Raw genomic sequence first — 72,089 nt, forward strand, 5'->3', positions numbered from 1 at the left:
TGAAAAACATCTAGAAAATCATCCTGTTGTTTGGTCATTGAAAACAACGTAAGCTGGTGTTATTTCCTTGATAAATAGTAATTGGTCCTCAAAATAGTTTAGGTAATTTAATGAGGTTCAAAAATACAACAAATCTATTAAGTTTAGTCAGAGAATGGTGTTGAAAATAAATTATGAAATATATATATAAACTCTTTTTTATTCTGCATTAATTTTATTCTGCATTAATTTCTCCTCTTCACAAAATTATACTGGGTGCTCAGGGGCATCGTAACTCAGTATTTAAAATCCAAGAGTTTAGAGAAGACTGTTCTATTACTTACTACTCATGTGAACTTGGGCAAACTACTTAACCTCTCTGCGCCTTGGATATAACACCTATTTACTGGAGTTGTGATGAGTATTGCATGAGTTATTGCAAGTCGAGTTATTAGAAGAGGGCCTCAACGTATATTAGGTGTTTTTAATATTGCTAAAGAAAAGGGTCTCTACTGGGCATTGTAAGAATGAATATAGTGACAAGGTAAAAGAAGATTCATTAATCCACTTAACTTCCACTAAAGTTATCTTAGTGAGAAATAAACAAAAATATTTATTTTTCAGATATTGAGATATACTCTGTATGCTAAGAGTTGAATCCAAGAATCCAAAGTAAATGTTAAAAATATACATTAAAGCTCATTAAAAGATACTCTGTCTTGAAACGTAGAAAAATACAGGAAAGAGTATAAACGGAAAGGTCTTTAATTATTACACTATGTGCTACTTTCAAAGAACCTGTTAAACAATATTTTTCACTTTTATGTAAGCAATCTAACCTGACATTATGATCTGAAAGTTATAATACAGCTTTAAGAAGAACTAAAAATTATCTTCAGCTTTGTTTCTTCAGTGAGATTTAATTCCATTTGGCTAAGTCCTGTACGTGTACAGATGCACTTTTTGTTTGCTGGGCTTTCATTAGTGAGAATAAAACTGCCTCCCACTTTAGAGTTGAATTGCCAAGGAACTTACAAGTTTTCCCCTCATATGACACACTGTATTTTGCCTCTGCATCAACTGTTCTACTTGCCTTTCTTTACTTGAATTTTACTCTTGAAAACTCAACTTAGGGGTCACTTCTTCCAGGCTTTTTCCTAAATACATAGATTGGTTTAGGTGTTCTTTACCTGTTTTACTCTTACATTTTAATTAATATTCTATTTACCAGATCATATTGAAATTATGTGTTTATTCCCCTAATGTAATACACATACCTTTAATGCAAAGATTGTTCTTATTCATCTTTTCCACACAGTATCTGGCAAGATGTTCACACAAGGTAGGGGGATCAATGAAATGAATGTTTTTGTTTTTGAACTGAACTAATATGTTCTTGGTTTAAAATTGCATTTGTGAAGTGAATCCTAAATAAAGTATGAACCTTAAAAATGAGCCCAGTTTTCACGTGTTTTGTGTGTTCTGAATAAAAATTCTAGGAAGCAGATGATGGATAAATAAAACTATATTTAGAGCTATTTTCATCCAACACTTAAGTACATCTTTAAAGTTACAATTTAGTCGTTTAGCTGAGGCGTTCTCTTCTTCCATATATAATACAAATCTTACCATATAATGATGAATATTTCAAGTATTAATTTGTACTGAAATTTTTTAAATATCTATATACTATACAAATCATCTAAAAACATGCTGCACTGACATTTTTGTGGCCCTTGAAATCTCTACCTGTATTTGATGGTTGGATAATTGATATTATTATTCTCTATGGCGCTTGTGATGAACAAAGGGAGGGTCTGCTGCAGAGTTCTTCCCAGGGGGCATAAGAGGTTGTTGTGGTTCCCTTATGTCACCTACAGTCTTACCTTGGTGCTGAACTTGTCCATCGTTCTAGGAAAACATATTAAATATTAAAACTTTCATTATTTAACCCATAATGATTAAAGCATTCCTTATAGAACATGTTGTTGATTATATCATTTACATTACTCTGGCTGAGCTGCGTGGTGATACATTTCTCATAAGCAGAGGAGGTTGGAGCCCTTGGATGTTCTTATGTAGAACAAGAAGACGGAAGTGCAAATTCAATTCTTAAAGATTCTTAGCAGCACACCTCCTTGTTTCTTATTAAAAATCAATTCAAATTTTGGTAAAGAGTATCCAATTGACATGTTTTGCCTATTAACGATATTTCTATGATAGTGCGAATATACATAATACTTAGGAAGTATCTATTGAAAGACAATGAAAGAATAATAACCTTTGAGAAGCTTATGTGAAGCCTTTAAGAATAATCACATGCCTAAGAAATATATTGATTTACTTAATGAACAATGATAATTGGATAAAGAATAATATTTGAGAGACACTATGGTACAATGTATAGAGCAGTATCTTGGGGAACGGAAGCTCAGCTACTTGATGTATGACTTTTTGTCATATTTAACTTTTCTAGATCTCAGTTTCCTAACATGTAAAAATGAGAAGATGCAATCAAAAAGCCATATTATCACAGAGATCCCATTTATTTAAACAATCTGTGATTTTATTATGACCTATTGCTTTTCTTGATTAGAATTTATGTCTGGGGAAAGGAAAATTTTGTATATTTGCTGTAGGCAGATATTTAAATCCCCTAAATCCAAAAGATCAAATTAGATGAAGGAAATATAAATGAAAAATAATATGCCATAAAGATAGAGCCAACACAGCTTTTCCAATAAAATAGAGCTCTTTTTTCAGTGCGTTTCTAAAAATTTTTAATGGCCAAGAATGTCTCTCTAATCAAGTGTAGTGAGAATAGAAGCAAGTGCTGATTTGGTATTCTCATTCTTTTCATATGTTCCATAAAATTTTATCTCTAATTTTAAAAAATATGGCTTTAAAATTTTTATTTCCTTGCTGCTCTATTTGTGCATTTAAACTCCTTTTGGTTTGCTAACGATTGCTATAGCATTTTCTTTATACAGAAGCCTAATTGTAGAGTCACTCAACCAATTATTCCTGAGTCATTGTTTATAATTACCCATATCATCTATCTATATTTATGTATCTACCTGTGTATCTCTATATATTTTCTATCTATCGATCTATCTGTCTATCATCTGTCTTATCTAATTATCTACATCACTCCCAAATAGAAAAAAAAAAAAAAAAAAACTCACTAAGCAGAATTCCACAAAGAAAATATCACTTGCTTACTTTATCTTCTTTTTAATTTTTCTATTTGGGGCACCATTATTTTGATTGTTTTAATTAATGCTGATGATTGGAGTACCAAATACCTCAAAAGGCAGAAGATTGAAAGTGCGCTGAAAACAGGTGAATCGGGTGAAAGTCTATAAGATGAGAAGTTAGGAATTCTTATCCCTGACACCACCTTTTAGTTTTAGGAGACTGCTAATATTTTACTATCCTAATCAAGCTGGAAATGTATATCTATCCACTAAAGAAATTGAGGCAAAGCAGCCCTGGACTTTGGGGACAATAGACATTTCAGCAGATAAATGAGGCACATTACTGAAAACAGGGGCTCAGTGAAAGTAAGACTTTAGTGCGCTTTCCCATCTTGGCTTCTAGAAGCATTCTTCTCTTCAGAAATTTGAGAAAGAGGGAAAAAAAAGACAGGTAAAAAACTTTAGAATCCTCCAACAATACACAACAACACAAAAAATTCAAAGATAATAGTACACACTCACTTTTGCCCAGAGCATATAAAATATCCTGTTCTCAATGGAAATATAGTTCAAAGAGACTTTTATTATCCTATTGTTTGTAGAACATCTCACTGGTCCCCAATAGTAATAATAGCATCCTAATTTTACCCAGTGAGCAAGAGGTGGCGAGTTTCTTGGGTGGCATGGAAAGACACTTATGTGCCAAATAGTGGGTGATAAACCTTACAAAATGAAGGGATTTGCCTAACCAGTGCATGCTGGGACATACCCTCTATGGAAAATACAAGTATTTGAACCTTACACTTCCTTTAATAATTAAAAGCACGTTGCTTGTTGGGCCTCTTGTACGTCAGATCAGTGTATGCCATATTTTGCAAAGTTTTCTCTGTCCTTGGGTTAAATGACTCATAGGTAGTTCATTCTTCAGTGGAAGCTGATCTACTACTTAGAAAATATGATCTCACGGCTCCAATGGTGCTAGAAACACTGTGGAATAGACTGTGTTGAGTTGTTCTAAGTAAATTTTACATATTCATATTCAGCACAACAGTTGAGACTGGGATTATGACTTAGTTATATTTATGGTTATTTGTCATGATTTGTCTGTATTTTGCTTTTTTTTTTTTTGGCAGGAACCCTCCCAGTGAGCTGAATGGGAATTCGATGGAGACTCACTGCCATCCATATTTAAGTCTGGTGTTAATCTCTGCTAATCATCCAGGATGTATATGATTTTGTTATTGATTTACTATCTGGCCAGGAAAGAGAAAATTAAGTAGCTTCTATTTGCTCCTTCCTAAAGTAATGGCAATCACTCAAAAGATTAAGGAACAAATAAGTACATAATGAATAAGAGAGAAACTGAAGAATCTTTCTGCAGAGCAATTGGAATCACTGTGAAACAGATTTGGGCCAAGACTCCATTTCCATGCTTGTAACACAACAGCCGCAATGGCTTTGGGAATCCCTCTATAATATTATATCTCAGATTCTACTAATAGTTCTCAAAAGATGTATTTCCCTTTTCTCAGTGTCATTTAACTCTGATAAATAGCTGAGTATCCATTTGGGGAATGAGTCAGAGAATATTGTATGTATTATATATATTTAAATATAATATAATATATAATATTTGGACAAGGGCTTTGTTGAATTCTTCCTCAAATGGATCTCCTTTCCCCTTCAGTCAATGGGATCTGAATTTGAGAATTACTTCACATCTGGAAACTGAAGAAAGCATCACAATTTTCCATTGTGGCAGCTCACATCAGCCTTCGTCTCACAGCTCTTGATGTTTTTGGTTATATAATGCAAGCAATACCACCACTGGTTGCCCAGCTTCCTTGCCCCTACAGATAATTTGGTCTGTTAGTGTCATCACCATAAATATCTGCAGGTAAATGTTCTCTGGTTATCATTAAAGCTTGGAACTCATTACAGTAATTATCTTTATCTTGCCTCTAATTGTTAATTGCCACCACATGACCTCTGCTACCCTGGATCCTATTATCTGCATTGGCACTAGAGAGCCCAATCACATAGCAGCATCTCCTACCAAAGGACCCTTGCTTATAAAGGATAGCCACCACTGAGGTAATTTATTTATTTGTTTGTTTGTTTAATGATACTGTTGTTCATCTCACAAGCCAAATATTTTACCTGCAAGAATAGAGTGTCTTTTAAGCGCTCTCAGGGAATGTAGTCAGATATGTGATCTCACATCATAAATCCATTCTAACACGCCCTGTTGTGATGTTCTTGTGACCTCTTCCTCAATACTCTGTCAAGACAATACAACATCCCCACTTCATTTAGCAAAGATCATTGTCAGGCCCATGCTTCTAGAGCTAGCCTAGAAGCATATTAAGATTGGCTGTAGGTGTTCTTGCCAGAATGTTAAAACTGAGTGCCCGCATTTCAATGAACTCTCACTCATCCAACCTTAAATTCTGCCCTCCTACTAACACTCTTAAGACTCATCCCCATTTCGCCACCAATATATATTTAAAAGTTTTGCAGTTCTTTTGATGAATAAGCTACTGTTTTCCATAGTTGGAACTCTAATTTCACACTGGTGTTATGCTAAGAACTGACCCTAGTTGTTTGTCGAGAGCAGTGTTTCTCAAACCTTAGCGTGAATCAGAACCACCTGGAGGACTTGATGAAACAGATTGCTAGGTCCCTCTCCAGAGTTTCTGATTCAGAGGGTCTAGGTCTTCATTTCTAACAAGTTTCCAGAAGATGATGGTGTTGCTGATCCAGGTCTACGTTCCTAAGAACCACTTGTATAGAGTCAATGAGGACAGGTGGGGCAGATCTTAAGGATGAAAATTATTATTATTATTATTATTATTATTATTATTATTATTATTTTTAGGCATCCAGCTCAAGTGAATGGTTTCCAGGCCATGGAAGGATGCTTTCCTCTAAAAAAGTAGATGATGGCCACTTCTGCCTGACTAGAGGGTTAAGTTTCAACGTTCTTAAGTACATCCACCCAAATGCCAAGAATCGCCAGGAATTATAGATTAAAGAGATCAAAATACTTGAGAAAATTGCTGATTTTTAGTTTATTTTAATTTAAAAAAATCATAAAGAGCTTTCTAGGTAAATGTGGCAAATTGAACATACACATGTATTTTTCTTTTAAAAGCCTATTAAACTCCACTAAAATGACGGTAAAGAGAATTTTCAACGACATTTACTAATAAGGACAATGTGAGGACTGTAAGAAAAAACAAAACTTTTGATAATGAAAAGCAAATGTTTGAAGGTAACTACTTTAACAGACACATGAAAGACGAATTCTAAACTGGTGGAACGGAAGACTGAGCACTGACCTGACCTACACCACAGAAGGCACACAGGCTTAAATATTGGTAGCACTAGCGACCACTGGAAATAGAGGCGAAAACTGAGCTAAAAAGAAGAGGATTTCTGGGGGCCGGTCCCATGGCTTAGCGGTTAAGTGCGCACGCTCTGCTACTGGCGGCCCGGGTTCGGATCCCAGGCACGCACTGACGCGCCGCTTCTCCGGCCATGCTGAGGCGGCGTCCCACATACAGCAACTAGAAGGATGTGCAACTATGACATGCAACTATCTACTGGGGCTTTGGGGAAAAAAAGGGGGAAAAAAAGGAGGAGGATTGGGGATAGATGTTAGCTCAGGGCAGGTCTTCCTCAACAAAAAGAGGAGGATTGGCATGAATATTAGCTCAGGGCTGATCTTCCTCACACACACAAAAAATAAAAATAAAAAGAAGAGGATTTCTTGGAAACTGTTAAAGAAATTAGATTTTCTAATCTCCTCCCTCTCTTAGAATATTGGAGGTTTAAATACTAAATAGGGTGAAACAGAAGGATCGTCAGTGGAGAGAAGATGAGACACAAGGGCAAGAGTCCCAAACAGAAAATAAGATGATTAAATTAATATTTACGTGCTAAATGTTGAGACCTTACTCTTGCTATACTTGGCTTTCTTAATGCTGGACACTGGATTTTTATTCTCCAGGCAGGAGATCTGAGGATTTTCCCTTGCAGAATACATACAGCTACAAGAAAAGGCTTAAAAGTATTAACACCAATGGTTTCCCCCAAAGAAATGGTGCAAGTAACTATCAACACAAAGTCCACAATCAAACACATTATCCCACATTCTCAGTTTACAATGATCTATATAGAGACTCAAGATTCACAAAACTCCTGAAGATGTCTTGAAGAAACAGAAAGAACTAACAAGTAGAAAGCAGTTACTATATAAGAATAAATTTTTTTAAAATAACATTAGTATCATCAGATAGCTCAAATATACATATTTAAAATGAACATTGGGAGATAAAGAGTTTTTGGAAATTAAAAACATGATAGCAGATGTGAAAAATACAGTAGGGAATTCAGCAGAAGATATTGAGTAAATGTTCCAGAATTTAGAGTTAAATCAGAGAAGGAAAAATTAGAGGAAAAATTAGAGAACTATTAAAAGCATCCAATATTTCAATAAATGTAGTTCCAGAGAACGAAAGAAAAATGTTGAAGGGGAGGAAATTAATGAGAAATTTTAAAATTTTAGTAGAATCAAAACACTTAAGTTTCTAAATTAAAAGGACCTACTAAAGACATAGAACAATGGTTGAAAATTGGCCAACTCCAAGGAAAATATTATTACAGAATTTCATAACACTGGGAACAAAGAAGAGATGTTATGAAACCTCTAGAGAGAGATGGCAATACGAATCTCACAACTAAAGTATAATGACTACTTAGCAGTGGTAATGGAAACAGGATAATATAGGAGAATGACTTCACAACTATGAGGAAAAATGGCTCCTACACTTGAATTTTCTAAGGTAAAAATCTCAATCATATATGAGATAGAATTAAGACATTTCAAACATTCCAGTTCTCAAAAAAATTATTTCCCGTTTTCTTTCTCTGACAGGAAGTGAAGAATGTACTTCACTTAAGTGAGATAATAAACAAAGAGTAAAAACACAAAATATACAAAACAGAGGCATAACTCAAGAAAGAAATTAAAAGAATAATATGGAAGATGAAGAAGTAGGGAGATCCCATAATGGGAAATCATGCAATAGATGTAAAGCCAGATTGATATAGATCAGAGTAGTGCAGGCATCTCCAGGAGAGATTTCACAAATGAGATGAAGTTTTAAGAATAACTGCTGCATACGAATATATTGAGATTTAGACAATTAAAGGTGTTAAGCATTGAGTTAATGAAAATACCTAGAAAAATGAGGGGGAAAAAGACAGTTTTTAATTCCAAAGGAGAAAAAAACTATTCAGAACAGAGAATATAATTATACCATAATGCTTTTCTCGGTAAGAATAGTATTTACATAGTTCAAATAATGTGAACACAGACGACTGAACTAACTAGTAGAGGCTTCTGTTACTCAACCTTAACCAGTTCTCTTCTTCTGGACGTTATACTTCCTTGGTTACTTGTAGTTAGGAAAGGCCTTATAATAAGTGCTAGCCAGTGGGTTGTGGACATAAGTTACCGATGTCATTTTGGTTTGAAGACTTTAATTGCCTGTGTGAGCCCATGAACTCTTTCCCAGCTGAATTGACTAAAGAGGACACACTTTCCAAAGGACACAACTATTGAATCATGAAGCCTCCATCAGCCTAAACTGTTGAGATGCTGCCTTCATGACAGTGGTCATGGAGAGTTCCCTGGACTATCCTCGGGTTTTGCTAGAGCAAAAAATTAAACTTTGTTGTTTCAATCCATGGAGATTTGGGGTTATTTGTTACTGCAACATAATCTAGACTAATCTAACTGACAAACCCCAAATTATGGTATATTTTATTCAGAAAGTGTAGGGACAAAAAATGTGTGTTTGTGTGAACGTGTACACATGCATGCATGGACATGTATGGGAGGAACAGTGAATTGTGGTAACAGAAAGTTAAATTATCTTCTTCCACAGTGGAGGGTCAAAAGAAAATCCCTAAAACTGAAATATGAAAAAATACAAATATAACTGTACTATTTACATGCATGGAAGTAAGTTCCAAAAGATCCAGTCAAAATGTAGGCAGTCCTTTCTTAGCAAGTTTTCATTATGCACAAATTTCAATAACCATAGTTTAGTTAAATGACACCAGTTCTCTAAGACATGGTTCAAATTTCAATTATGATGGTATACTGTGAGTAACTGCATAATGTAAAAATTCCACTGCTAGCTCTTTTGTCTACAAATAATTATGTAATATACATTATGTAGTATAATAGATGTACTTCATGATCAGTGACCAATCACATCACTACTTTCAAAATCTGTTGGCGATTGGTCTCTGCACACCTATTATTTAGCTTATGCAAAGACGGAAAAGTATGCGGTTGTCTTGCATCCTTGTTTTCCAATGATAAACCCACGTGACATTTTACAGGAATGAGTAATCAAAGCAGGTAATTGGCTAACCAAGATGAAAGTGCACAAGTAAACAAAAAGTGATAAAACTGGAAGTGAAATTTGAATCAAACGTAAATGGATTATAGAAAAAATAGCTGACCGTGAGAATGTTGACACTGCTATTGTTTGAGGGACTTTAGTTATGCAGCCACGGGAACTTAGCAAAAGAGAAATGATTGACATAAACACGGAAAGTGGTTGTAATGAAAAGGATGAATCAGAGGATGTGATGCTGGTAAAAATTTTACGGTATAGGAACCCTTGGAGATATTTTACAATATTCAAAGTATAAAGGGTGAAATGTTCAAAACTGACCAAGTTTAGAAAGGAGGATGACAATTCAGAAAGGCATAGAAAAGATGCTTGCTCTGTATCAGATGTTTTACAATGAGAAGGCAAGCACTGTTTAAACTACTCTTGATAAGTTTTTTAATAAGAAATACATTCTGGGGCCAGCCTAGTAGTGTAGTGGTTAAGTTGGCACGTCCGCTTCAGTGGCCCAAGGTTTGCAGGCCCGGATCTTGGGCAGAGACCTATGCACCGCTTACCAAGCCATGCTGTGAGCAGCCGTCCCGCCTATAAAGTAGAGGAAGATGGACAAAAAAAAAAAAGAATTAGATTCTATTTTCAATGTTTCTAATGTTTTAAAATTACAATGTTGTAAATAAATATGTTTTACTTTTTTTCATTTTCCTATATACGTATAACCAACAGTAAGAGACTTGAATGTTTTGACAGTTTTAAAAGTCACAGAACAATTATCATTTTCCCTTGTTTATTAAGATGGCTTTGAATAATTTCACTTTTCGCCATCATTTTTATTGTCGAGCACTGCCATGCTATGTGGGGACTGCCTGCAGTTGAAAATTATTTCCTCTGGAAATTGTGAAATTAGCAGGCAAATGGGGTAGAGGACTGCTGTTCATTGTAACAAGTAATTCCTTAAATGAGTAATATGCATAATTTTGATAAAAAATCTAAAAATGAAAAAACATAAAACTATTTTTAGCAATTATAATGAAAGTCTAATGTAATATATTCTTGAAACAACAGAGAAGACAGGATCTTGTGTAGGCAGTGCTTATTAAACGAAAAAAAATGAATGTATTAGTTATTCAGCAATGTCATAGAATGTATTTCAGTCTTGTTTTGAGGTTTCTTCAATGTAACTCACATCATACCAATGATAATACTAATCATATTGGCTAATATTTATTGAATTTTTTTATGTGCTAGACAATAAGACACAAACTTCATGTGTGTTATTCCATGTGACCGTCACTATCTACGAGGTAGATAATATTATTATACTGAATTTTTTCAAACTAGAAACCAATGGTTCAGCTTCCCCAGTCACAGAGCAATTTTAAGGTAGAGGCAGGATTTGAAACTAAGAAATCTGCCTTCAGAAAACTTGCTTGTTAATCTTTTAGGTTATGATTCCACGCAATTGCTGCTGAGTGTGGTGACGACAGCTGTTGTGAAGTGCTAATCTCTATGCCAGCAACAACAGTAACAAAGAAATAAAAGAAAAATATATTGATGGTTAAATCCATCAATATACTTAAAATATTTATTTAGTAGCTCATCTACTTCACTTCATTTATGAAATCTGAGTGTTATTGAGGGGGTCTTTCAACTTTGTCTAATAAGGTTATTTATTTCAGTTTTCACTCAAAATGAATTCTTTTGAGAAAGAGTTACCCAGTTTGGCTTGTCATCACTCTCAGTTTATTTTCCAGACTAATAATCAGCAAGAAAAGCAGAAAAGTAGAAAGGTGGGTGATTTTCAATGAAAACTCAATTATATTCTCTATAGTGTGTTGCTTAAAATTAATTTATCATGTAGACACAATATTAACGTTTTAGAAGAAGTTTTTAGACTTGTGTTTCTTAAACCTAGGAACACATCGAAATCTTAAGGAGATGGTTAGCGATACAGATTCTTTATCTGTATCCAAGATCTAAAGGGATGACTGAGGGAATTTTAATTTTTATCAAGCTCTATAGGTAATGCCTGATAATTTTTAAGACTTGGTCTGAAGAATACCATTTTGAAAATCTAAGAATTGTGTTGAACAATGGATGACTGCTTTGTTTCATAAATCTCAACGGTACTTTCTAAACAAAATTTTAGGAAATCTTATGTTACCTAAGAAAAATTGAGACCTAGTGAAAGTCAAACTCAAACTTATTCACCAGCTCCCTCTGAAAAAGTTAAATCTGGCAGATGGAGTTCAATAAATTCATTAGTTACTTAAATTTTTCTTATTAGGTAGTCATAAAAGCAATTAAATATGGGGAAGGAAACTTGCATATGGTGTGAATTTTGTGAGCTGTTTTCTAAATAAAATTTAATCCTTTTGGTTTATAAGAAGTACACTTTGGGGCCGGCCCGTGGCGTAGGAGTTAAGTGCGCATGCTCTGCCATGGCGGCCTGGGGTTCGCAGGTTCAGATCCCGGGTGCGCAACGATGCACCGCTTGTCAAGCCATGCTGTGGCAGCGTCCCATATAAAGTGGAGGAAGATGGGCACAGATGTTAGCCCAGGGCCAATCTTCCTCAGCAAAAAGAGGAGGACTGGCAGATGTTAGCTCAAGGCTGATCTCCCTCAAAAAAAAAAAAAAAAAAAAGCCAAAAGAAAAATGGAGACTAAAATAAAGTGATTAAATCTTTAAAAAAAAAAAAAGAAGTACACCTCGAACATGTCTTGGTATTTGTTATAATGATGGCTGAATGGTTTGTAAGGAAAATTACTGTGTATTTAAAAACCACAATGTTAAAATAAGACATCAAGAAGAAATATATTTATCAATGGAGTAGTTCATTAGGTCAATCAGGAAAAGAAATACTCCAAAATTAAAAGTGCTTGTGTAATAACAACTTTGCATATCAATATCTATATTAATATTTATATCTATATATATTTCTAAATGTGCAAAATATACCAGGTTATATAATTAGTTTTTAAATTGAGAGAAAATATGAAACCCTTCAGTAATAGGAAAATAATAAAAAGAAATGATAAAAGAAGAAAGTTTTGTGTTTCCTAATTAAACAAAATATTTTGAATCTTCCAACATCTTTCAGAATTAGATATCTTATAAAATAAGTGATTTAGAGTTGTATAAAAATGACAAGTTCTTAAGAAGAAATTTTGACTGAGTAGTGAGTGTTTAAAGCATTTTGTGTCTATAATCTAGACAAGGAAATGATGGTAAAGAATTGCCACTGTCGGGCTGGCCCGGTGAGCGGTTAAGTGCGCGCTCCGCTGCTGTGGTCCGGGGTTCGCCAGTTCAGATCCCGGGCATGCACGGATGCACTGCTTGTCAAGCCATGCTGTGGCAGAGTGCCATATAAAGTGGAGGAAGATGAGCACAGATGTTAGCCCAGGGCCAGTCTTCCTCAGCAAAAAGAGGAGGATTGACAGATGTTAGCTCAGGGCCTATCTTCCTCACAAAAACAAAAAAAAATAGAATTGCCATTGTCCACACATATAGTTTCAGATTGTTAAGATTTAATGGCAAATAAAGGAATTAATGTATTATCATTAGTTTTCTAGGACTTTGAATGAACTAAAATAACTTTTTATAAAGAGAAGCATACTCATTTTTAATTTCCAAAAATATTTTCCTAGGAGATATTTTGACATAACCATTTACACACGTGGACTTCTTATTGCAATTTTCATTATTATGTTTTCCAATCCTGCCCCTCTGCTTTGGCACATTATTATGTAAATTTCATCATTTAGGAGGAAAAGAAAAACTCGAATTTTTTTTTTTGTAGATAGTCTTCAAAACTGCTAATCTAAAGTGATTATATTGAATAAAGACATACACACACACATCTAAACTTATGTTGCAAAGTAGAATCCTAATCAAGAGGCTTCTTAGGATGCTACCTACCCACTCCAGAATTGGTCAAATTATTATTTGCTTGTTTTCCTTTTCATCAGTATTGCAGTATAATGAATTTAGTGAGAAAATATGTGTTCTAATAACATTAAACTTGTGTAAGTGCCCTTGGGCTGACTGAACTTTTTGTCTCAGTTACCTGGTTTTCAGGTAGTGTCAATGATAATAACAACAATAATGGATTAAAAATAGCATAATTACAATTATTCAGTGTTTCCAAGACCAAAAAAAGTTGAGATGTAAGACATTCATGATGTTTATAGATACTTTAAAACTTTTGGTATCCATGGTTACTATGTCACTAGAGCACTTAATAAAAACACAGTATCTTTAACAACAATAGTAGCTAACTTTTATTGGCACTATTTTTGTTTTCTCATTTATTCTTTTAAGTTCCTTCTGAATTTGTTATACCAGTCATCACCATTTTGCAGTCGAGTAAAGAGAGGCACAGAGAGCTTAAGTAACTTGCTCAAAGTTGCATAGTTAAGAAATGTTCAAGGCAGCACCCAGTGCCCAGACAATCTGTCCCCAGGACTCCTGCTAATTTAATATACTGGCTCATGTATGTATATATAAGTATTATGCAGTGTATTTATGTATATGTTTGTAAATATTTGTGCTTAAACTAAGTAATAAAAATATTTTTGCTATAACAAAGTATTTTCATTTCAAATAGGTCAGAAAATAGAAAACACTGAACCACAAATTAATTATCCAAGAAACCTGTGGAGGGAATGAAACATTCTACTGCCAGAAGGAATTTCACAAGGATCTATGCTTATTAGAGTAACCGTCATTATTTTTAACCCAGCATTATGTAGTCACAGCATAGTGAATGTTAGTTATGCAAACAACACACCACTTCATGATAGGAAATAAATGTGTGTTTTTGCATTTCAAAGCTCAAGGAAAAAAAGTACTCTTTATCCAATCAATAAGCCATAGCAACCCAGAGAGTGCTGATATTTCAGTCTAAATTTTTTTCATCCTCAGGAAATGGCCACAAAAATGGGACAAATTACTTTGGTGTTGGAGCACCACAGAATGTCAAGCTTTAATGAAAATTTGCTTTTAGAGTCATAATAATTGCAGAGATAATTTATAATTAAAAAGTATTATATAAGGAGTTAGGTAGCTGTTTCCAGATCCTGTGCATTTTAATCACGATCAACAACTGAATTTCGTGTTTCTGTCGATTAATCAGAATGTTTGGAAAGGGTTTGCACTTATGAATTGGGATACACCCTTAATCCTCCAAATCCTTAAAACTATACTGAATGGGTTTTAATTTCTCTTTAAGAAAGCAATTCACTGATATCGTCATGGCATTAATTGTTGTTGTTATAGGAAATAATCTAGATAGGTACTGATCATTTAATTTACTATAAATATATTTTTCTTATAAATAAATTTCTGATACTCATTTGCCATACAGTTCAAAAATCATGCATTTTGGAATTAGAATGATTGGATATACATTTTAATTTCACTACTTTTTCATGTTGTGATCACCTTTTAGCTACTTAACCCCTATAACCCTTAAATCATCTGTAAAGCAAGGATAACCAACCATGTCTATCTCTGGGTTACAGAGAAGATTAATGGGAAAATGTCTGTAAAGCAGATTGTAAAGTGCCATGTCTGTCATATAATAGGTGCTTAATAAATATTTTGGCTGCTTTTATCTTCATCAAATTTAACACTGATATACAATGTTAAAACAAAAAAGATGGCAATGATCTCTTGTTTAAATTTTCATAAGATATGACTGTTAATTTTTTTAGCCACCAGACCAATAGTATTTGCAAATTATTATTTTGAAGGCATCAAATTCAAGGTCACCCATGTCTTTGCTCTGCAATCTGTTTGCTTCCTGCATTCCTTCACCATAAACTGGACCTTTGTTCAGAGGCAATGAGCACTGGTCCAAAGAAGGACTTCATGACAGACTGGATGCGTCAGTACTGGAAAACATTTTAAAAATTGCTGTGCTGGTAGTGAGTCGGAAGATTCTTCATGCTCAACGGATGGTTAAAAAACTAGAAAGTACATGTAGAGTTATTTTCCCTGCAACTTTATCTTTTCATTCTGTTGACAGAGAGCTAAGTTTCCCAGAAGTTAAGGTACAATCTTACCTCCCCATACTCATCAATGATCTGAATTTGGTTTTAAAACAAATGGCAGATTTCCAGCTTAATCAGGTTCTTGGTCAAACAGAGGAAATGCCACAGTAATGACCAAGTCCCTTTCCAAGGGATGTGAAGCAACACATTTTCCTTTCAGTAGAATAGCTTCAAGAATCACTACTGCCCAGTCAGTGGAAAGTTTTGGAACATGATGCCACATTCTCCCAACTTCCCTGAGCAAGAGAGATTTCTGATGTCTACTTTCTAATTTTCACTGGCTGATTGGATTTTCCTCATAATATCATTATGCAATGAATTAATTAACATGTTAAAAAAAAATCCAACTACTGCCACCAAAAGGCGACTGTGTTATCTTAAGGCAGCTTTAATTCCCTCTCAAGGAGGAAGCAGAGTAGGATGGAGCTAGGTAAACACTTAAATCCTCATTACCACATCGCCCCTCTTCACCCAGAGAGCCCCCAGCCTGCCCATTATTGTCCTGCCTGTACTTTCTGTGGGACTTTGAAAAGAAAAGGTTCAAAGAGCAAGACTTTCAAGCTCCCCTTTCCATGTCAAACACTTTCAACTCCTGATTTCAAAGTGCCACTCCGTTGCTGTTCAAAGGCCTGTGGACTCGTAGGGGGTGATATTGGAGTTAAAGGTTGAACTACAAAGCTCCTTGCATTCACAGTAATATCCAGCTTGGAGATACAAATGGTAATAGAAACTCAAGCACCTATCAATAAAACTGCCAATATATGAAAGGAGGAACAGAAACATTCTAAATGGCCTTTTTTTTTTTTTTTTTCAACCAGGCTCGTGCTGTCATCAGTTCGGATGAAAGCCTAATTGATATTTTGAAGTACTACTTTTCTCTCTGTTCACATTACAACTAGAGGGACTACAGAAGCCGTTGAGAGAGAAAAAATAAGAAAGAAAAAACACCCACAAACCCCAAAGAAGTTAGATAAGAATAGCTAAAGAAGTCCCCTTCCAACATCTGAAAAAAAAATTGTGCTCTACTCTAGTTGAGTATTCATCCTCTTCCCTTTCGCTCTCTCTCTATCTTTTTTATCTGCCTGCCCACAAGATTTGGAGCACCATTAATTGGTCCTCAGGGAGGCTAACAGGCCTCTGCTTTTATGACTCAGTTCTTTTTATTGTACACATGTGGGCATCTCTCAGGAGATAAACAAAAGAAAAATGTGTGGAAAGGGGCCAGAAATCGCACAGGCCTAAACACTGAATAGGCCATTGTCATGATTTACTTTTAATGCTTTAAATTACGTGAGTAATTCTAATGCCCCACCCCTGCTGCCCTCCCCAGTCTGCTTAAGCAAATGTGCTTTTTCTCATTGCTACAGGGCCATCATCTGAAGAATTCTATTTCCTATTTGAAATCAAACATTCTAACTCCTCCTTGGCCCCGTCCTCTTATCCCTCCCAACCTCTGCAACAAACGAGAGAGGTGGTCTTATGGGAAGATAAAGAGAATAGTTGATCATAAGAACTAACCTGGAGCCAACACATTAGACTTTCGTCCCTTCAGCATTTTCTAAACCCTAAGCACCTGCAGCTAATTCTCCTGACTTCCAGCCCTGGTCTTGAACATGCTGAGGTACAGACTCAGTGGGACTTTTCCTGCCTCATAAAATGTTTACATTTACGGAAGAAAGTGACATTTCTTATGCAATATCTCATTCTCTTCAATATAAGTAGTAAGGGCTCACTATAGTATTTACTGAGTTGTTTTCATATGAAAACTTGCATTGCTTTAATATAAATAACTTTTAAATTTGAATTCGTCTTACAGCAAAATCAGGGTCTAAATTTAGTGTACCTACACAAAAAGCATGTGCCTCTTGCACCTTACGTCAAGTCCAGAGTAGACAATGGTTGAATTCAGGTATAAGAACAGAGGGCTGGTGGCTACTACATAACCAAGCAAAAGCATTTAAACTCAGTAAAAGTTAGACTTCCAAAATATTTTGGAAAATATAGAACGTCCAAAAGAAATTTTTAAAGTCAGCTAATGCCTGAGATTTCAGTCTGTTCCACTCTAATCTATCCTTATATATGGCTGTGTAAGTATTTTATAATGTCCCTTTCCTGGTTGCCATACTTGGATTCTCTAGGAAATAGACCCTGTGGCAATAACTTGCATGCTTGCATTTATTGGAGGGGACAAGTCGGAGAAATAACAGTGAGTAAAAAAGAGAAGTAAGAAAACAGTAGTAGGTGGGAGAAGTAACACAAGGTTTATTACTGAGTGAGCCATAGATTCTCCCTAACAACAGCTAGTTTCTGAGTCTCTTGGGATATCTTCACAGATATGGTGTGAAATTGCTGCATCTTGGAACATCCCATCAAGAGAAAGGAAGAGCCAGCAGTTTATCTGCTAGTTTCTTACTATCTCCTATCTCCTATTGGGCAACTAAAGACTCATGGGGTCTTAAGTTTGCTGCCCATAGGAAATGGGTGCCAGAGCATTCTAGGGAACTGCTGGAAAAGCCAGAACTTTCATGAGCCCAATACTGTCATAGCGCAGTCATGGAAGTTTCTCCTTGACAATCAGTACACATCTGAGATTCCTTATTTGTGTCAAGATTGTTAGACCCTTTATATGGTTGTCTGGCCGCTCGTAGAGCAAGGTTTTCTTGAGACCCAGGAGGAAGCTATAAGCCTTTTTTAAGACCTATTCTTGGAAGTCTCATGGAGTCACTTCATTGCATTCTGCTGTTCAAAATGAATCACAGGACTAGCATATTCAAAGAGATGGGGACTACATAGGATGTGACCATGAGGAGGTGCAGTTTACTGAGAGACTCAAGACACACAGTTTGTACTTTGAATACATTTACAAACCATAAGAATTCTCTAATTCGATGTATAGACAATGACCAAGACTGAACAGATTCTAAAGGATATTACCATTTTCCTAGGGACAGAGAACTATACATCTCTTTCAGATTCCTTTGAATAATCTTCCGTTTGTTATTTAAAATCAAATGTAAAGGCAGATATATATTATACGTGTATATAAATTTATATTATATAAGTGTATATATTAAAATGTACATAGATTTAATTGTGCAATATGGGTTCAATCACTCTCCAGAAATACTTCTGTTTTCTTCATAAATTTTTAAATAAAGAACACCCCTAGGTATCGCATATAAATAGACAATATTAATCCTATGATTATTGTTATAATAAAAGATTCTAGTGCCCAGAAGGCAACAAAGCTCTATCCACAGCGCCACTTATTGGATTCTGTCATCATAATAGCCTATTTTTTCCTGGATGTGCTACAAGTTGGGCTTTCATGAGCAGTACCAGGATGAGTCCTCATAAGATTCAAGGAATAGATATTTATCCTTATTTTTAGCTAGGGGAAACCTCAGAAAGTTTAAATAATTTCTCCAACCACAAAGTGCTAGTGCTGGATGTTGAACTCCATTCTGATTAAATCCAAACTTCATGTATTTTTACTGCATCATATGGTCTTTGGAACTTTGACAACATAAATATACACAGGGAAGATCCACCATTGCATTTGTCTTATGAGCTAGTTTATGTGAAGAAATTTTTAACTTTTACCTTTATGTGAAAGAAATGGGTCTTTTACTTAGGATAACAAGGACATGGTAATTCTACATTTTATAATTTCTTGATGTGATCCATCATAAATATTTTTATATTGTTTTTACATATGGTTATGTTTTTAACCCTCCAGCAAGATTTTAAATTCTTCTAAGGTAGAGATTGTGATTTCCATTTATTCTGCATCCTAACTTGCATCACTTTGTTCAATTTTCTACACATAGTAGGTGTTTATCGAATTTTTGCTGTCAAACCAAATTTATCTTTTCAGTTGATTACAGGAAAAAAAGGTTTCTCACTAATCATTTAATGCCATTGCATCTAGTTATAGAAAAATTATTATTCCGATTAACCATTTGCAAAGAAGCAATTCTCAGGTGGTTATAAGTAGGGAAAGGTCCTGGGGAAAAGTACAGTTAAAAGCAGCTGCAGCACGAATTATATGTAATTTAGTTGATGACTGTAAATAATTCTTTCTATAAATTTCCATTCCAAAAGGATTTATTGCTTGGTAACAAAGGATATTGTGAATTAAAAATACGTTTTCCCAGATTTTTATAAATAAAATTATTTCTATCAAAAAGAAGACAGTAAAAGGAAGAACAAGGGATCAAAGAAGAGAATATTTTCATGTCTAGGTGTACATATAACAAGTCGCAGAATGTGATTTCTTAGTTCAATCTCAATATGACTCATATATTTTTTTTTTCTTTAGCCTGTCTGTAGACAAAGTGGAAATGAAATACAACTGCCCCCCAAAAAGCAGAGTAATGTGACATACTATGTTCTACAGTAATTGTCAGCAAAACCTCATAATTCTATTTCAGCATCATAATAAGCATGTAATGACAGATGGCATCTGATGTGTCACCAAGGCATTGTTGAATACATTAATATGACTCAATTTTTGTTGTTATTCAGAGGCAATGGCTGTTGGGCAGTGAGCATTTTCTGTTCTATTAATAATTTTGCTATTTTTTTATTATGATATATATCTTTTCCTATCAAATATGGGCCAATATGTGCATTATTTATTACATATATCCTAACAAAAATGACAAGAGAAGAGTTGAAATATTATTTACATCAATCTAACATATTAATATGGGTTCTCTGATTTTAAAATGGCGAAATAAAATGCAAAAAAATAGGAGATGCTGAATGGCTGCTTAAAAATGGAAAGAGTGTCTGCATTTCTGAATTATAACACAAAATTATGATAGTTTATGATTTTCAACTCTTTTCTTGCAAGCAGAGTTCATCTTCTTCTGAATTATAGCTTTGTTTTTCCACACAGCATCTACTCCCTATGCTTGGCATGACTATCACATTAATCTAATGTGGAATAATTCGTATTGTTTAGGAGGAAAGCTGATGTGCATATCTTTGTTTGACATTCAACATTTCTAAAGCCCACAACTCTCCAGTGTAAGACAAATTCCACATTTTTCTTCAAAAAAATTGAGCTAAATAACATAGGCTGTTTCGATTGCTAATTTTTTTTTTTACCAAAACATATCTTTTAAGAGTCTTCGAGCCCATCAAGGCGATTATTCTTTCTGTATATAATCAATATTAATCTGATTGTACACGTGACAGCACATACAGCACATAGTTCCCAGATAATCTTTTTTGTTTTATGCATAAAGTCTTACAAATAAACCAAGTGCACGAGCAAAACAAAGGGCGAAATGTAGTGAAACATACAAAGGTTCATATTCACCTCTCTTATAGGGTCCTTATCTTGCATCACATGTCAAACAAAAATAATCCACTTCTCAGAATATTAAGCAAAAACAATATGGCTCTGATGTACTTCTGCACAATATTGTCTAATTTCCATAGGATGTCTGCAAGGTTTTGCACAAGACATCTCTTACTAAAAATGTTTATGGAAATAGGTCGTTATGTGTATTCCTAATAGAGAGCAATTTGTTATGTTTAAAAACAGCGTTTGTACTAATAGTTGTGAAAAAACACTAAGTGATCAAGCATTTTATATATAAGCAACACATATGTTTATACTATATTAGTGACACACTGCTCATACAAATGCAGAGTGTTTATACAACCTAATTAGAACAGATATTTAGGAAAAAAGTGGAACGTTTAATTTAGATTTCCTGTTGTAATAGGAGTTGATACAGGATGTATCAGAATCTGTAAAATGCCATATTGAATATTGGGCTAAAAAGTGCAAACAAAATTATTAAAACAATATCTGTTAAATATAATATTCAACATATCTTTACTTCCTATGTAACATACAATGAAATACTTTTTAAAGCACATGATCTAACTAGTCTAGCTTTGATGTCAGTAAAAGTGAAAGAAATGTAAAACATCTATTCAATTATTTCAGTTAATATACAAGCATTAGGCATTCAAATTCCTAATTAAGAGACAACATGCCCTGTCAGGCATCTGCATGGGCTATTGAACATCGCCTAGATTGTTCCATAATTATCCCAGCTTAATAGTTCTAAAACGTAAGCAATGTGCATCCATTGAAAGAAAGTATGGCTTATCATATAAGAAGGTGCAGCACACAGAACATGCTCTGGTTCCATGTATTCGTGCTGAAGGTTTTTACTGGAACATGTTTTAATTAATCCTTGAACAGAGAGCAACAGCACGCCACCAGTGAAAGTTGTTCAAACATTCTTTATTGAAAAAGAATCACGGCCTGTAGGGCAGAAATGGATGTACATTTGTTGTAGGATTTGTATTTTGACATAGCCTCCTCACTCTGACTCATATATCTTAGAATAATAGTTAGCTGTGCTTAATTTTACATATAAGCTTTGGCATGATATTATAAATACAAGCAAATGATGTCATTCATTTTTAAAATTTAATCTGACATAGGGCATTTCATGCCTCATTTGAAAAAGAATTGATTTGAGCATCGTGCTACAAAAATAATGTTTTTAACTTTAGTTGTTAGCTCAACTTTTTGAGCATAAAAACATAATTGACTCCTTTTCACGTTAAAGGTAGTTGGGTTAAATAGATGAGGTGACATGGAAGGCATTATTTATGTTTTATTATCTAGTTTAAGTATCTAGCAGCATATAGAAAAATTGTAGGAAGCAAGTAGATTTATAAATTAAGAAGTAGATCCGCTTTAGAGGGAAAAGTGTTTGGCAGGGCCGGCCCCGTGTCTTAGCGGTTAAGTGTGCGCGCTCTGCTACTGGCGGCCCGGGTTCGGATCCCGGGTGTGCACCAACGCACCGCTTCTCCGGCCATGCTGAGGCTGTGTCCCACATACAGCAACTAGAAAGATATGCAACTATGACATACAACTATCTACTGGGGCTTTAGGAGGGAAAAAAAGGAGGAGGATTGGCAATAGATGTTAGCTCAGAGCCGGTCCTCCTCAGCAAAAAAAGAGGAGGATTAGCATGGATGTTAGCTCAGGGCTGATCTTCCCCACAAAAAAAAAAAGAAAAAAAGAGTTTGGCAAAGTCAAAAGAAAATAGTATCACATGTTTAAAGAAAAAAAGAAAGAAACTCAGTTAGCCTTCTTTATGATAGTAAAAGGAGTTAATATATATTTAATGAATCAGAGTAGACAAATATGAATGGCCTTAAAGGTGTAAGTGTAAGTATGTATCAATATCAAACATATTCTTCAAGTGTCTGTAATGGGCAAGGACATGTAAGAGGCAAAAAAAAGAACAAACGTGACCTCTGAACCAAGGGAGTTTAAAAATCAGCAGATAGTTCAATTAAAAAAAAAGAATTGACATTAAAATAAGTGAAAAAAATGTTAAAGGAGAGGGAGAGAGTGCACAACTTTCTAATAGGAGAAGATCAAAAATGATTCTGTAGTATTACATGGATCATTAACAACAGCGTATCATCTGCAAAAAACCTTATTCTTTAGCACTACAGTGTAAAATTTCATAGCTTGGAACACTAGAAAGTTAAGTTATAATGTATATAACTTGAATTTAAAAGTAAAGAGGGTGTAATACTTCTTTACTACTTAATACTAAGTTTTATCAAATAATAACATTGATTGATGTTATTTATTTCCTCTTTCATCTCTAAGTTCCATGCCCATATTTTTCCATGTTTAACCCAAAGTGGTCTCTAAAATAAATTTGGTTATTTTTCACATCATTATTATCATAATTATTCAATATCATTAAATAAAAACAGGCACATAAATATATCTAGAATAATAGACATGGTTGTTTTCTCTCTACTAGTTTCTCTTCTAACGTTCCTACACTCTGGAATAAATGTTCTAGGATTGAAAACCTGGAACCTTAGTTTTAATAGCAATTTTGGAAGTGGATTAAGTCAATTTAGGTTCTTTCCCAAAATTGCCCAAATCCATGAAAAAAACATTAAGAGACTTCCAGAATGTCAGTGAACATGCTCATGAACATGCTCCTCAGAAAACAATCATAACTCTTGAAAACTATTTTTTAAAAACTCAACCATTTAAAATCTCTGGAAGTTGTCCTAAGGGCACACAGCAGATGAAGAAACACTTCTGCAAGAAAATCTACCAAATCTTAGTGAGAATAAAAAGAGTTTGTGGCATTTGAACTGTGACCAGCTCTCTTCTTTTCCCCTCTTCATCTCAGTGGCTAGATGCTCAAATCTGGTTGGATATGGCCTAGAAAACAGGGCTCCTTCTCCCTCAGTTCCCGGTCCTGGGATATACTTCTTATCAGGAGGAACAAGCCAGAAGCATTTCCTATTCCCACCAGCTCCAAGTTCCAAAGGCTAAATTCCTAGCAAATGGGGGAAATTGGGGTCTCACCTTATATACCCAGCCCTCAGTCATAGAACAGATGCTCAACTCTAGGCAGAGCAGGCTGATGCTGGGGCCCGGCTCGCCCTTGCACCAGTTCACTCATAGTGCAGAGGTTCCACTCTGGGAGTAGTAAGTTTTAAAAAGCAGAAGCTATTGTCCCCACTGAGCACTCTACTGGTTATCAGAGGTATCCATCCACGAGAAGCAGGTAATTGCTATGCCTCCAGTTCCGGACAAATGGCTCAAAGATTTTGTCCAGAAGGAAAAGCGGTCCATAAGAACAGAGAACTTAAAAGATATCCCAAAAGGAACTCACTTTGAAACACAAAAAGGAAGATCAACCACTGGGTGCTTCAAGTCTACAATGCGGTATATTAACTATAGTCACCATGCTATCCATTAGAACCTCAGAACTTATTCATCTTATGAATAACATCTTGTGCCTTATGCCTAACATCTCCCCATTTCCCCCACACCCAGCTCCTGGTAACCACCATTCTACTCTCTGTTTCTACAAGTTTGACTTTTTTTTTTAGATTCCACATAAAAGTTTGATCATAGTATTTGTCTTTCTCATCTGACTTATTTCACTTAGCATAATGTCCTCTGGATTCATCCATGTTGTCACAAATAGGATTTCCTTCTTTCTCACGGCTGAATAACATTCTATAACATACACACATATATATATCACACCACATCTTCTTTATTCACTTTTCTACTTTATCTGCTTATTCATCAATGGACACTTAGGTTGTCTCCATACCTTGGCTATTGTGAATAATGCTGCAATAAACATGGGAGTGCGGATACCTCTTTGAAATATTCATTTTGTTTCCTCCAGATTATACTCAGAAGTGGGATTTCTGGATCACATGGTGGTTCTATTTTTAAATTTTTGGGGAAATTCTATATTGTTTTCAATAATGATTGTACCAATTTACATTCCAACCAACAGTGTACAAGGATTCTCCTTTTTCCATGTCCTCACCAACACTTCTTATCTAAAGCCTTGTTGACTAAAACCAATCTAATAGGTGTGAGGTGATACATCATTGTGGTTTTGATTTGCACTTCCCAGACGATTAGTGATGTTGAGTATCTTTTGATGTGTCTCTTGCCCATTTGTATGCCTTCTTTGGAAATATATCTATTCAGGTCTTTTGCCCATATTTTAGTTGGATATTTGTTTTTTATTATTTTCTAATGAGCTGTATAAATTTCATATATATATTTGACATTAAACCCTTATCAGATAAACTGTTTGCAAATATTTTCTCGCATTCTGATGATTATCTTTTCATTTTGCTGATTGTTTCCTTTTCTGTGCAGAAGCTTTTCAGTTTGATGTAGTAGTCCCACTTGTAAAATTTGCTTTTGTTGCCTGTGCTTTGGGTGTCATATCCAAAAAATTATTGCTAAGATCAATGTCAAGGAGCTTACCTGCTATGTTTTCTTCTTGTAGTTTTACAGTCTATGGTCTTACATTTAAATTTTTAATCCATTTTGAGTTAATTTTTGTTAGTGGTATTAAGATAGGAGTCCAGTTTCATTCTTTTGCATGTGGACATTAGTTTTCTCAGTACCATTTATTAAAGATAATCCTTTTCCAATCCTGTGTTCTTGATGTCCTTGCCAAAGATTAGTTGATGCATACATTTATTTCTGGGCTCTTTGTTCTGTTCCACTGGTCTATACATCTGTGTTTATGCCAGAGCCATACTTTTTGATTACTATAGCATTGTAATATAGTTTTAAATAAGGAAGTGTGATGCCTCCACGTTTGTTCTTCTTGCTTAAGATTTCTTTCCCTACTTGGGGTCTTTTTAGTTTCATATGAATTTTAGGATTGTTTTTACTATCTTTGAAAAATACTGATGGAACTTTGATAGGGATTGCATTGAATCTGTTTATCGCTTTGGGTAGTATGGACATTTTAACAGTATTAATTCTTCCAATCCCTAAACATGGCATATCTTTACATTTATTTGTGTCTTCCTCAATTTCTTTCATCAATGTCTTACAGTTTTCAGTTTAAAGGGCTTTCACCACCTTGATTAACTTTATTCCTAAGTATTTTATTATTTTTGGTACTATTGTAAATGGGATTGTTTTCTTAATTTCTCTTTCTGATAGTTTGTTGTTAGTGTATAGAAACACAACTGATGTTTGGATATTGATTTTGTATCTTGCAACTTGACTGAATTTGTTGATTAATTCTAACAGTTTTTTGGTGGAGTTTTTAGGGTTTTCTATATACAAATTCATGTCATCTGCAAACAGAGACAATTTTACTTCTTCCTTTATGATTTGGATGTCTCTAATTTATTTTTCTTGTCTAATTGCTCTGGCTAGGACGTCAGTACTATGATGAATGGGAGTGGTGAAAGTGGCACCCTTGTCTTATTCCTGTTCTTAAAGGAAAAGTTTTCAATCTTTCACCATTGAGTTTAATGTTAGCTGCATGCTTGCCATATATGGCCTTTAATAAGTGGATGTAACATTCCTTATATACCCAATTTGTTGATAGTTTTTATCACGAAAGAATGTTGCATTTTGTCAAATGTTTTTTCTGCACCTATTGAGTTGATAATATGATTTTTATCATTAATTCTGTTAATGTGGTGTATTACATTTATTCATTTGTATATGTTGAACCATCCTTGCATCCCAGGGATAAATCTCACTTTATCATGGTGTAGGACCCTTTTAATACCCTGTTGAATCTGGTTTGATTATATTTTGTTGAGGATTTTTGCATCTATGTTTATCAGAATTATTGCACTATAATTTTATTTTCTGGTAGTGCTCTTGTCTGATTTTGCTATCAAGATAATGCTGGCCTTGTCAAATGAATTTTAAAGTGTTCCTTCCTCTTCAATTTTTTGGAAGAATTTAAGAAGGATTGATGTCTGAAAAAGCCATCAGTGTTTGGGCTTTTCTTTTAGGAGGTTTTTGATTACTGGTTCAATCTCTTACTTGCTTTTGGTCTATTTAATTCATGACTCAGCCTTGATTGTATGTTTCTAGGTTAGGCTGTTTATTTGAGAACTTTCTTTTTTCTTAATGTATGCATTTATCACCATAAACTTCCCTCTTAGAGCTGTGGTAGCTGCAGCCTATATATTTGGGTATGTAGTGTTTCCATTTTTTTGTTTCAAGATACTTTTTGATTTCTCATTTGATTTCTTCTGTTTTTTTTTTTTAAGTATTTAGGAAGCTTTATTTTTTTTATTTTTTGTTTATTGCAGTAACATTGGTTTATAACATTGTAAAAATTTCAGGTGTACATCATTGTACTTCTATCCAAAGAACTTGAAAACAGCAATGTGCAAAGGTACATGCACCCCTGTGTTCATTGCAGCATTATTCACAATAGCCAAGACTTGGAAGCAACCTAAGTGCCCATCAAGGGATGAATGGATAAAGAAGCTGTGGTATATATACACAATGGAATACTACTCAGCCATAAGAAACGATGAAATCCAGCCATTTGTGACAACATGGATGGACATTGAGGGTATAATGCAAAGTGAAATAAGTCAGAGGGAGAAGGTCAAATACCGTACGATTTCCTTCATTAAGTAGTAGATAATAACAACAATAAACAAACACATAGGGACAGAGATTGTATTGATTTCTTCTTTAACCAATGGGTTAATTAGGAGTGTGTTGTTTAATTTCCACCTATTTGTGGATTTTTCAGTTTTCCTCCTGTTATTGATTTTTAGTTTCATGCTATTACATTTGAAAGATGTGCTTGCTATTATTACAATCTTATTAAATTTGTTAAGATTTGTTTTGTGACCTAACATATGATCTATCCTGGAGAATGTTCCATGTGTACTGGAAAAGAATGTGCATTTTGCTGATGCTTGATGGAATGTTCTGCATATATCTGTTAGGTTCATTTGGTCTAAAGTATAGTTTAAGTCCAATGTTTCCTTATTGATTTTCTGTCCAGAGGATTGTTGAAAGTGGGGTATTAAACTCCCCTACTATTATTGCATTGTTGCATATTTCTCCTTTTAGATCTGTTAGTATTTGCTTAATATATTTAGATTCTCTGATGTTGGATGCATATATATTTAGAATTGTTGATTCCCTTCTTTTTATGTTTTGTGTATCTACTATAGGTTTTTGCTTTGTGGTGACCATGCGGCTTTCATAAAATATCTTATAGTCGTAACAGTATTTTAAGCTGATAACAATTTAACTTTGATCACATACAAAAATGATGAAGTAGAAAATAGAAAAAACAACAAAGAAAAATCAGTGAAAAACTAGTTCTTTGAAAAGATCAACCAATATGACAAATTTTTAGCTAGATTGAGCAAAAATTTAAAAACGGAGGAGCCTCAAATTTCTAAAATCAGAAATTAAAAAGAGGATTGATAACCTTTCAGAAACACAAATGATTGTAAGAGAATACCATGAACACCTGTATGCTGGAAAAATCAGATAAATTAGATGACTAGGACAAGTTCCTGGAAAAATAAAAATTACCTAAACTGACTCAGGAAGAAACAGAAAATCAAATAGAGCTATAATAATTAAAGATATTTAAACAGTAATCATCAAACCACCCACAAAGAAAATCCCAGGCCCAGATGGCTTCACTGATGAATTCTCCCAAACATTTCAAGAAGAATCAATAGCAATTATTCACAGACCCTTCTAAGAAATGAATGAGTGGGAAACACTTCTCAACTCAATCTGTAAGGCTGGTATTACTCTGATACCAAAACAAGAAAAAGACATCATAAGAAAATTACAGATCCATATCCCTTATAAATTTAGACATAAAAGTCTCAACAAGATATTATGAAACCAAATCCTTCAACTTATAAAAATGATTATATATATCATTTCCCAGTGGGTTTTATCTCAGAAATTCAAGGTAGATCTAACTTCCTAAAATCAACTAAGATAATACACCACAGCAAAAGAATAAAGGAAAAAATCCACATGATTATCTCAATAAAAGCAGAAAAAGCATTTGACAAAATTCAACACCTCTTCATGATAAAAACACTCAACAAATCAGGAAGAGTTAGGCACTTTCTCAACATCATAAAGGACATCTATAAAAAACCCACAGCTAACATCATGCTTAATAGGGAAAAACTAAATGCTTTATCTCTAAGATCAGGAACAAGATAAGGATGCCAACTCTTGCCACTTCCACAGTGTACTGGACTTCCTAGCCAGAGTAATAGGACAAATATAAAAAGAAAGAAAAGACATTCAGATTGGAAAGGAAGAAGTAAAACTCTGTTTGCAAATGACATGAAAATGTGTATGGAAAATCCTAAGGAGTCTACCAAAAAATTTTTAGAACAAAAGAACAAGTTCAGTGATACTGCAGAATAAAAGATTGACATAGAAAAATCAATTGTAATTCTATGTATCTTCAATGAACAATCTGAAAACGAAATTTAAAAAATTCTATATATAATAGCTTTGAAAGAACAAAACACTTAGACATAAATTTAGCAACACAGGACAAAATTTATACTCTGAAAATTCCATAACATTGTTGAAAGAAATTAAAGAATACCTAAATAAAGGCAAAGACATATTATATTTATTGATTGAAAGACTGGATATTGTTATGAAGGCAATACTTTCAAAATTGATCTACAGATTCAAAGCAATTATTATCAAAATTTCAGGTATTTTTTTGATACAAATGAAGAAGCTCATCCTAAAATTTATAGAGGAATTCAAAGGACCCAGGAAAGCTGAAACAATATTTAAAAAGTAAAAGAAAATTAGAGATTCACACTCTCCGATTTCCAAACGTACCACAAAGCTACAGAAATCAAGACAGTGTGGTACTGCCATTCTTATTGATATATACATTGTTATATTTTTGAAAAGCCAGATATAAGACCTCCTATTTATAGCTAATTGATTTTCAACAAGGGTGTCATGACAATTCAATGGGGGAAACAATAGTCTTTTCTGCCAGTAGTGCTAAGACAACTAGATAGCCACATGCAAAAAAATGAAGATATTTCTACCTCATAACATATACAAAAGTTAAATAAAATAGGTCAAAGACATAAATGCAAGATCTAAATATAAAACTTTTAGAAGAAAACATAGGTATAAATTTTCATAACTTTGAATTATGCAGTGGTTTCTTAGATATGACACCAAAAGGCCAAGCAACAAAAGAAAAATAAATAAATGGGACTTCATTAAAATTAAGATTATTTGTGTTACCAAAGACATTATCAAGAAAGTAAAAATACAATCCACAGAATAGGAGAATGCATTTGTATATTGTATATTTGATAAGGAACTTCATCCAGAATATATAAAGAACACTTATAACTCAATAATAAAAACACAAACAACTTTGTTAAAACATGGGCAAATAATTGGATAGAAATTTCTCCAAACAATATGTATAAATATCCAATAAGCACATGGAAAGATGCAGAACATCATTAGCTATGAGAGAAATAAACAAAAAATGAGATACCACTTCACATGCACTAGAATGGCTATAATCAAAAAGACAGACAATGACAAATGTTGGCATTAATGCAGAGCAATTGAGACCCTCATATAGTGCTGGTGATAATATAAAATGGTACAGACACTTGGAAAACAGTTCCTCAAAAGGTTAAACCCAACAATTCCACTCCTAGTCATGCACTCAAGAAATGAAAATATATGTCTACAGAAAAACTTGTACAAGAATGTTCATAGAGCATTATTAATAATAACCCAAGGCAGAAATAATCCAAATGTTCATCAGTCAATGAGAGGATAAACAGAGCTTGATATTTCCATACGACAAAATATAATTCCATAGTAAAAAGAAATAAAGTAAATTCAGGTTTCTGGTCCCATATGTAAGGAGTTTGGAAGTCACCACTGCATCATAACAGGAAGTAAAAAGCTGAACAGACTGAAAAATCAACAACTTTTCTTGGAACCTTAAAAGAGTAGAGGATACCGGGCAAATCTGTGACATGAAGATTGCAAGGATAGGTGAATAAAGAGAGTTGAAATTCCGAGATTTACACAGTAAATGGCCTAGCAGTTCAAGTTTGGCGTGCCCTGCTTACAGAGGCCCAGGTTTGGTTTCCAGGTGTGGAACCACACCACTCATCTGTCAGTAGCAAATAGAACTGCCATGGGAACCAGTGCTGGGGCAGGAAAATCTGAACTGTAACTGACAAATTGCTGGAGGCTCAGTGTGGACCACTCTGAGTTAAAAACCCTCCCAACAGTATTGTGAGATTTACCTCCAGGAGCTTGACCAGATTCCCAGAGTAAATATCAAAGAAAAATTCCCTCAGGCTCCAACTGAGGGAGGAGGGGGATGGGGGGAACCATTTTGAAATACACCAGATGATTCTGTTCTTAACAGGACTTGTGCTCAGAGGAAACTAGCTGACCAGAGCCTAACCTGCTAGGGTATTATCAGAGCCTAACTGACCTGGGGGAAGGGAAATACCCAACTCCAGCCCACTTTAGCCCACCTGTAGCACCTAAGGAAGGAGAAAAAAATTGAGACACACTTGTGAAGTTCACAGCTCAGAGGCATAGGCTCAATAAAAGACTGAGACCCAATCATAGGATGATAGAATGCTTCTCCTCCCCCTCACCACCACATTACTAAAGGCATATTTATAGCAGTTCCTTTTATGCAGTACATCATGTTTGGCAGTCAAGAAAAAATTAGAAGGTATACCAAAAGGCAAAAAACACAATTTGAAAACAGAGCAAGCATCAAAGCCAGACACAGCAAGCATGTTGAAATTATTAGACCAGGAATTTAAAAACAACTATGATTTATATGCTAAGGGCTCTGTGGGTAACGTAGACATCATGCAAGTACAGATGAGCAAAATAAGCAGAGAGAAGGAAATCCTAAGAAAGAACCAAAAAGAAATGCTAGATATAAAAAATGCTGTAACAAATGAAGACTGTCTTTGATAGACTTATTAGCAGACTGGATACAGCTTAGGAAAGAATCTCTGAACTAGAGGATATATCAGTAGAAGCCTCAAAAACTAAAAAGGAAAGAGAACAAAGACAATTACAAAAGATGTAACATACATATAATGTGAATACCAGGAGAAGAAAGAGAGAAAGGAACAGAAGAAATATTTGAAACAATAATGACTGAGAATTTTACCAAATTAATGCCAGAAACCAAATCACAGATCCAGAAGGTCAAAGAATACCAAGTAGGAAAAATGCAAAAAAAAAAAAAAAAAAAAACACACCTAGGAAAATCATTTTCAAACTACAGAAAATCAAAGATAAAGAAAAAATCCTGAAAGAAGCCAGAGGATAAAAACATCTAACCTATAAAGAAAGAAAGATTAAAATTACATCTGACAATCCCTCAGAAACCACACAAGCAAGAAGAGAGTGGAGTGAAATACAGTCATGAGTCGCTTAACGATGGAGATACATTCTGAGAAATGCATTGTTAGGTGATTTTGTCATTGTGGGAACGTCATAGAGTGTACTTACACAAACCTAGATGGTATAGCCAACTATACACCTAGGATATATGGTACTAATCTTGTTGGACCACTGTCATGTATGTGCTCTGTCATTGACCAAAATATCATTATGCAGCACATGACTATATTGAAGGTGTTGAGAGAAAAAACACCACCAACCTAGAATTCTGTATCCTATGAAATTATCCTTTAAAAGTGAGGGAGAAATAAAGACTTCCTCACACGAACAAAAATTGAGGGAATTTGTTGCTAGTAAGCCTGTCTTGCAAGAAATGTTAAAAGAAGTTCTTTAGAGAGAAGAAAAATAATATAGGTCAGAAACTCAGATCTACGTAAAGCAAAGAAGAGCATCAAAGAAGGAATGAGTGAGGGTAAAATTAAAACCTGAATTTTCTTATTCTTAACTGATCTAACAGAGAACAGTTTGATCACAATAATAATAGCAACAATGTATTCAATTATGTATGCTTATGTATGTTTATATATAAGTGAAATGAATGACAACAATGATACAAGGGATGGGAGGAAGGAATTAGTATTACTTGTTATTACAAGGTACTCATACTACCTGTGAAGTGGTATAGCTATTTGAAAGTGGACTTGGATTAGTTGTAAATGTATATTGCAAACTCTAGGGCAACCACTAAAAAAGTAAAAAAAATAAGCACAACTGATATGCTAAGAAAGGAGAGAAAAGGGAATCATAAAAAAATTCTCAATTAAAACCACAAAAAGCAGAAAAAGAGTAGAAGACAAAAATAGGAACTGAGAATAAGGGCAGCAAATAGAAAACAGTAATGAATACGGTAGATATTAATCCAACTGTATCAATAATCACTTAAATGTCAGTAATCTAATGCACCATTCAATGATATTGTCAGAGTAGATCAAAATATACAATCCAGCTATATGTTGTCTGCAAGAAACCCATTTTAAATATGAAGATACATATAGATTAAAAGTAAATAAATGGAGAAAAATATAACATACTAACGCTAATCAAAAGAAAGCAAGAGTGGCTATATTAATTTCAGAGATAGTAGATTTAAAAGTATTGTGGAATTGTATTTTGCAATCATATTATTAGAAAATAAAAAAAAATAAACTAGGAGAACTGCTAGACTATTTCAGGCTTAATTAAGCAGTTTTATTCTACTTCTAAGATGATGATGATGATGATGGTACATTCTTAGTAAATCTGTTGTGTCAAGGATTGATAGAGAAATATCTGTTTGAGGTATCTCATTTTTCTACATCACTTCCTTTTTTCTCCATTCTGCATACATTCTTTATTTTGATTCAAAGATGATTTGGCATGAATGTCGCTGTACAAGATTTTCTTCCTCATGAAATTATGAGATTGAGAGTTGATTCTGTGCTTTTCATCCTCACAAGATGTAGGGGAAAAAAAAACCCTGTCAATTATATTTTCTTAAAAGACTCATGTTCTAAGTATAATTAACTGACTAAAATGTATATAGAATTCAAATTTTGTTTAAAGTTAAGAATTTTATTACAACTAGTAATATAATAAAAATTATGAGATAATCTAATCTTTATTACTTTTCTTGAATTATTATTGAAATTATATAAACACTTGGCTCAAAATGATATAATTTTCCTAAAGATTTTTGTATAATTCACTTTGTTAATATTGATATTAACTCTCAATCCATTTCACTATTTCTTATCTATTCAAAAGTTCTTAATTTTTTTGAACATACAATTAACAACTTTCACAATGTTGAGTTGTTGCAACATTTTCACTTAAAATAAAAAGTAAATATTTATGATCACTAACAGCTAGAATTTCAACACATGAAGCACCTCAGAACTAGTTTTACTCCAAATTGCACCTGGAATTCTTGCCTATATTTGAATATGCATGTTCAGACATTAACTATATATTCAAATGCAAACTTGTCTGTATTACTGGTACCATTACAACGATTGGCTGTGAAGGAACCCATGAGATTACAAGGTCAGCGCTGAAACGTAGTTCACAGGGGTAGAACTGACATTAAGTAGACATTCTGTGATTTAGTCTTCCAAAGCCTGGAACTAACACCAAAGCCAAAGCCAGAAAGTAGATTTGAGCTGACCGCCAAAACCAAACTACACTTCAAAACACGATTACCATTTCCTCAACCTTCTGTTTCAATCTAGTAGTTAGGACAAGTTCCTTACCGTGAAAAGAGATAAGTGATTATTTCCTAAGGCTTTATAAGCAAGGGAAAGGGAGCACGTGGAACTAGGGAACTGTTAGATAATGTGTAGCCAGTACTGGAATGTGACCCCAAAGAGACAGATGAGAAAGGTAGCCAGTGATATCTATTGAGCTGATCTCTAAAGCTAAGAGTACATGGGAAGCCATTATGGAGTAGACACTCTGACTGTCCTTGACCCTGCATGTTTAGGAGGAGAAAGAGGAGGACAAAGAGGAGACTAATATACACTGAGTACCCAACATATGGCAATCACTGGGCCAGATGAGTTATTAATTTGCAGGGCAAGCTACATAATTTGTGTGACCCAGTGCAATATGAAAACAGAAGCTCCTATTCAAAATGATTAAGAATTTCAAGACAGCAACAGCGGGGTGTTAAACCAACAGTGGGCCCTTCTGAGCCCAGGGCTCTGTGTAACTGCACAGATCATATATCCATGAAGCTGGCCTTGCTATTTTGACATTGGTACCTTCAGGAATCCTATGCAGTACGTACCATTATCCCTATTCCACAATTAGAAAATTGAGGCATAGAAAGGCTTAACTGGTTTGCTCAAGTTTACACGCCTTGTAGAGGACAAAGACGGATATATATATGACTTTAAATCTCCAGCTTTTTTCATTTTACTATGTGATTTGTTTGTTTAAAGGCTTATGGAGCATAGTAGAGGTATTATGCATGCCATTTAAATGTATATGTATATTTAAATGTTTATGTGCTTTTTATTTTTCATGGTCTCATGATATGACCCCTTCCTGTTACAGTATAGTACACTTCTCTCTGCAACTGCGCTGCTAATGGTTCTCCAAATTAGAGTAGGATTACACAGCCAATGGAAAGAAGACTGCAATATAGCCATAATAACCACAGCAATCTCAGAGCGTTTCAGCATTGGTATAGCGTTAGGACTTCATTACTGGCAGAGCTACAGGACTAGAATTGTGGAAGCCGCAGGTTCAGTGGACTGCTTCGTGGACGGTCCTCTAACTGCTCATTAATATTGAAGGCCAGGGTAATTACTCTTAGAAAATCCCATGGTACTTGCAAACCTTATTTTTGCCAATTTTTCTTTTCTGGTTTGTAATAGAGAGGTGGCCTTTCACCCACAGGAGTGCACTCCATGAATCACTAGAGCGTGTACACTGCTGTTGGAGGGGGGGCTGCAGTTCATACATACATACGTTTTGGAAAGAGGTAGGTGAGAAGAGGGCATGCTGTAAATAGCATGTAACAAATTAGACCCTCTGAATTGTGTAAGTGAGCAAATCTAATTTTAGTGAACAAAAGAGGCTAGGAGACACTGAGTGTAATTTTTATGTAAAAATAGGAAGTCTCCAAAGACATCTCTCTTTAACCAGATGAATGCAAATTACCAAAGTCATCCAAATCGAGAAGGTTGATTTATGCATTTTCCATTGTACTCATCAACAAAAAAAGCTTTTTCTGTTTCCAAATAGTATGCATTTGGGGTAAAGTTTCACTTTATGCACCAAGAAGGGCTGAGAGAAGACAGAATCACAGCAGTCATGTAAAAAAATTGTTTCTTTTTTTTCTCGAACATAGCTTCTGCCAAATAGGCTGTCCAACTGTCTACCATATCCAGTTTTAGCTGCTTGAATTCAATTAAAAAATAAAAGTTTCAATGTTATATATCATAATATATGATTAGTTTTCCACTGGCACCCTATGTCTTCAGATGAGTGCAGACACAATCAGAAAAAAATCAAATCCTGCTTGAACATAGGCAGCAGTTCAATTCACAAATCAGCATCAGCCATTTTAGAAGATGGGTTTTATTCAATGGCTCTGTCTGCACTGTCAGTGCTTATTGTTTAGTTATAGCTTTCCTTACGCAAATCTCTTAATAGCGAATTATCTGCTACTAACAATATATTTAAACAACTGTCCTATTTAAGATAATACACTACTTATGGTTTTCATATACTCTTACTCATGGGGTTTCTTCATTCCCCTGCTGTCTTTCCTATGTGGACTCTTCTAATACTTACAGACGTTTTCAGGTAATCTATAGCAAGAGTGAAGGAGTTTAACTTCTATCTCTCTTTGTATATTTGTGTGTTGTGTGTGTGTGTGTGGTGTGTGTTCTTCCACTAGTCCATGCGTTCATGTATTGATTCAAGAATTATTTACTCAGTAACATGTATTGACTGGTCAGTATTCTAGGCACTGAGAACCTTTCAAACAAAGTCTCCCCTCAAAGCTTAGACTAGAAAGTTACATTTGATGCTAAGGAAAGAATATTTAACTGCTTGACTGGCAACTTTTGTGGTCTTTCTTTGCCACCCTAGTGCTGTACTTGCACCTTACAACTCAACTTTCACCATAAGCGACTATTTCTTGCAGCCTTCACATGCACACACTTTTATTTCTTTGTGCCTTTCTCACTCTCTCCCTTCTATCTAGATTGACTTTTCCTCTTTTTATTAATTTATTTTTACATTTTTATTGTGGTAAGAACACATAACATGAGATCTACCCTCTTAACAAATTTTTAAGTATACAATACACTATTGTAAACTACGGAAACACTGCATTTCCCCCTATCCCACCTTCTGGCAACCACCATTCTACTGTCTGGTTCTATGAGTTTGACTACACTAGATATCTTGTATAAGTGGAATCGTGCAGTACTGGTCCCTTTGTGGCTGGCTTGTTTCATTTAGCATAATGTCTTCCAGGTTCATCCATGTTTTTGCATATGGCAAGAATTTTTTTTTAGGGTTGAATAATATTCCACTGTGTGGAATCAAAGTGATATACAAAGTGATATACAAAGTATATCACTTTGGCTAGTATGGACATTTTAACAATATTAATTGTTCCAATCCACGAACATCGGGTGTTCCATTTTCTGTGTCTTCTGTAAGTTTCTTCATCAATGATTTGTTATTTTCAGTATACAAGTCTTTCACATCTTAGGTTAAATTTATTCCTAAATGTTTCATTCTTTTTGAAGCTATTATAGATGGGTTGTTTTCTCTCTTCAGTAGTTCGTTACTTGTGTATAGAAAGACAGCTGATTTTTATATGCTGATTTTCTTATCATGCAGCTTTACTGAATTCCTTCATTAGTTCTAGCAGTTTTTTTGTGTGGCATCTTTCAGATATTCTACACATAAGATCATATCATCTGCAAATAGAGATAATTCTACTTATTCATTTTTATGTCCTTTATTTCTTTTTCTCACTTAATTGCTCTGGCAAAGATGTCCAGAACTATGCTGAATAAAGTGGCAAGAATGGGGATCCTTACTGTGTACTGGATCTCAGAGGAAAAGCTTTCAGTTTTTCACCACTGAGTATGACGTTAACTGTGGGATTTTCATAGATGGCCTTTATTACATTGAGGTAAATTCCTTTTATAAATAGTTTGTTGAGAGTTTTTGTCATGAAAGCATGTTGAATTTTGTCTAATGCTTTTTCTGCATCTCTTCAGATAATCATGTGGTTTTTGTCCTCCATTCTGTTAATTTAGTGTATCATATTAATTTATTTCTGTATGTTGAACCATCTTTACTTTTCTGGGTTAAATCCCACGTGTCATGGTATATGATCCTTTTAATGTGCTGTTGAATTCAGTTTGCTAGTATTTTGCTGAGTATTTTTGCATCTACGTTTATCGGAATTATTGGCCTGTAGCTTTTTTGTTGTTGTAATGTCCTTATGTGTCTTTGGTATGAGGGTAATTCTGGCCTAGTAAAATTAGTTTGGAAGTGTATCCTCTTCTATTTTTTGGAAGAGTTTAAGAAGAATTGGAGTTAATTCTTCTTGAAATGTTTGGTAAATTTCACCAATGAAACCATCCGGTCCCAGGGCTTTCTTTGTTGGGAGGTTTTGATTACTGATTCAATCTTCTTATTCCTTATTGGTCTGTTTGTTTTCTATTTTTTCATGATTCACTCTTGGTAGGTTGTGTGTTTCAAGAAATATCCATTTATTCTGGGTTATATGATTTTCTTGGCTTGTAATTGTTTATAATAGTCTCTTATTTTCCTTTTTATTTCTGAGACATCCATTATCATGCTTTCTCTTTCATTTCTGCTTTTATTTATTTAATCTTCTCTCTTTTTTTCAGTCTAGCTAAGGGTTTGTCAATTTTATTTATCTTTTCAAAAAGCAAATCTTAGTTTCATTGATTTTTCTGTTGTTTTTCTATTTCATTTATTTCTGATCTAATCTTTGTTATTTCCTTGTTATGCTAAATTTAGGCTTAGTTTATTCTTCTTATTCTAGTTCCTTGAGGTGTAAAGTTAGGTCATTTATTTGAGATTGTACTTCTTTTTTAATGTAAGTGTTTATTGCTATAAAATTCCTTCTTAATACCACTTTGGCTGCATCCCATAAGTTTGGGCATGTTGTGTTTTCATTTTCATTTGTCTCAATATATTTTCTGATTTCCCTTTTGATTTCTTTCTTGACCCATGGGCTGTTCAGAAGTGTGTTGGGTAATTTCTAAATATTTGTGAATTTTCTAATAATCCTTTTGTTATTGATTTCTAGTTTCTATTTTGATCAGATAAGATACATGGTATGATTTCAATCTTAAATTTGTTAAGACTTGTTTGGGGACTTATTATGTGATTTATTCTGTAGAATGTTCTGTGTTTTACATTGAGAAGAATGTATATAGTGCTTCTGTTGGGTGGAATATTCTGTATATGTCTATTAAGAGTATTCAGTCTGTAATGTTGTTCAGATCTGTTGTTTCCTTATTGGTTTTCTGTCCAGATGTTCTAGCTATTGTTGAAAGTGGAGTATGGAAGTTTCCTACTATTATTGTATTGCTGTCCATTTATCCCTTCAGTTTTGTCAATATTTGCTTTATATATTTAGGTCCTCTGATGTTGGGTGCATATGTATTTACAATTGTTATATCATCCTGTTGAATTGACTCTTTATTATTATATATGAACTTTGTCTCTTGTGCCAGTTTCTGACTTAAAGTCTATTTTGTCTAAGTATAGCTACTCCTCTTATATTTTGGTTACCTTTTGAATAAAATATCTGTTCCTATCCCTTCACTTTCAGCCTATGTGTGTCTTTGATTCTAAAACAAATCTCCTTCCAACAGCACATAGTTGGGTCTTGTTCTGTTTTTCAGTCCAGCCACTCTACATCTTTCAACTGAAGAGTTGAATTCAATTATGTTTAAAGTAATTATTGACAGGTAAGGACTTACTATTTCTTTAATTGTTTTTGTCTGTTTTGTGTTTCTTTTGTCCCTCTTTCCTTCTATTCCTGTCTTCCTTGTGATTTGTTGGTTTTTGTAGTGATATGTTTTGATTCCTTCCCCTTTTTCATTTGTGTATTTCATCTGTGTATTCTCTTTGTGATTACTATGAGGTTTACATAAAACATTCTAAAGTTATAACTGTCTCTTTAAGCTGATAAGTTAACTGTCATGTATTCCTGATTCTTTGCATTCCTTGTAGCTTTGTGTTGGTGTCTGCACATTTGAAGAAACAGCTCCTTCTCCTAGGCTTTAATGACTATCTGGGAAAGACTCTTCAGAAGTCAGTCTGATTGAAGTTTCTGGGCCTTTATTCCTAGCTGTCCAGGCATCTAGCCTTTTTTTTTTTTTAACCCCAAAAACCACAATCTGTTGCTTCCCTGGTATATGTCTATGTCACTTCCTTCAGAGTTCTGTATGAGAAGGGGCAGAAACCAGTCCCTTGGGGAACACACTGAAAGGTGGGCACATTGGAACCTCATTCCACTCCTCCTGCCCTCTTGGAGAAAAGGCCTCAGTTCTGTGCTTTCTCCAAGACTTGTGGAGCTATGCTTCTTGCAAGAAGGTGCCCATCTCGCTAGCTTCCCGAGGTATCCGAACTATGACAGTTTGAACCTTCAGCAGCCTGTGAAACAAGACAGAATCCAACTCCTCAGGGAGTGCATTGAGAGGCCAAGGACATTGGACTCTCATCTCATTCCCTCTTCCCTCCCTATTCCTCATCAGGGAGAAGTTGTGATCTCTCTCAGTGATGGGCTGTGCTGGCTTGGAGGACAGGCTGACATAGGTAGAGTGAAATTGCTCTTCCTGCCCATTTCAATGTAGCTTCTCTTGGTTTTGTGCTTAACCAGAATCTGGACCTCTCCTGAAGGTGTTTTATTCCTTACATGGTTGTTAAGCTGGTGTATATGTGGGGGAATGAGGACTGGCACTTCCTGTTCTGCCATCTTGCTGATATCGCTCTTCCTCCTTTTAAATATCTAAATAAAATGCCCCCAATTCTCTCTCTATATTGAGTTACAATTTTCTTAATGTTAAAATAATACAGCTTCAGTATTTAATCCTACAGATTATGGGAAGTCAGTGCACACCCTTTCTCCAAAGAATTTTTAGGATAATTGGAACCTTAAATTTCCATTGTTACTTCTTGCTTCAAATTCATTTTTCCTCAATTCTGAGGGTATATTTTTGTATCAAATTCCATGGCTCCCATATCCTTTCTTTTCTTACTTTGCTCATAGAATTTATCACTCCTCCTTCATTTTCTAGAGGTTGTTTCACGTGCAGGCTTTAACTGAAGTTTGGGTATAAAGTTTAAAGATGACTACAGCATAAGCATAGTCCAGGAACCAATTAAATATTCTCTATGTTAAATATATCAATTTTGTGAACATTATGCAGTTCTACCATGGAGTGTGGATTGGGGGAGATCTTCTCTTGGCTTCAAGTCTTGTTGATAAACCTGTTTAGATGTTCTTCTCTACAGATACACCTTCTGAGCTTCAGGCCAATATATTCAGCCTACATTAAATCTCCTCTTTGATATTTTGCAGGTATCTCAAATACAAACATCTAGACTAAATTCATCATCTTTCTTTCCAAAATAGGACCTCATCCAGGATTTCCTATCTAAGTGAGTAATTGTGATAATTTGGCTATTTGTTTATTGCTTAAAAAGCAGTGATCCGTTTAGTCAAGTCTTGGAACAATGTTGTACTCAAACAAGGCCGAAAGCAATAAGAATTCTAACATTTTCATTTTAAATCTCTTTCAAATATTTTAGGTGCTAAAATATTAAAGTTAACCAAAATAGATTTTTAAGCACCCATTATCACATAGCCTGTTGACTTCAGAAACTCCTGGAAGGTTCTTGTTTCTCCCACAAATAAATTTCCTTTCAGTTGGGGCGTCTTATTCTTTTTCTCGTATTTAACTCCTTTTATCTCTTCTTCCCTGCTCTATATGCCTTATGCCGGAGGAGACCTCCAAGTAGTCACATACTCAACACTCTCTTGCTCAGCCCATTAGAGGATATTTTGCTTCTTCTGATGTCCATTTTTGGCCATTTTACTACAATGCTAAACCTTGGAAACTTTATCTTTCTTGCTTTAGACAGAGGATGTGTGGAGTGGGGAGAGAGGATGTGGATAAAGGGGTGAATAGGTTAATATTAAACATACATGGCAAGAATCCCTCTTCTGGACTCCCACGTGTTGATAATTTTACCCCATTATATGTCTGCATGTTTCTCTCATTGTGTTTCTGTTCTTTTAAGGTAAGAACTGTGTCTCTAAAACCTCAGTGTCTGAAAAGTTTGCTGAGTGAACTAACAAATGTTTATTAAGTTTCTGCTAGTAGTTACCTTACATTATTCATTTGCTGTGACTATTAGTTTGTAGCTCCATTATGTGTTTTTGAGACTGAGAGGAGTGCTTTATTTGACTTTTGTCTCATAGAAAACAAAAAAATGACCTGGCCCGGTGGCATACTGGTTAAGTTTGCATGCCGCGCTTCAGCTGCCAGGGGTTCACAGGTTCAGATCCCAGGTGCACACCTACGCACCACTCACCAAGCCGTGCTGTGGCGGCATCCCACATACAAAATAGAGGAAGACTGGCACAAATATTAGCTCAGGACTAATCTTCTTCACCAAAAAAAAAAAGAAAGAAAGAAAAGAAAAGAAAAAACCTTTGGCTCTTTGTCTATTTTGACTTGAAGGTACTAGAAAGCAACTCCCTGCCTCAATATACCTTCCCCAATAACTGCCAGTTACTCAGAAACTAAGAGGCCCATTCTATGAATCCTCAAGGGTTTTAGAGATTTTAGATTATCTTGAGACGATATGAATATAAACAATATATAATTAAAAATTTAAATAGTACTTAAAAAGTATTATACTGTACTTTTTAAATTTCAAAATAAGATTAGGTTTCTGTTCTTGAATCATGCACAAAAAGCTCTGAGTAGAGATGCTTTAAGTATTAAGTACTATTTGTAGCTCATGCCCTTGACTAAAACTATACAGTTATTTACTCATATCTACACAAATGCTTTATATATGGATATGCATAGTAAATTTTCTAATATTTTATATATCAAAATATATTATTAATCATGTTATTCTTTTCTTCAAAATACCACAAAGCAGGAATTTAGAGATTAAGACTGAAGGAAAACTGTATTCGTCATCTACCCTACTGTTACTCAATATTGCAAAAGTCTGTGAATAGCACAAAACTTTTCATATTTTATGTGTTATAATAAAGGAGCAACATGGAAATATATGAAGCACACATCTTAGAAATAGGTGTATATTTCCTTAATGTAACAAGTTCAAATAAAATATCTAATGTTTTCACTTTTATTTATATTATTTTAATTTAAAATATCATAATTTATGTTTCATTATGTTAAAATAATATACTTCATTTTATTTTGTGATTAATACCTTCTGCTTCCCTCTGTCCTCTCTCAAATGTATCAGAATGCTTTGTGTCTAAAAAGATCTTTATTTCGCATAACTTTATGGTAGATACTTTTGTTCACAGCTGTATGGTTTGTACGAAAATAAAGATGTAAACTTTTCAGTTCTCATTGTTTCCAGACATCTTTAATATTTCTCTTGTTCAAATGGAAAACTGTTGTTCAAGAATGTAAGTAGCATTAGAATTGGCCAAAAGCTTGTTTAGGCCCCAGTACTGCCACCTGTTTCCTTAAGGACTTCTCAGGCCTCAGTCCTCCATTTTAAAAAATGAAATCAGATGATAATTCAGATAATTTTCAACCATAAACCTGGAAAATAAATAAAAGAGAAACAGCTCAATCAGTTACATTGACTGTTGATGTGTCACTTCTGCTCAGTTTTCCAAGAGAAGAAGGAATTAAGTTAGGTAAAATGACCAACAGGAAATGCCTCGGGACTGAGACTATCCAGAATTGGACTCAGTGTCTGGAAGTCTCTTTTGTAATTTTGATATGACTTGAGTTTCTGGTCAACAGTTTGGCAAAAATACCAATGTCAAAGATTGTACACGATGGGTTGCACCAATTCTAAAATTCAGCCATTCTAAAAATTATTAGTATTGCCAATATTCTAACGTTAATCATTGCACTAGCAAATCTTTTAAGTTGGTTTTTATCATCTTCACTGTCTATTAATTAATTCATTTATTCAGCAAATATTTACTAAGCACCTACTGTAGGTTGGCACTGTGGTAAGCTTTGGGACAAGGCTGCTTATCTCATGTATCTGAAATGGTAATGAAAAAATAGACACTAAATAATAAAAAAAATAAGCACAATAATTACAAAATAAATAAACATAGTATTGAAGTGGAAAGTAGCTGGCAAAGCTAATTAAAGCTAACACTAGTAGCTTTCACCTAGAAATCATGAAAGATATTAAACAATGGATTCAGCTATGTTCTCTACCAAGAAAATAAGAAACACAAAATCTCCTGAAAATTAAAAAAAAAAAAGATCAAGAAAGGAAATACATATGACTTTAGGAGTATATTTATCTATTTGAAGGAACAAGATAGTGCAAACAGGAAAGATTATTCTTTCTTCATCAAAATAAACTTGATTGAGAAGATGTTTCACAGATGTGGGTTAATTCTTTAACCGGCTGAGTTGCTCACTGTTGAGTTTGTATATTGTTCCCTGAACAATAAAAAGATGAAAAGGAAGGATTTCATTCATATTTAGTTGTCAACAAAATCTTTCAGAGAATTTGTCATTCTTTATGATGGCTGAGAAAATACAAGGAAGAAAATGATGTCTTTGAAACCAGCAAAGCTAAATGCTGGTTTTAGGGAAAGTTAGGAAATATCACAATATGGATCATATTCTTAGTCTCCCTAATTTGTTTTTCAAATTTAATTCTTTGCTCAGTATAATATTATCTTTGTTTCTATTTTTATTCTCTACCTTACTATGACCACATCTACTTATAAGCAATAAAATGAATTGGTGAGTTATTTTTCTTTTACAGCATTGTCTGTGTGGTCTTCACTTCTCTACAGGCATTAAGCAAATTGCTCCTTCACGGAAACCATTACTTTATTAACTTATTCCTATTTATATTGATCATGAAATAATCAAATTATAGTATCAAATGGGCCAAATTTAATTTGTAAAAAAGTCCCCAGACATGTTCAAAATGAGAAACTGTAATCAGTTAATCTGCAAATCAATGGTATATTTATGTAAAGTTGACTCAGATAGGTTGTTGCAAGTTAGACCATTGATTTTGTAAGCCTTATGCCTAATCAAGGCTTGTTCTTGCTAGAGCATCAGGACAGTGACATACGTTACTAGAGTCCACTGAAGTTTCTGGATCTCTTTTCAAAGATACTCAAAATCGTTCTATAGCATGAGAATTTAGAAAGACGACAAAAACGATCTGTTGAGAGCCAAGCAACATTAGAGATAAATTTTTTTTTGTGATTTAAATAATTGATGAACACATATGGGATATATTAGGTATTCTGGTGTTAAATCCCAATGATTTTTCATTAGTTTATTAACAAAGACCTTTCAAAATTTCTCATTATAGTGTCCAGATGCTAGGTCTAATTCTGGTCCCTGTTCACAACTTTATTTTTTTATCTTGTTTCTGTCTAAACCTAGCAAAATTCTTTAGTTATTTTTTTTCTTTGACCCATAATGAATTGTTCATTTCTAGAATCAATTCTCATAAATTGAGATACTTCAATAAACTTCCTATCCAAAAATATTGATAATACAGAAGCATTCTGCATATGACTGATTCTTATAACATCTCTCAATAAAGGCCAAGAAAATATTCTAAAACTGTAATTAATGGAGAGGTGTTATTGGTAAGTGAAATTAACTCGATCCAGTTTTCTGAGGATCTAATGATGCAGAAAAAGAGTTGACAGCTGGGCAGAATTAATTTAAGCCTTAGTTAGCTCTGAGGTAAAAGCCTGGGATTCAATTTTGTGCATTCAAGTATCACATTAGGCAGAACTAAAATGATCTTAGCAAAGTTTTCTTTTATCTGGGGGGTGGGATGCTACTTTTGTTTCTGTCAATGTGCCTGGAAAGTTGAGATACAAAACTGTTATGTCACAGAATATAGGAAAAACATATGAACCTGGAAAAGTTGAAGTATAGGTTTTACAAATTAACTTCCTTGACCATCTAAAGATTTTAGATGATTCGTAGAAAATATCTTATTTTGAGTAAACTTTTCTATGGCTAAGTTCGCTGGGATAAATTAACCCATTTTTTCTCAGAGTAACTATAGGAATTGCCCTGCTGCATCAAATTATTTAATATTATATTTGCCTAAGATAATATTTTAGGTTTTTGGCCAAGCTGATGTTGAACACTTCTTTCTTACAATATTTGAATAATAGATGTTCATGCTTTTTAAGCTCCTTCTGAACCTATGACATCAGTAGGAGGATCACATTTAAAGTTGTTCATTTAAACTCAGCCAACATTAATTGAGTTTCCCCTTTGTGACAAACATAGTGTTACATATCTGCAATATGGATGGGGGAAAAATCAGTCCATATATCCAAGAAACTTACCGTAGGGAGTAAGAAATTGCATCAATTATCTATGACTGTTTAACAACTCACTCCAAAAATATAATGACTTAAAATAGCAACACTCATTTATTATATTTCATGGTTTCTGTGAGGCAGAAAGTCAGGAGTGGCTACCCTAGTTGGGTCTGATGTAGGTGTCTCATGAGGTCACAGTCAGATGTTGGCTAGAGTGACTGACAGGGCCCACTCACATGGCTAGAAAATTGATGATGGCTGTTGGCTAGGAGCTTTGGTTTTTCTCCACTTAGACCTCTCTACTGGGCTGCTTGAGTTTCCTCATGGCGTGACAGTTGGTTCTTCCCAGAGCAAGTAATTCAAGGAAACGATGCAGAAGCTCATTGGCTTTTATGAACTGGCCTAGCAAATCAAACACCATAACTTACTTTGTATGTATTGTCACAAAGGAATTAAGATGATTCAGTTTGGGAGTGGGCTACACAGGCAACAAAGACCGTTGGGGCCATCTTGGAGGCTAGCTACCACAAGAATCAAAAGCAAATAATTACATAACAGTAAATCAATGCTGTTTTATAGCATTATACTGAGCGACGTTATACTCAAGGTAGATACATAGTTCAGAAAAGAATAATAATGTCATAATTATATTTGAAGAAATAATACAAATTCCAATTTGAAATTATGCTGGGAAAACTAATAAATTTCCTCAACAAGATGAAATAGAGAATATGAGTGATCAGTTTTTAGAAGTAAATATTAATGGTTTATTTCCTATTCAATATATTACAAATATCTAAGCATGTATTTTCAGTGAAACGGTAGATTATTCCTCACTAGAAAAACAAGTTAAACTATACAATATTGCCAGATTAAGAGGTAAAACTTGAATATAGTATCTTTGATATGTCTAATATGTTTGTTCTTCAGATTCTTTATTCTGGATAATAAAAACTTCATTGACAAATTTTTATTTAGGAATAAGGTGTTGAATAATCTTTAAAAGCAAAAAATCACAACGTGTAAGTTGGCAAGGAACAAAATGGTGATTGAAATGAATAACTTTCTTACTACCTTCATTAATGCTAATAAAAATAAGCTAAATCAAGGCTAAATATAGCTTACAATTAACCAGTTGTTTGAAGGATCAGGATTTTTGTGAGCATCAGTAGTAAGTTTAGATGACCTCCGCTGGTATATACTAATCAACACTGAGCATATTAGTGTCTTTGAGATGACTTCTACTATCCTAGACCTGATATTTTTCTGATGATCATTGACAGTATTAAGGGATTTGGAGAAAAATAGAAGTTTAAAATAAGTACTTAATACATATGTTTTTAATAGAAAATAGAATGTGTATATGTATATATATAAATATATTTCATGGACCAGTAAAAATAATAAATCACAATAAAATAATCATACAGTGTTGGAGCTCTATGGTATTTTAAATTAAACCCTGTAGCCAAATAGGTAAAATATTTAGCTCAAGATTATATTCTCAGTTTGCACAATTCATATGAGACCAGGTTTCCGTATTCTCTTATTACTCTGTCAACAGTCGCTTCTAATGATGATGGCAGCCATCATTTAAATACACATCATTAGGTAAAGAACATAAATGTCAATAAAACATTTCCTATTAAGTAGCAGGCTGATGGCACCATAAAAATGAAAATTTTTCAAGTTGTAAAATATAGTCAAAGTCATAATGGAGTACATTAATATAGTTTGGCATTCTCTCAGTATTCCTTAGTGAACTGAGAAAGAGCTTTAATTAAAAGTGATTTTCATTGTTTCACATTTATACTGAGAAACACATACAATGTTTTCCAAGAAACTGTTTTTCATGTGAAATTAAGTTAGATAGATGTACAGTACATCTCAAGTAGCTTCATTTCATTCCATTTGAATTTTTTTAAATTTTTATTGCTATTTATTTAGATTTATGTGACACAAAGGGCTGGAATTTGTGTGTGCCCATTAGTGGCATAAGCCCACTTTAGGCCATATGTGATAGTCAACGTTTGTTGACTGTCAAAGGTACATTTTCTATAATTGTTTCAAGAGTTTGCCAAAGTAGCTGACACGGAAACAAGACGCCAACTTTGTGTTTGCCCTCCTATATTGCCTCATTCGTAACGCTAATATATGGTCCTCCAAATTTGTCCAATTTCATTCAAACTGCATTTTCTAAAAGTAGAGATCTTCTGTGGATTTTTCTTTTTGTTTTCTTGCTTTTTAATTATATACTCATATATACTTTTAACTGTAAGCTACAAAGCAACAACAAAAGCAATTTTAAGATAAGAACTGTTGCTACTGACAACTCTAACTTCAAGGAAATTTTGTTTAGAAAGATAAGATAAAACAGTACAAGATCAGATAATTTTACTACTCTTAATGTTCACAGAAGCATTAATTCCTCATGAAAAAATATAGATTAGTGCTTACCATTAATTTAGAAGACTTTTTTCAATATGCTCTGTCTAGAAAATATTCATATTTCAAGGTTATATGACTGAAAAAGTAACCTAAAATTAGAGATATAAGAATGAAATATAAATCTGAATCAATCTGAGACAAATTTAAAGGCAATATGCTCCAGGAAATCTGAGGCTTTAGAAATATCTCATTATTGTTTTTGTTCTTTGGTGTTGAACACTAACATAGAATTTTGGAGCAAAATCACTAGGACACTAGAGACACCTGCCCACCAAGAAAGACACAGAAACTACATACTAAAAGCAGACATCAGTAACTACCAAACTAACTGCAGTCCTCAGATAAGCAGCTGTTATTTTAAAAACCAGAAGTAGGAGGTACAGAACACTAGTGTCTCAAATAAAGTGGAGGTCTAAAATTGTGCATAAGGAATTAACATATTTGAATCCTTCAGAAAAAGGAAAAAATACATATTAAAGGTCATCATGGCTAGAACCTTTAATTGACAAAAACTTTGTGTTGAGACATCTTATCAGATAATTTCCATTTGTGAACAGTCCTTGACATGAATTCTCATTGCACTACAATAGAAAGGGAATCTACCGAATTTCAACAACTCAAAAGATAATCTCAAATATCCCCTTCACCTAACTTCTTCAGTTCTTGCTTGAAGGAATTATGCGCCCAAATGCAAGTATAATGCACCAAATGCAAATACAGACAGTAATAAAAAGTAGCGCTAAAGCCAAGCAATGTCATCCGTGAGGGAAACATTACTGCTCATGTCATAGAGTTGTAAAATACATTAATTTCTGTTTTTGCATTCTATAAATATTTCTGGTACAGTATCAAGTAAACAAAGAAAGAAAGAAACATAAACAATTTCTAGAAATGAAAAGGAGTAAACCTAGATATGTTTTATAATTTAACACATTAAAAATCCACAAAAATTTTTTTGTGCAAATAAAGTCTTTATCCCTGATTTATGCATCTGCTCTTATCTAACAAGAACAAAACTTGACCTCTATATGACAATAGCTAAAATAGTTGGCAGGCAAATCACATAGACTGAAGTCTGAGAAATGTGTCATGTTAAAAAATATTTCAACTCTATACTCAAACATTCTATGCACTACATTGGGGACTATTTAACCATTCTGACATGTATATTTATTCATCTATGTGATGGGGAAATTCTCAATAATACCCATATTTGTACTCTTTCCTAGTTTAAAATGTGTATTTCTATTTTTTTGTAGCATTATCCAAAGTTACAACAAAAATGCTGATTAGAAAGCTTTCTCCAGGTGTAAATTTGGCAATCAACTCGGATGGATTGTGTTCAAAAGAAAATCCATGAATGTCAGCTATATATGCATGTTATACGAATAAAGACGATATATAAGACTTAGCTAATGCAAGTAGATTAAACTTTATTTTTATTCCAGAACAAGTAAAACAAAAATAAATAACATAGGGGCGGGCCCCGTGGCATAGCCGTTAAGTGCCCTGCTCTGCTGCTGGCGGCCTGGGTTCAGATCGCCGGCGCGAAGCGATGCACTGCTTGTCAGGTCATGCTGTGGCAGCGTCCCACATAAAGTGGAGTAAGATGGGCACAGATGTTAGCCCAGGGCTAGTCTTCTCAGCAAAAAAAAAAAAAAGAGGAGGATTGGCATGGATGTTAGCTCAGAGCTGATCTTCCTCACAAAAATAAATAAATAAATAAATAGATAAATAAACAAATAAATAAATAAAATAAAATCCTTATTGCAAACAATAGTTATCCTCTATACTCAACAAGCAAGATAGGTTGATATATTTTATTTTGGATATATTTTAAAATCGAATAAATCAATAAAATATGGAGTGTAATGATAAGTATATGGTAGGTGGTCAATACCACTTGTAAATGTGAATTTAAAACTCTTGATAGGATCATGTGATCCACCACCCCATTCATTCAAGGGATTCTGACTACATCCTCACTACATTTCTATCAAACGTGAGTCCCTGTATGTGATGGGAAGCTCACTGCCTCATGGCATAGGCTGTGGCATTATTAGACAGTTCTAATTGTTAATAAATTCTACTTCAAGTTCAAATATATCCTTTAATAACTTGCACTCTTGAGAAACAGACAACAGATTTACTGCCTTTTTTACACAATAGCCCTTTAAATATTTGAAGGCAGCGTCCATGTCGCCCTCTAGTCATTCCTTAATTAAAAAAAAACATTAAATATACCAGAGTTGTTTTATTTGGTTTTCTAGTCAATTTTAAATTTCCTTTTTTTGAGAACAGATATATGTTGCTAAGTGATTTGTTGTTGTTGTCAAGGAAAAAAGAACTAAGAAAAATGATAAATGTTAAAGTGCAAAAAATGCCGGTGTACTCATTAAAATGTGATTAAATGTTTAAACTTCCAGTACATTAACGCTGACATTTTATCTTTTAAACAGTGTCAGGTAATGAAGGTCAACAAAAGCAAGGGTTCTGTTTTTGGCCCTCAGTTAGAAGCACACTGTACTTGGACTTCACAGCAGGGAACTGTCAGGCACTGTTCTCCTCTGTGCTGCTTCTCTCTAAGTGCTAGCTTGCAGCTGGCTCCAGCATATGGAAGTGTATGGAGATATTTTCTGGGGTCCACTGCCTCAATCACTATTTAATGATTAATTACTGCAGTCTGATGTCAGGGTGAGACATTCAATGCTTGAGGTAAAAATCTTAACTATAGAAAATGACAGCAAGCAGGGTTTTGAAAGCTGAGTTAACTTTGTATTTCTTCAGATGAATTACTCGATTTTTCTATCCACTTGTAAAGAGGAAGGTGAAAAAAGGCAAAATTGTCAAGTAGCAAACGCCAACAATGACAGGGGTGGTATTCAGCAGAACAGTCTATGATTGTCACTCACAATGAGAATAGTGCAGACGGATACACAATAAATAACTCTCTACTGGAAACCAAGCAAACAACTTTCAATTGACATTCCAGGACATAATGGATCTGAGCTGTGAAAAGAGTCTTCTAACAATGTTCCTAGTAAGCAAATAAGGGTGAGATATATTTTCTACCAATATATGGTTTTGAACTCCATATATACTGAAGAAAGCTGTGGCAATATTCTTAGCAGTGATACTTAACTATAAAAGAGATAATCTGGTAAAAAGTCCAACCTGATATTAAATTATAATAGTATAATTGTCTATTTTTACTTCTTAATAATTGCATATAACTTTGAATGATTTATATTGAAATAAATTTTAGTTTAAAAAATGAAGTAGCAATCAGACAGCTAATCTTAATCTGAATCATGCAAGCTGAAAATAAACTTTGGATTTTGAGAAATTTAGGTCACAATTTAAAATAATCCAGGAATTATTAAATTTTTTTTTCAATGAATTAGACTAATCTATATTTTTATTCATAAATTTTAATTATTGTTAGTTTTCTACAAAGCAAATATTTTGGCAATTTTTTTTCTCATTGGTATCTAGTTTTCCTAATTATAGTCACTTTGAAACAAGCTCAAAATATCTGTAGGAACCAGAAATATAGAAAAATTCTGCTAAATTGCTATTATTCAATGGTATTGGTCAATATCCTTTACATGCAGCTTGGCAATTGACCATTAGATGATTAGAAATATCGTAAGAGTATAAAAACAATTTACTTAGATCAATCAGGATTACAATACCCGTTTGTTGAATAGGCTCCAGCAAATCACCAATCTATAAATGAATTATCTTTCAAAAGGACATTTATTATTTAGAACTCAGAATACACTTTTTCATTGAATAGTTTTACAAATATTGGTTAGATTTCTAGGCTAGATTACCAAAATGTTTTTGTCAATTTAAAATTTAGCAAGTGCATATTTGCAATAAAAATATAGTAATATATGTAACTGTGAGACAATATATGGTACTGCAACTATAAGCTTACTAGTATTTATGATTGCTTTTTTTATTGCTGTGTAGGTTCCAATTCTGGAGTTAAGGATCACATATATTCCATTCTACATTCTCAGCAATGAATAAGGATTTGCTTTTCATCTTTAACTCTATCCTTCAAATTATTCCACAAACGCCTGTGATAAGCAATAAGAGTCCTGAAGCCCTTAGTTTTAAATACGTAGGGGTCATGTGTGAGTTAAGTGGTTATCTCTCAGGGACTTCTTTATTAGAACAAAATAAGACAAATGTTTCAATTTACTATAGAGAATTTTTATTTATTTTTTTATTATTTTATTGAGGTCACATTGGTTTATAACATTGAGTAAATTCTAAGTATACATCATTATATTTCAGCTTCTGTATGGACTGCATTATGTTCACCACTAAAAGTCTAGTTTCCATCTGTCACCATACATCTGTACCTCTTTACCCCTTTTACCCTCGCCCCACCCCTTCCTCTCTGGTAATCACCAATCTGTTCTCCTTATCTATATGTTTGTTTATCTTCCACATATGAGTGAAATAATATGGTATTTGTCTTTCTCTGTCTGACGTTTCACTTAGCATAATACCCTCAATGTCCATCCATGTTGTTGAAAATGGCACAATTTCTCCTTTTTTATGGCTGAGTAGTGTTCCATTGTATATATATACCACATCTTCTTTATCCATTCATCCATTGATAGACACTTGTGTTGCTTCCAAGTCTTGGCTATTGTGAATAATACTGCAATGAACGTAGGAGTGCAAATATCCTTTTGGATTTAAAAAAAATTAAGGAAAAATTATAATTTCAAAATGATTTTTGTTTTCCCCTGTCATAGATAGCTGTAGAAAATTATATATATACCCTAGAATAAGTAGAAATATTGCCCATTTTTATAACATTATTATCCCTAGCATGTAGATAAGTATTTTTTAAACCCATTAAAATTATAAAAGAAAATTTACTTTGTTTCTGGTCTCTACGTCTAAACGATTTAAATATTTTTAACTTCATTGTCGAGCACTATTTCTCATTTTGAGGACCAATTATTGAGTCCAAGAGAGGTGGCAGAGACAGAGCTTCCAAACTCCAAATATTCAGTTGGCAAGATATAGATGACAAGAATTGAATGATTTGACCTATTATTATTCCTAGACTGTTTCAAAGTTCCCTACAGTGCTGCCATAAGTTTAGCTCTAAAAACTATTACTTGGAATAGGCACAAAACACCTTTTGGGCTTGTGTTAGGTACACAAGAGAAAAAGAATGTGGAAATTGGTGAAGGAAATGATTTGGGGCATGCCTATTTTACAGGATCCTCAATAGAGTCATGGTATAAAGTTGAGAATTGCTAATACATGTTAATCATGATTCTTGTTGAAATGGCTGTGCAATCACTAGGTAGGCAAGTGCAGTACCTAACCACAAATATAAAAAAGGTACCAAGCACATTCAGCCTACTCTAAACCCAGAAATAGGAGCATTCTAATTTCATTTGGTTGATCTGGCATATTTATATCCCCAGTTTAATGAAGCCTGAAGAGTCAAACTAGTAGTGTTATGATGAGTTAACACCACAGCTTTGATTGCTCACCATCCAAATAGCAAAATTTCTTAATATCATTTTATGAGACTTAAAAGACATTAAACTAAATATGATTGCTGCACCATAAAATGGTAGAATAGTTTTCCATATACTGTATATATGCAAATACAATATCCCATCTCAACCTCCAGTGCCCAAAGTAAGTTACCCTTACAGCTTAGATTGAATAACTATTATTGGTTTACCTGCTTCTAAATCTTACATTTTGTGTAACTGAGACAGAGCTAAGCTTTTCAAAAACATAACAATGCCTTATATACAAGACCATCTTGTTTAAAAGCTTTGCCTCATTATGCAAAGTATCCTTACCCATTTGAAATAAATTCATAATACACACTGAAGACAATGCATAGGACCTGAAAATTACAAGGAAATCTTCTTAATGTCAAATGTTTCATCTACTTCTCATTCCTTCAGAGAAATGTTGGGCTGGGGGTAGGGGATTCAGAAGAAAAGGGAATTATAATCTAAAAGTACAAACTTCAGTGAGTATATACTGTAGGGACATTCAATTTCTAGCTTTTAAGATGAGCAGTAAATGTATAAATCATTATTTTATCAGCAACTCAGGAATCCCCAGATTACAAAGCTCTGTTATAGTTATGAATGTCAGTACATACATTTCAGAATTGCAGGAACTTCTTGTGAGGTTCATTTGTTTCCTTCAAATTAGTTGGTGTAAACAGAATTGCATTAGGCAAGTTCATGAAATGATCATAAGATGAGTCCTGAATATGTAGCTATAGGAATATGGCTTCAGTTGTATGAAAGGTTTTCCCCTTCCCCCACATCTTGTGATATGCTCAGTAAAATTTCCTTTATGACTTTCTCCACTTTTTTTCACTGATATGATGACAACCCTGACAATCATATTTTACTGAGGTATGCTCTTTAATGCACTGATGTGTAAAATAGGTTTACTGTACTCAAAGCTGCTCTTTACTGGAGAGACTATGTCACAATTACTTGGCTATAATGATAGACAAAACTCAAAATAGCCTTACTTTGGGTAAGCATCACAAGTTGGGATACATGTCTGGACTATCCAACTTTGTCAAACTCCTTTTCCTTTGTCCCATATGCATAGATTCTCTGACAAAACTTCCATTATTGCTGATAACCTGGAATTCTATTTTTATTTCTAGCCTTTTTCACTATTTCTTGACTCTTATTTGGAAATAGGAATAGTATTTATTTTGTATGTAAGTGAAATTAAAAGTCATAACTCTCTCTTTCTGAGTCTTAAAATAAGCATCTTCCCATACTTAAATTTAATTACTTTGATTATATTTCATGGTGTCAGAATATAAATATACTAAATTATCTATATTTAATACAGAAAGCAAGTGTTTAGAAATCCTTGCATCAAAATTAATATAATCATTCCCCAATCCCTCAAAAAATATATAGAAAAACCCAATGGAAATAGGATATCAAAATTGATAGGCACCAAAACATTAGAGTTAATTTCCGAACTAAGTAGAAAAGAAATACACATACACCAGTTTTCACAGGAAATTTCAGAACTCTTGAAACCTTCAGCCATATTAAGGATTAAAAGAGGGTCAGAGTAATGAGAAAATAGAATAGTTTTGTGAGGAGGATATCTTTTAAGAAAGGCAGTCTGTGATAAAATTTCACCCAGGCTAATGGGATGTGACACTTCCAGGAAGTATCTTACCCTATATTTGGGACACATAGTAAAAACTAGGGTCTAACTCCTGCCTGAAAAATCTAGAACAAGAGATTAACTCTTACAATGGTGGGGTCAGGAGACTGCCACTACAGTAGTATAGGACTGCACTCTCTGAATTTGTTGGAATGAGGATGCAAGTGTTCCCATGCACCAGATGTGGGCCACGTGAGAGGGAGCATTGACTTAGAATCATCTTGGATTCTAAAAGGGCTACCTAGAGGGTAGAAAGACCTACAAGAAACTGGAAGTGAAATTCTAGGGGATGAGAAAGGAATCCTTAGCTCTTCTGCAGAAGGGATCTTCAGGAGAGAGGATCACAGAATCTCAGAGAACCTATGGAAGAGCCCTTGGAAAGGAAGAGTCAGATTTAAACTTCTACCAGGTTCAGAGAAACAGATACAGCTCACAGGGCACCTTCCAAGTAAAAGACGTTTTCCTTAGTCCTTACCTCTTCTCCATTTTTTTTTTTTCTCTGACCCTTCAAATATTCCAAACTGGCTAGCAAATCAGTGTATGGTGGGGTTATGAAAAGAAGTTCAAGGTGGAGTAATAGAGAAAAAAATCAACAAGTTCCTCTTTACTTATGGGGTTCTAATCTCAAAGAGTCAGGCTCTAACTGGGTAGAGAGAGAAAATACTTAATGCTGAATGAAATAAAGGCTTAAAAATAGGAGAGTCAACCATGCTGTATGTTCCCTTGCACCATTCTGTGATGGTGATTCAACGATGAAAGCTAGAGCATTTTTTATTTCTATTTTCCAGTAAATAATTATTTTTATATTTTTTTGACCAGCACAAACATGTATCCTGGTTGTGATTTGTAGTTATTAATATCCAGCAAATTTTAGCCAGGCTAGGGAAAAGGGCCCCAAAAAACACATTCTTTTCTCTGGAAATACATTTATTTCTGCCTTCATTTTGAAGACTATTTTTGCTAGGTACAAAATTATATGTCGACAATTTTTTTCAGCATTTTTCAGATGAAATTCTGGTGTTCTTTGGCTTTCATTGTTTCTTTCGAGAACTCAGCTATCATTATAGTTGCTAGTATAGAGCTAATATACTCCCTTTTCCTTGCTTGCTTTCAAAATCAACTCCATGTCATTTTTTAAATATCAGTTTGTGTGATGTGCCTTCATGGGGTGTTCTTCAGCTGTTAATTTCTTGAATCTGTGCTTGATATATTTCATCATTTTGCAAATTTTGGCCTTTATCTCTTTAAATATTGCTTCTGTTTTCTCTCTTTCCTTCTAAAACATCAGCTACACACAATTTTAGATCTCTTCGCAACATATGATATATCTTTTGTGCTCTTTTTTGTATTGTGCATTCTCTTGTCCCTCATTCTTCCATGTGAACATTTTGTTCTAATCAGTAATTCTTCCTTTAGTTGTCTCTAATGGTTATTAAACCTATTCATTGAGTTCTGAATTTCAATTATTGTATTTTTCTTAGAATTTCTATATTTTTATTGTTTTGAATTATCTACAAAACTTCTGCATTATCTTGAACACAGTAATCACATTTTTATTTAAATCTATCTTTAATAATTTTAGTCTTTTGATCTATTGTTTGTTTTACTCTTACCTTCACATACCTGGTTATTTTTTTATTGAATAGTGGCTGTTGAGAAAGAAAATATATAGGAATCAGGTAAAGCTCTGGAATATACTATATTCCTTCACAGAAGACCAACTTTTGACTTTGGCAGGAGGTCAACTTGGAAGCATATCACCTTTATCTAGTCAGATATTAAGCGGATTTAAAAGTTTGCTTTAGTCCCTGTGAGGACAAGTCTATATACCCTGTTTACCTTCCTTTTACAAAGCAGCACTTCAGGATCCTATTCTAAAGATCACAGAATTTACCAGAGCCTCACTCCTTCATGAATCTTGGACTCCGATTTTTGTACCTCTAGCCCCATGAAATTATCAAAAGCTTCTCAATCTCTCCATTACAATTTTCAAACCAGCAAAATTCATTATAGAAAAAGTGGTGCCAATGTCTGGCTTTCCTTACTGGGCTTCCCTTATTTCTGGAATTTTATCTCTGCCAGTAAGTTGTTGGCTCCCAGACAGCTCTCTGATGCTTGCAAATACATATCTGTAAGTTTTGAACATATATACACATACACATATACATATATATGCATGTACACTTATTTGTGCTCTCTCTCTATATATATAAATATATAAACTAGTAAATTTTATTATTTTCAGTGGGCGGGTTGGTGTGGAACAGGTTGACCACCATTGCTAGAAGGAGAACCTAAGATCCATTAAAAGAGAGAGAATATATACACTTTTTGAGTTTTTGGTCAGTTCTTGTAAGAATGTTTGACTCATTTGAGTCTTAGACTCGAGGTGAGATAACTGTGGTCAATTAGGTACATTTATTAGAGATTCTATTAAAATGTTTTAAGTAATTTTAACAGATGTAAAAATCTCTGCTTGGATACTCCTGTTATATGTCAGTACCGAGTTCTGATGAGTAAAATACCTCTCTCAGGTAATGACAGCTCTGACATAAGTGTTGCAGACTGTCATTCATGTTGATGTTAGGAAATGTTTCTGTGGCAATCCTACATAATTACACATATGGTCACAGCCTCTCATGTATAACAGAAACAGCAGAGGTTGTGGGGTTTTATGTCTGGTCCACATGATGTTGTAGACACAAATTAGTGTAATTTGTTCTTTGGCATATCCCACTTCTTTACAAATTTCATCCCTGTTAAATCTGGAATAATTTTGTCAGAGTAATGTCCGGTTTACAGATAAAGGATAAAATATTAGTAAAAATAGAAGTTCCAGTGATGAGGCATCAGTTATAATTGCAATATTTGGATAATTAATATTTCTTCATCTGGGGTAATTTCAAGTTAAAATTCTTCTTAATCTCATAATTTGACTCAGATTAGTATAAACCTTTAGGTTGTATAATGATTAGACAAATAGCTTTATAATTTAAAAATAATTGAAACGTTTTTCTACATATACTTTAAAATTAAAAATTCTAAATGGTTAAAAGTTCTAATAGGAGGGCCGGCCCCGTGGCTTAGCGGTTAAGTGCGTGCTCTCCGCTGCCGGCGGCCCGGGTTCGGATCCCGGGTGCGCACCGAGGCACCACTCCTCCAGCCATGCTGAGGCCGCATCCCACATACAGCAACTAGAAGGATGTGCAGCTATGACAGACAACTATGTACTGGGGCTTTGGGGGAAAAATAAATAAATAAAATCTTAAAAAAAAAAAAAAAGTTCTAATAGGAAAGTAGGAATTAGATGAATGCAGAGATTTTAGATGTCAGTGAGGTAAAAGTAAAACTGAGAATGTTTTAGTCTTCCATTGGTCATACTGTCTCCCACTCAGTGTAAAATGATTAAAAAAATAAGCATAATATTTGCACATTTGTAAGTGCATGTCCATATACTCTTCACAATTTTAACAATACTTATTAGTTTCGTGTGCCCATACTGTGTTGGGCATCATTATAACCTCTTTGCCATCCTCTGAGGTGTGTTATTGCCTCCCATATTTTCTAGATGGGAAAATTAGCACAGAGATGGTGGTGGTTTTCCCAGCTTGAACATTTGATAAACAACCATCAATTCACCAGACCAAGTTGCAACAGGCTAAAGTTTGTGACCTATGCTCCAAAGTCTAGACTCTAGAGCCAGTGACTTACTAAAAAGAAAAAAAAAGATACAGTATCTTAATAATTCAGTTAATAATTTGCTTACATGAAACAGTAATGCTAATAAAAATTCAGTTTATGTTGTACTATAAAATGCAAACAGGCTCTCTATGCTAAATTTTCAAATAAGTAATACAAAATAAGTGTGTATAAATGAAGAAAGGAGACTAATTATAAGAAAAATTAAAGTTTACTATCTACACTGGTCTATATATTATCACTTTAATTATTTTAAAACACCATTTTAAATTGGCTGCATTAAGTATTTCTCCTCAACGCAAATGAAATTTGCGTTACGACACTGTGGTTTCTATAAACCAATTGACTTTAAAGAAAAAAATAGTACATGGAGACACTGGTAAACGTTTCTCCACTTGCACAGGAAGTCTTCCAAGTCTAAGCAGATATCAAAGGTATTTAATTAAGAAATATAATTTTCTTTGGTAAATTATATAGAAACTGATATATTAAAGAAATTCATTCATGTATTATATCGCTAAGTAAAACAGGCAAATGTTTGGATCAAATGTGTATCAAAACTTAATAATTTTAAAGTTGATAATTTTCAAGGCAATCCGTGGTTAATTAGTTAAATGGCATTGAGACAATCTACTAAATAGCAAAGCAAGTCAGACAGAGAAAGCCAAATACTGTATGATTTCACTTATATGTGGAAGATAAACAACAACAACAACAAACAAACACATAGACACAGAGAATAGATTGATGGTTATCAGAGGGGAAGTGGGGAGGGAAGAGGGTAAAAGGGCACAAGTGTACTGTGTCAACAGCAGTTAGACTTTGGGTGGTGAACAGGATGTATTTTTCACAGAAATTGAAATATAATGACGTACACCTGAAATTTATATAATGTTATAAATCAGTGTTACCTCATTTAAAAAAAAATAAATTGTTAAAAAACCTGACTTTACTTCTTCTAGAATTTTTAAGATAAAACTGACTTTAAACTGAGATGAGTGTAGAATATGACTTTGTGCAAAGACCTTAGCCATGTTTCAATTTTTTGAGAAAAAAAGAAAATACTACAAAGCATTTAGAAGCAGAAGTTGATTTTAAAAATTCAGTGTTGACTGAAAACACAAAACAGCATGAGATCTACAACAAATATAATTTTTGTAAATTAAACAAGACCACACACATCCAAGACATAAAGCTATTTATTTCACATGACTGTATACATATTCAAGGGATATATTTAAAATATAGTACACTAAGTGTCACTTGGGGAGTGGTAGTGATTCTGTGAACACTGAAGATATAGGGGAAAATATTTAAAAATGCAAAAGTCTTGACAAACTGATGAAGATACCATGCTATCAACTGAAGAATGTGATTAATTCAATTTTCTGCACTTGAGGTCTAAAGGGGAAAAACAAAGACAAGATTTTACGTGTTTGGATACAGAAAAATATCAAGTTATATTGTTAATTAAAGAGCCATATGCTTCCATTTAGTAGTGTGGGTACTGTGTGTGTGTGTGTGTTAGCTTGTGTCTTTATACTACACTTTAGCCTACATTAGTTTTATTTAACACCAATTTTTTTAATCCAGTGTTTCTCTCAGCATTATTTAATATTATTATTATTTATTAATTCTTAAGGCCACCATCAGCTTTTGTTTTTTCTTATACTGAGACATTGCTTCTCACACTTAGGTCATTTGGCTTATCGTCTTTGAAAATTTTGCCATGTCCATCACCACCTCCATTACAACATGTACCTTTTTTCACGTATTTTTTCTTTACATTTATTCACTATTATGTCACTATATTTATTTAAAAACAAAAGTATGTGTCACCATCCATACATAGAAATCCAGTATTACTTGTTATAAAACCATAACCATACAGATGAATACAATGAAAATAAGATAATACTGTTCTATTTCAAAGATTTTTAAGTATAAATTGAAAATTTTTAAATCATCCTGCTGTATATAAGTCCCTCAATGAGTTGAGGGGATGGTTTAGGATCAGTGAGTAATGAAATAAGGACGATTCTACTCATTGTTAGCATAACTGGAGATGAATACCACATTATTAATAAATAGCTGTTTTTAAGTTTCAATTTTAAGCAACCCCAGAAGTCCTAATACAAACATAAATGTAATCAGAATGATCAAAAAAATATTCCACCTTCTCTGATAGGGCTGGAAACTTAGAATTAATGCCTAACCAAATCATGCAAATAAATGGCTTTGATTTCAAGAAGTCGTCTCGACTATCAAGATTTTTTCTTTCTTTTCTGAATATACCAATAATTTTTAAAACTATTTTATACTTTATGGTTGAAGCAAAACCCTAAGACTTCACAAGTGATCTTTGAACTCATCTAAAGTCACATACTCTTTGAAGTGTATAGCACTAGTACTCAGTTCTGTCCAGTGCTATAGCTGATATCTTAGCTAACAGCAATCGCTGCCTCAGCGGTTGCTGAATTGAAAGCAGAGAGTTCAGCTTTGCTAAGTCTTTACACTTTGCTAAGTCTTTATCTTACCCCTGGTTGGAAGCACCTGGTCTAGCTTAAGACCAAGCATTCTTCGTGATGTATCTCTGTCTAGGAAAGCTTGAGGCTCTAATACCCACTCCCTGGACTCTCATCCCTGCTACCTGAGCCCTTCTCTGTTAAACCCAAAGTGTAAATGTATGCTGTAGATGCCTGGGGCCAGGATAAAGGAAACACAGTCCAAGGCACACGTCTTGGCTCATTCCACTCCTTCCACACTCCCTTTTTACCCTACCTTCCAAGTCATCTGGGAACCGTAGCTCTCAGGTACAAAGTAGCAACTACTTCTGCTCATAGTTTTTCTTTTTTTCCACTTTGTTAATGCAATATTTTCACTTTTTTATTTTCAATATTTCTGTTCAAATGATTCACATATTTTCAGGACTTTTATACTCTAATTTGCCTTTAGTTCTTTGACTTTATACCTTATTTAGAGAGAGGTGTGTGTGTGTGTGTGCATTCATAATGTTTAGAAAGATATTTCTATGGCATCCTCCAAGGGGATTGGGGCTTGTTGCCTTTTGGCTATTTCTAATATGTTTGTGCTTTCCTCCTTTTTATACCAATGAGTATTTTCTATCTTCATATATATCTGTCATATTGCCTGCTCTTGATAAGTTAAGCTATTACCATCTTACAACCAATAAAATGTGATGTTCTCACTGCTTTATAATATTTCAAACACAAATTTGGGCTATTTTCCTACTCTTTTCAAACTATTGTTTTAGACTAATATCAAATGGGCATAGATACATATCCAGTAATCCAGTGTTATTACTTTTAATTTTAATTATTAGTTTGGAATAGTCATTTTCAAAGGCATTTCATAAATTTTTGACGTTCGCTACCAGTTAAATCTCTCTTGTATACAGAAAAGGTTTCTAATAACTTTTCTCTACTATGTTAGAGTCAGAAAAAGCATTTGACTAAATCAAATACTCATTCATGATTGAGTATTTGAAATACTCAAACTAGGAAACTAGGAAAGAAGACAATTTCTTCGACTTGATGAAGGTCATCTGTGAAAAATCTACAGCTAATATCACACTCATTGGTGATCTTTCCCTCTAAGATCAGGGCCAAGGCAAAAATCTCCACTTTCACCACTTCTCTTTACCATTGTACTAGAGATTCAAGTCAGTGCAATCTGGAAGGAAAAATTAATAAAAGTCATTCAGAACAGAATGGAGTAATAAAATTTGCCTTTATTTACAAGCGATATGATTCTATATGTAAAAACAGTTAAACACAACAACTACTTTAACTAATAAGATAGTTCACCAATGTAGTGGGGTACAAGATCAATTGTGCTTCTATATACTAGCAATGGACTCTGCAAAAATTAAAATAGGAAAGTAATACCATTCAGAATAGAATGAAAAAAATGAAATGGGAACAAATTTAACAAAGTACGTTCCATATTTATACACCAGAAACTACAGTATATTGTTGAGTGATGTTAAAGATTTAAATAGAAGGAGAGACAATATATTTTATGGATTAAAAGACTCAGCATTTATATGATGACAATTCCCTTCAAATCGATTTATAGCTTCAATGCAATCCCTATCAAAATCCCAGCAGACCCTTTGATGGAAATTGACAAGCTAATCCTAAAACTAATTTGGAAATGCAAAGTGGCTAAAATAGCAAATACAATTTCCAAAAAGAAGAAAAAATTTGGAGGACTACACTTCCTGGTTTCAAAATATTGTATAGAGCTACAGTAATCCAGACAATGTGGTACTAACGTAACAATAGACATGCAGACTAATGGGACAGATGAGAGCCCCAAAATAAACTTTTACATTTATAATTGGTTGGTATTTTGCAAGGATGCCAAGGTGACTCCCTGGGGAAAAGACAGTCTTTTCAACAAATAATGCTGGTACAATTGGATGTGTATATGCAAAATGTAAATTTAGACTCTTAATTTACATCACCTACAAAGATTAACTCAATGGATCACAGACCTGAATGTAAAAGCTAAAATTATGCAACTTTTAGAATAAAAATTAGGACATCTTCATAACCTCGGATCAGGGAGAGTTCTTAGATACAACACCAAAAGCATGATGCATAAAAGAGAAACAATGATCATCTCTACTTAATCAAAATTAAAAACTTGTATGCTTCAGAAAACAATGTATGAAAGCAAAAGACAAGCTACAATCTTGGAAAATATATTTGCAAATTATTATATCTGATAAAAGACTTCTATATAGAAGATATAAGGAATACGTAAAACTTCACAATAAGAAAGCAAACAAATCAATTTTTTAAAAATGAATAAATGATTTGAATGAACATTTAACCAAAAAAGATACACAAATGGCTAATAAACACAATAAAAAATGCTTAACTAGTCATTAGGGAAATTAAAATTAACATCACTATTTGAGATACCTCTTTATACTCACTAGATTGGCAATAACGTAAAGTACAGATAATAACAAGTGTTGGCAAGGATATGGAGAAATTAAAATCCTCATATATTACTGGTAGGGATATAAAATGTTGCAGCTGCTTTGGAAAATAGTCTGGCAGTTCCTGAGAAGATTAAATCTAGTAACTCCATGACTCAGCAATTGCACTCCTAGAGAAATGAAAACATACATCCACACTAAGACTTGCACATGAATGTTCATAGTATCATTATTCATCAGGCAAAATGTGGAAACAATTTAAATGTCTGTAAAAAGGCAACTGGAAAAAAAATGATAATGTAGTATATCTTTGCTATTGCATGTTGTACTAGGATTATGGTAGGAATATAGATCAATGGAACAGAACTGAGAGTCTAAAAAATAAACCCTTACGTTTTTGATTAGCTGATATTTTGCAAAGATGCCAAGGTTATTCCATGAGAAAAGACAACCTTTTCAATAAATAGCGCTGGTATCATTATATACTGTCCTTCTTTGTCTCTGATAATTTTATTTGCCTTGAAGTGTACTTTATCTAACATTAATATAGCCACTCCTGCTTCCTTTTAATTAATGTTTGCATTATATGATTTTTTCCATCCTTTTACTTTCAGATGCTTATATCATTATATTTGAATTGAGTTACTTATAGACAACACACAGTTGGGTTATGCTTTTTGACCCACTCTTCTCTCAATATCTGTCTATTAATTAGTATATTTAGACCATTTAAAGTTAATGTGATTATTGACATAGTAGGGCTTAAGTGTGCTATTTGATTTTTTATTGCGATAAAATAAACCTAATATAAAATTTACCATTTAAATCATTTTAAAGTGTATGGTTCAGTGCCATTTAGTAGATTAACAATGTTGTGTAACCATCATGACTAAATAGTTCTAGAACATTTTTATCACCTCAAAAGGAAATCCCACACCCATTAAGGAGTCACTCACTATCCTCCCCTCTCCACAGCTATTGCCAGCCACTAATTTGCTTTCTTCCTATTTATTCCTATTCCTATTCCTAATTTGCTTCTAATTTTCCTATTCTGGATATTTAATATAAATGGAATCATACTTTATGTGAATATTTTGTCTGGCTTCTTTCAATTAGCATGATGTTTTCAAGATTTATCAATGTCATAGTATGTATCAGGACTTAATTTCTTTTTACGGCTGAATAATATTCCATTGTATAAATATGCCGCATTCTATTTCTCCATTCATTAGTTGATGGGCATTGGGTTCTTTCCACCTTTTTCACTATTGTGAATAGTGCTACTTTATTCATGTACAAGTTTTGGCTTTCAATTCTTAACTCTCCACTAGGCCTTTTCTGATACCACCTAAACAGAGCAGAGAGGGGATGCCTCATTATTATTGAGTAGGGGTGACAGTCCAGGCTTCTCACATGACCTTCACTGATACCATGGAGAGGAAAGGGGACTTCATAACCACTCAGTGGGGTGAAAGTCTTGGCTCCCAATTAGGCCTTGTCTGACATCATCTGGCATGGGGACTAGAATGCTCTGTTCCATCCTCCCGAGGGTGGAAGTCTGGGGTTCCCACTTGCCCTTTGTCGCTATGAGTGGGGGTGGGACCACAGGTTTTTTTTCCTATGGCAAGAACAGAGCAATTATTGTTTAAAGCTTTCTCTCTTGCTAGGCTGCCCATTTGCTGTTCCTTAGTTAGAGAAAGCAGGCTTTTATTGGAGCTTCTTTATTTTTCTACACCCCTAAGAGTTCCAGGTTGGTAGTTTCATCAGACCCAAATCTAGAATATATGGGGCAAAAAGAAAATTCGGGGAACTCACCATTGTGTTGTTCCTTGTGATCTAAAGTCCCCAGCCAGTCTGCTTTCTTCTTTCCACCTTTCAGAGTCTTCTTATTTTTGTTTTATATATAATGTCCAGATGATCCAGGGGTTAAGGTTCATCACTCTCACCTCTGTGGCCCAGGTTCATTTCCTGGTCAGGGAACCAGGAACCACACGTCTGTCAGTTGTCATACTGTGGCAGCTGGATGTTGCTGTGATGCCGAAATCTATGCCACTGGTATTTTAAATACCATCAGGGTCACCCATGGTGGACAGGTTTCAGTGGAGTTTCCAGACTAAGATAGACTAGAGAGAAAAACCTGGCCACTCACTTCTGAAAAAATGGACTGTAAAAACATTATGAATAGCGGTGGAACCTTGATATAGTTCCAGAAGATAAGAGGATGGCACAAAAAGACTGGGCAACGTTCGGCTCTGCTGTACACAGCACCACTAGGAGTCGGAATAGACTCCATGGCACCATCAACCAATATATTATCCAAGGTTTTTAGTTATATTTAATAACAGAAATAAAGAAAAGTATGTCTATTCCATCTTCCTAGAATCTCTGATTTCTTTTATTACATGGAGATAGCAATTAGTTGTTGGAAGTCTGAGCAATTCTAGAGCTCTCGGAAGTTGTCCTTCAACCTGAAACTCTTTATCCCTTCCAGATTGGCAAGGTACTTATTTAGCAGATCATCTCTGAACACATTAAATATGAGGATACATAGGAAATCATGTAAAAATATATGAGTAACATTTATAACATTATATCACTTTGTGGTCCAGGCATCCTATCTACAAAACTATCACTTAAACTTCACAACAGCGTATTTTCAAGATAGAAACTTAGAAATAATAAAATTATCCAGGTACCGTAACTTAGTTACCTATGAGCACTTGACCTCAGGAAGTGCTCACGTAGCAATATCTCACACATAGAAGTGTAACATGGTGTCAGAGCACAAGGGACAGCAAGCCTCTCTTTGATGGTTGACCTAGAGCTCTCTGAATCCCTAATTCTAAAGAAAAGACTTTTCCCTGGGTAAGGCTGAGCCTCCTGGCGGGTGTCGAGTTGCCCAGCTATGGGGAAAAGAAAGAGAGATTCTGATGGAACTTTCTAAATCTTTGCCAAAGTTTCCCACCTGCTGCCAGCACTGTCAAAATATGCCTAAGTCCACAGCAGCTTTTGTAATTTAGATATCGGATTTGAATGTAAAGTTTCTTTGGTTCTTTTGCAGTTGCCCAAAATAGACCATTTAATGAGGTTACTCTTCCTCACCGCAAAGGAACTTCTATTGTTAAAAGGGGGAATATCTTTCTGCACGAATTGGTGGATTTGGACAATCCTATTATGAATTTTTTTTTCATTTTTGTTAATCAAAATAGGAACTGTGCTTGCCCTACAATATTGAAATGAGTGAAAATAGATTGCTGATATAAATCTGTGATTATCTATAATTCTTAAATAAGCATCATCGTATGCTTCCATCATTAATAATTTTATCAGGTATTAAAAGTCTGTATTAAATGCATTGTAAATTAATATTAATTATATGCAGCAATTAACTGTTAATTTGAATAATACATGAACACTCTTTCATGCTTTTTAATTTTGAGTGATCTGATTTTTAAGTACCCATCAAACCATGATATGTTTTGAGAATTTTAAAAATTAATCATCCATATTGATAGCTTCAAAAATTAGAATAAATGTTTTTGTTCTATAATCTCACTTTTTAACTAAATAAAAGTTGCTGCATCAAGTTTTAGTATCATTTAAAAATATGTCCTTGTAGAAGTTGCTATAAATGTCGACATTTTCAGCAGCATAAATTTATAGTGACACTGAATTTTTATGACACTATAAAAGTCCCTACTCATGCTGACATCTACAGCTGCATTTTCACAGAAATATAAGAATTTGTATCTTAGACATGTGGTTAATCCTATCTGGTTTTTCAAAGAAAGGAAACTGGGGTAACAGATATTTCTGATATCCCTAAACAAGTCAAATATATATCATAGGAATTTAAAGATTTGGTTTCATTCCTTTAACACCTGGCAGCCAAAGAATCTGTTACTTTTTAATCAAACTAGCTGAAGAAGAAGAAAGAGGAGTTTAGCTGGGAATTGGATAAGTCCATAAAGGGAGGAAAGAGCACATATTTTACAAGGATAAATGGGGGACAGAAACAAAACCGTTTCATTTAAGTATCCAGAGACTTCCTGGGCTGTTGTCCTCTTAACCTGCCTAATTGTTAAGACTGTTGAGCTAAAACATTTAGAGAAAATGATAGACATTATTTGTGAACCAATTTTTAAAAGTTCATTTGAAGGCCCCATGGCGGAGTGGTTAAAGTTCCACGTGCTCCGCTTCGGTGGCCCTGGTTCTTGGGTTTGAATCCCGGGAGCAGACCTACTCCACTCACCAGCCGTGCTGTGGCAGTGTCCCACCTACAAAATAGAGGAAGACTGGCACAGACATTAGCTCAGGGCTAATCTTCCTCAAGCCAAAAAAAAAAAAAAAAAAGAGGAGGATTGGCAACGAATGTTAGCTCAAGATGAATCATGCTCAGCCAAAACAAAAAAAAAGAAAAAAGAAGTTCATTTGAAGTTGAAAAGAGACAATATTTGTGTCAGGGTTAATATAACTAAAATATTTACAAGTTTCTGTTCAGGACACATTTATATTTAACAATATAAATTTTCTTGCCAATAAATTTTATTAAATGCTGGCTGCTGGTTCTTGAAGAAATGGCTAGAAAGGTCTCAAACAGAAATTTCCAAAAGTTGTGCAGTTTATGAACTGCTATTCGCTGATCTCAAGTTGTCTAGAGGAGCAGAAAAATTGTGAGTTGCAGGAATAAAACAACTTTTGGCAGATTATTCATTCTAAACTAAAAGTAACTTTATACACAAAATATTAAAGGGTTAAGAAATCTTATTTAACACAGAAGCAGTCCCATCTCACTATTTATCATGAGCAATTTTCTTAAAATCTCCATAAGTCTGAGGAAAATATCTACCTTTCAATAGCAATTACCAATTACCAATACCAACACCAATTGTATAGTAATTGGTAATATTGATATGTATATTATACATACACATATGGTATATAATATATTATCATATATATATACAATATGTGTGGTATAAAATAATATTATATTCAAGGGAATTCCATATATATTTCAATTTCTTTCTATTTCTATTTGGGAATGGGTGGGTGGATCAATAGGTGTCTAGTATTTCTTTGGATTTTAATACAATGCTGAGATGAACTTTTATGTGTGTATTACATTAGGGGAGTAACTTTTATTTTAAATCATTACACTGGTCAAAAACACATGACTAGTTAAGAATACAACTTCATCTCAAATAGTTCTTGGAATTATGTTTTTAGAAAGTGGGAGTTGACAAGACATGAGATCTGACTGTCTTTAAAATATCATTGCAAGTCAAATAGAAATTGCCTACACTGCTCGGTTATAGAATTATTATCTTAAAGACTATTGGATGTAATAGATATAAAGCATTATGAATTCATAAAATTGAGGAAGCACAATAAAATTCTTTATTAAATTGCAAGGCTCTGTTTTTTTTCCTACTTTCTGTTCTCTAAGAATTTGTGATAATCTCTGGAAAGGAAAAAGAGCTCAGTGGAAGACAGGAGTGCACGTACTCAGAGCTTTTGCCTTGTTTACTAGGAGGAAATATTTTTACCGGATACTGGGATGCCTCCGTGAGACAAAAGGCAAGCAGCTTTGAAAATTATTGCTTTGAAATTGGTAGAAGCTACGCGCTCCATCACAAAAGTGGAAAGGTTCGTAGAAAGTGCTGTACCAGAGATGGGGAAAAATTCACATCTTTAAGATGTGAATAGAACATTCTACTGAAACTCAAGGAGTAGCAAATCTTAGAGGCACAAAAATATTGGAGGTTAATTGAGAGTCTTTGAAGTTTCACATTAAAAATAAATTTTGCGTACTTAAAGTTACTAAACATTTTTGTTTGTGTGTATGGCAAAACGCCTGGCAGCTGTACATTGGATATGCAATTTGATAGGTGACTAGATATTGGCATAAATATATGCTGAGTGTGTAACAACATGCCATCAGGAAAATATTCCACATGTGTGTTTAGATCTGGGGAACTCCTGCAGATGGCTATTTGGGAATGGTAATGAGTAAAGGGGAAGCTGAGTTAATCCTGAATCCAATCAATATGGCAGCAATTACAGCCAAAAGATAAGCGAAAAATTTAACTGTCATTTCAAACTCAAGAGACTTCTGAATTCTCGATATTAGGAAAAACACTTAGGGAGAGAAAAGTGATAAAAAGAAATTAAGACCAAACAGTGCAGAGTCAAAATCTCAGAGTGGATGTGGGGAGCTGGAGGTAATACAGATTAAGTCTTCATCTCTTGAGTCAGATCTCTGACAAGCAAGTTTCTCACACACGAAAATAAAGGAATTCCTCATTCAATTATGAGATCCTCAGAATTTTGATTGAAGACTCTGCCCCTATTTTGTTTTCACTGATAAATGTGGAATTAATTTTCCTACTGCCTTGTAGACTTCAGAATGTATAGGATAGGTTTAGTTATAAACTGGGGATAGGTCAGGATTTTGATGTTAAGAGGGGAGAACTGAAATGAAACCACCTGTAGCAACACAGTTAATAGGATTGTGAACTAAGTCTCTTTACTCTAATATGGCTTAATTATTTGATGGTCTGCAGTCTGTACTAACACAAGTTTACTATTCTAGGTGGTTTATTTCCCGTGATATCAGTTTCTATTGCTGCCGTAAAAAATTACCCCAAGGTTAGTTGCTTAATGCAACATAAATTTTCTATCTCTCAGTTCTATATGTCACAAATCCATGTATACTGAGCTCAACTGGTTTCCTTTTAGAGTCTGACAAAGCTGAATCAAGGTGTCCATTGGGTTGCATTTCTTTCTAGAGGTCGCCAAAGCCAGGGATGTAATAGGGAAGAAATTGGACCTTGAGACTTATCTGGGTTGAGATGCATATCTGGGTTGGTACACTGGAGAACTTTGAATCTTTTGATTCCACTGGATGCTTTGGGAATGCTGAAATATTTTTGTTTTTTAGAAGAGAAAGCCCAATGTCCTTAATAGGAGGGACTATTAAGGGACTTCAAATGAAGTGGAGATCTTATAAGTAAAGGATCTGCCACCACTTTTCCTTTCGGTCACTAGACCTGTAACTTCTGATAGTGTCAAAATTAGCATATTCAGATTGGGTAAGTGCTAGGTTCCTAAGAAATGAAAACAAATAAAAGCTGATGGAGCTGTAGGATCTAACTAATATATACCAGTAGGAACCAGAAAGCTATACTTCATCAAGGGGCAG

This window comes from Ceratotherium simum, chromosome 17, assembly GCF_057802395.1.
Source record: "Ceratotherium simum simum isolate JZ-2026a chromosome 17, ASM5780239v1, whole genome shotgun sequence".
NCBI classification, from domain to species: domain Eukaryota; kingdom Metazoa; phylum Chordata; class Mammalia; order Perissodactyla; family Rhinocerotidae; genus Ceratotherium; species Ceratotherium simum.